We start from the raw sequence: 72,089 nt of genomic DNA on the forward strand, positions 1-72,089 counted from the left end.
TCATGTTTCACTGAATATTTTATTTGGTTTTCTTTTAGGTGCTAAAGAGATATCACTCAGAGTGCTGACATGAGATAAGGACAGCATTGAGTGACATCACCTGAGTCCTCCTCCTCTGCTTCCACTTGTGTAGCTAAATGCCAACTGCCAGAGCTAAGAACTTGATGATGGCCCCAGAGAAACTGTTCCTGCCAAGAATGTGTTCATTGAGAAAGAGAAGGAAATTACCACTACTGGCGTTCCTCTCCTCATCTTTTTCAGGAAACATAGGGCCTGATTCTAACTTTGGAGGACGGTGTTAAACCGTCCCAAAAGTGGCGGATATACCACCTACCGTATTACGAGTTCCATAGGATATAATGGACTCGTAATACGGTAGGTGGTATATCCGCCACTTTTGGGACGGTTTAACACCGTCCTCCAAAGTTAGAATCAGGCCCATAGTGTGCTTCCAGCACCCTCCTCTGGGCAGCAATATGCTGCCTCAACATCACCATCAAAATCTAAGCCCCATCCCATGGATCTCAGCAAGGGAGCACCTGCAGCCACGTAAAAAGCAGGTAGGCTGTATTAGATTTGTCTCAGCTGCAAAGTACCCAATTGTCACAGGAAACTGTGCAAAGTGGAAAAAAGGAGCTGCAATTAGCAACAATTCTTCCTGAAGTAGGAGCAGAACAGGAGGTTGAGCTTCCTGCAAAACAAGATGTAGCTCTTGATCTATTGACTTCATGATCTCCAGCAAGATAAAGAGAGGTTACTCTACCATCTTCACGAAGCCCCCTTTCTGATGATCTGGACATGGTTTGGTCCCCAGCCGAGACTGAAACCCGCCACAAGAGAGAAGGGAAAGGAACATTTCTGAAAGCCTTAGAGGTATGTAAAGTGACAGTGATGAGGATGAGCTACTTATTCAACCACCAAGATCATCTGCGGCGTCCCACAGGGATCCTCCCTCAGCCCGACACTGTTCAATATCTACATGGCCCCCCTCACCCATGTCGCACGACAACACAACCTCAACAACATCTCCTACACCGACGACACCCAGCTGATCATATTCCTCACTGAAGATCCCACACCGCCAAAGCTAACCTCCACCGAGGAATGAAGGCCGTAGCCGACTGGATGAAGGACAGCAGACTGAAGCTGAACTCAGACAAGACGGAGGTCCTCATTCTCGGACCCACCCCATCAGCCTGGGACGACTCTTGGTGGCCCACGTCACTAGGCACAGCCCAGGAACCCACGGACCACGCACGCAACCTGGGGGTCATCCTCGACTTCACTCTATCCATGACCAGGCAAGTCAACGCTGTCTCCACGTCCTGCTTCAACACCCTCCGTATGCTCCGCAGGATCTTCAAATGGATCCCCCTCGACACGAGAAAAAATGTTACCCAGGCCCTCATCACCAACAGACTCGACTACGGGAACGCCCTCTACTCAGGAATTACAAACAAGCTCCTGAGACGACTCCAATGCATCCAGAACGCCTTGGCCCGACTCATCCTCGATGTCCCCCGCCGCAGCCACATCACACTCCACCTGAGAGGCCTGCACTGGCTCCCCGTCAACAAAAGGATCACCTTCAAGCTCCTGATCCACGCACACAAAGCACTGCACAACACCGGACCCACCTACCTCAACAACCGACTCAACTTCCACAACCCCACCCAAAGCCTACGCTCAGCCAACCTCGCCCTCGCCACAGTCCCCCGCATCCGAAAAACCACTGCCGGTGGCAGATCCTTCTCCTACCTCGCCGCCAAGACCTGGAACACTCTCCCCACCATCCTACGACAGACCCAGGACCTGCTGGCCTTCAGAAGACTCCTCAAGGCCTGGCTCTTCGACTAGTAGCACCCCCCCCCCCCTCCCCAGCGCCTTGAGACCCTCACGGGTATGTAGCGCGCTTTACAAATGCAGTGATTGATTGATTGATTGATTGGCTCAGAGGACACCAAGATGACCACCGCTGTTCAGCCTGCTGAGGGGGATGTGATTCCACCACCACTGCTAGCTTCCATATTTTTAAGGCCCCCCACCGAGACCAGAATCCACCACTACCTCAGTCAAAGTATGCACTGCAGACAGGCAAATGACACACCCATCTGCCTCCACCTCTTCTGGCATTGTTAGTGGCACTTCTTTACAATTAGCAAGCAAAATAATAACATTGCAATATGCTTCATTTGCCATGTGACTGTTTCTCATGGTAAACTAGGTTCACACTATGGTACTGAAGGCCAAACGTTCCATACGAAAAACATCACACAATCCTGTGGGAGCAGCCCCTTACAGAGATAGCTGGTGGTGGTGGAGATGAGAGCACGGAAGCACAGTTGTAGAAGAAGTAGGTGATGAAGAAGAAGAGGAAGACAGCTTTACATAAAGTAGTTCTGTCCCCTGCAGTGTGTCAGCATCACCTGCATCAGAAACCTCCAAAATGCACAAGACTCAGATGCAGGTACTACCTGATACAGTGATTTCCCCAAGATGCACATTTAGTCTACCACCTCCTTGTTCTCTCTGAAAGTTGCCAGTGTCAGTGGCACCACAAAAGAAAAAAATCTAAGCTATTAATATGGGCATGTTTAGGCAGGAGGGACCCATACGAATCCAAACACTCAATGGTACTTTGTGCAAAGTGAAGCTGACTAAAATGTTAGTGCTAGACCTCCTCCATTTTTTTGTTTGGAATGAGTGTTTTTTTTTTAGAATTTATGGTGTCCATCTGTCTGTAATGTAAAGTCCCCTGGCAGACCTATTCTATCATGATGTGCTGCAATTGGTTGGCCAAACTATGCAGCAGAGCGCTGTTCACACTATCAACCTGACAACAGAAGTGTAGAGCAGTTGTCAAGCCGAGGGAAAGCAAACAGGGGTCAAGCAACTGGCAGCACCAATAACCACCCCGAGCATTGTCCAAGTCTATCTGGATGACCCAAAAAATGTCTACTTGGATCAAATCCATGGGTGTATTAGTATGGGAAGATGTGCCAATAGCCAGAGCACAGGAAGATGTCAATAATGTATCTGGCTTGTCTGGAAACCAGCCTGTCTTCTGAGTTTATGTTCAGTGCAGCTGGTTCAGTTGTCACAGTCAGAAGAACCAGTCCCTTGCCTCAGAACGTGGATCAATTGACAATAATTAAAATTAACAAACACTTCATACCACAAGATTACACTGTTCCTGAAACTCCACAGGAGAATGATGAGGGCTATGTTTCAGACTCAGGTGTGATAGCTGATCGACTTCTGGTCAAGCCCCCTGAGTTTGAGGACAAACTCCAGTTCCTTGACTAAGTAGGCCGCAACAGAACTTTCATATACGTTAATGTCAAACAGCTTTGTAAAACAAAAAAATGGATATAGAAGAACATTTATATTTGGCGTCAGACTTATACAGCCCCAACATTTGTTCATATGTTTGGACTAGAGTGGAGTTGGAGAAGTGTGCACAGAAGAAGCCCCATCATATTCGCTTAAAGGACATGAAGAAGACAATGCCTCCCATCCCTATCCTTCTTTTATCCATTCTCTAGCTGGGCTGTGAGTAAACTAGGCCATTAATTTAATACAAGACTGCTATTGTTGTGTGCTTCCATGGGAAAAGAAAAGGCACAGTAGACAAATGTGTGCCACCATTTTTGGAACAGGTAATAACTATTTCACAAATGAGTGATATATTGTGTGATAGATGATCATGTGGTAGTTGGGAAGGTGTTGTTTAACTAAGTTGTAAACTTGATTTGCGATGTTTGGGGCCTGATAGGTGATTCTGCCTGAATGATTACCTTGCTTTCACACGTCTCTAGAATTATTTACATGGTCCACTCCTTTACTGTACTTCTTTTCTTTTCAGTTTGTTCACAGACCAGTCAAATTAATTTGGTAAAAAAAACTACACAAAATGCAAATTATTTTGCTCTTCTTGTTCTTCCACAGCACTACAGGTCTATATGTCATAATCTCATTTGGGTCAGGACGTGGAGTCAAGACGAGATAGCCCCAACAGCCAGAAGAAGGAAGTTATGAACAATGCCTACCTACTTCAGTGGGAAACATGACTCAAAGAGGCCTACTCAGTCTTGTGGACTAGGTACAGATGTGTTGATCTGTAAAATGCAGAGAAGTGTGCTGGCTCAAATGTCAAGCTCCTTTAATTAAGTGGTTGTGGTCTGAGGGGTTAATTAACTGTAGCTGGAGACATGTCACATGATAGACACACTTGGCTAAATGTTATGTTAGTTGACAATTGTGCGATTGAACATCCAGTAACATGCAGCTACTTGTCTGGGATTTAGTAGTAATATTGTTCTCACTTCTCAGTTATTCACATATGACTACACCAGTCTTTGGTTTTACGACGGAAGGTGTTGCCAGTCATTCCCAGCCAAAAATGGAAGTAGAAAATGAGGAAAAAGGTGAGTTTTGAGCCCTTCCCCCAAATCGGCCAAGTAAAAAATGAAGTTGGGACCGCCACATTTGCTTGACGATAAGACACATCAAAATCTGCACAGTGGTGAGTGTGGCAGGAGTCCCACCACCAGCCACTATTTCCTATGGTGCCGTTGCAGCAGGCGGGACTCCTTGGCAGAGGCGGCCGGACTTTGGTGGGTTATAGTCTATGGGACCGCCAGCATCTAAATCTGGTGAGAGGCCTGCTCTCTTCAATTCTACCATGACTCCAAACTTTGGGGCACATTGGATACTCCATCATACACACGATGTATAACAGATATCATGCTTGTTATAAGTTGACTGTGCAAAGATTATTATAAATAATGCACTGCATTACAACAAGGGGGGTATATTTTATTTGGCACATTACCACAGTGTATCCAATCCGCCAAACTCTAAATCAGACAGTTAGACCCACCTTACTCCCCAGCCTTCAACACAAATTATTATGTAAATAAATACCTTCACTTGGCAGTAGGGAAAGTTAGTCTACAGAAAGGTAAGATTGCTGGATTAGGCTGATAGAGGTTTAGCTATAGAATTGCATTTGTTGGGTGTCACTGATCATCACTTGCGCTCTAAAGCAACTATAACTCACGCCTTCACAATGCACAGCTAATTACTTCACATATTACATCATTGATGAGTTCTTGTATGGCATCCTTGATATTATTACTGCAATATATGCAATAAAACTATTGATAAGAAAACTGTGTATGGCAAGGGCGCAAGATATAGTTACTTAAAAGAACTCTTACTGTAACTGATGAATTTCTATGGTTTTGTACGTCCAAATTCAGAACCTAACTATAACGCCCCTGTAACCTTTGATTTTTTCAGTGGATTATATATACATATATGTGAAAAAACAGAAGTTACAGGGACGTTACAGTTAGACTCACATTTCCCTCGTACAAAACCAGTGAAATTCAGCAGTTATAGTTGCCTGAGCTAAGTCTTACTTATACCCCTCCAGTGCACTGGTTATGACTACACTCATGCCATGGTCAGTAACATCACTGATGACATCAATGATGACATCTCAAATGACAGTGTTAGGCATATATACCAATGTACTACAAAAGTTAAAATAGTATTCTTTCTGTACTACTAAAGAGTGAAACTATTTCTAACATGTATTATGTGAGTGGCTGTTTAACAGTATGTATCCATATATGAATGGATGTCTGAGAGCCTCCATGGGTGTGTGACTATGTGTGTGAGTGCATGGATGGGTGTATAAGTAGGTATGTGAGTAGGTGTGTGGGCAAGTGAGGTGATATGTGAGTGAATTTATTGGTGAGTGAGTGGCTGTTTGAGTGGCTATTTGGCCAAGTGAGTTGGTGTGTGAGTGGCTGTGTTTGTAGAGTAAGTGTCTGTGTGAATGGATGGAAGGGTGAGTGAGCAAAACCTAAGGAGGAAGGTGGTAAGCCCACCAAAGAAACTATCTCAGTACCCCAAAACCTTAAGAAGAAAGAGAGTAGATGCCACCTCAACTCTGACAAGCAGAGGCTGGGGGAACCAGGGCTAACACAATCTTGGAGAACAGGGTCTGTGTTGACTTTTAGCATTCAGGTTACTTCAGAGGTGACCCAGTCTGTCCTAGTAAGGTTGCTAGCACTGTGTTGTCCACTGTAGCTCTAGGGGAGAACTCCTCAGATGAGGAGGCCCTCTTAGCATTTTCCTGGGAGGCAGGTACAGATGGTAAGCTGGTGATCCCTATGGGTAGAAATCTGCACTTACACTCCATTCAGATGAATGGGATCCATACCACTGGTATGAGAGACCATGTGCCAGTCACACCATAGTGAGTGGCATGTTGGTGTTCACAGACCTGTATGTGCCAGGAGAAACAAGGAAAATATTTGGAGCCCCAGGTGAGGTGACAGCCAAGCCCGTAGCCATTGTGCCCCTAGAAAGGGAGGGTACCCTTGGCTGGTATAAGGTGATAGTCAGGCTGGCCTCCCCTTACATTGTTTACTAACCATTGACCTCCTAGGGGTTGCCTGATCCCAGATGGAGAGGTCAACTATGGCATCACCCAACCCGAAGATCCTGGGGCACCAACCCCTGCTGTTAGGAGGCTGGGATCCTAAAACAAAGGGACAAAAGAGAATAACAAGCCACTCTTAAGAAGAGATCTATTGAGTCAAGGGCCTTCTGACCCAGAAAGGGGGAAGCCCAGAGTTGGCACTAGCAAGGCTTAACCTGACTAGAAGGACATATTGAGCAATCAGCTGTTCAGTAGCAGGGTGTTGTCCCTGTGCTGACAGAAGGGAGAGTGGAAGAAGGGTGTCTGCCACAGGATGTGATAGCCCCCCCATTCTAAACAGCAAGAGAGTTTCCAGGAACCCACAGTTGCCCCTAAAGTAGCTCACCTGCATATCAGTGGAGAGCTTAGGGTGTGGTTCTGGATTTTGACAGCTGTTAGTAGCCTCTGCTGGTTGATGGCCTGCCTGGCAGCACTGTACTTGGCATGGGAGACAGGTCCCATAGCCAAAGGAAGTTAAGCTCCTTTACCCTGCTGGTTACTCAAGTAATGGGTGACCCTCGTGGGTAAGCTACTTGTTGACTTAGAAACATTAGGAATAGAAGAGGTGGGCACCTCACTACCCAAAATAACAGGGGAAGAAGAAACCAACAAATCTGTTTCAACTTAAAATGGGCCCTGTACTGTTGAGATGGGTCAACTGCTGAGAGAGTGTGACCTTAATAGAAGGATGTAAAGCTTCATTTTGGAGTTTTGTGAAACAGTGCTTTCTGGGACACAAATATGTCATCCTTCTAAGGAAGTTGTCCCAGAGGTTGCCACACTGTACCCCATTGGTCCGGGGTGCCCCCTGCTTACCATCCCAGAAACGTGGATAAATATAGGAGAGCTGTGCAGCAACACAGATCCCTGCCTCAAAACATCAAGAGAAGAAGGGCTGCCCTGCTGAACCCCTGGGCTGCACAAAGAGAGGGCTGTACTCACATGGACCGCACCCGCTGCATACTCTGGGGTTTACAAAAAGAGGACTTTGCCTTGCTTCCAAGATCAGGAAGTGAGTTCCCTGAAAGCAACAGGTACAAAGGAGCTACCAAGATTCACCTGTAACAAATCCTGCAAGCAGAACCCAGATGACCAGCACCCAGTGGACCTTTAAGAATTTGACCAGGTGCATTGTTGCAATTCTTCTTGGAGGAACTCAGAGCTCCTGAAACCTTTGAAGTTTTTGTGGACACTTCATGAACCCAATTGGCCCTTCTGGAAGAAGCTACAGAAGTTTGGAATCATTTTGAGAATTTTTGGTATAAAGCTCCATAAGTTGAACGACTTGTTGTTGAGAGTCAAGCCAGTGGCATCAAAAAGCAACTTGTCCTGAAATTCAGGTTTGCCCTACTGAAGCTCTGGAGTTCTTCTCCGTTGAGAACCAAGACCTCTAGGAATCACTGAGGCCTTGCACTGAAGCAAGCCACCATCATCAAACTGCATCCTGGGCTGCAGAGGAGACTTGCTTGAAGTTGAGAGAAAAAGAGAAAAAGACGTGACTAAGTTTGAAGGTCAAATTTTGACAGGAGCCTACCACTCTTTGTAGCCAACCTGCACTCCATCATGGTTGGCTTTAAACTTCAACTTTGTCCAGATCAGATGCGACTAGACAGCTGCATTGACTGCCCTATTATGAATTATACAGGCAGGACCGCCAAGCAAAATGGGCAGACTGCCATCCATGGGGCCGTCTGGATATAGGCAGTACTACCTTCAGCACGATCAGTGCAGCGGTCACCCACCAAGCATAATAGAATCACCCCATGGCTGAAATCATAGGAGTAGAGCCAAAGACATCACACTCCTCTCAGTAGGAAAAAGGAAATGTGGAACAGGATCATAGAAAGAGTAAATGCTGTAGACACCATTCTGCGCACAAACTAGATCTTTTCCCTGGTCCCCTTCACCAGTTGCAGGCCAAGCGGACTGGTAGTGGCTCTCCCAGTGCCCCAATAATACTCTTTCCCTGGCTGGGGGAGGTCTTGGCCATCCTGCATCCTGAGGACTTGACAGCAATACTTGAAGGAGTTGAGTCTGGTAAGTTACAGCACAAAAATGTCACTAAAATGCAATGTCATGCATGCTCACAGCTCACCTTTACCAACTTACTTGTTCATGTACCTCATCAACATTTAATACCCAGGGTATCTCAGTTGTAACACTGCCAATCTGCATCATTGGACCCAACATCTCATTTACCAAGGCCCACCATTTGCTATATGCCCAAATGGTGCAGAGAAATCTCACAATGTAATCTTGAAAAGACATAAAAAGAAGACATAAGGGAAGGGTAGGAATACTAGCTCCCTAGGCCTAGTGGTGTGGTCCAAGCGGGACCCCACTGGGGCCAAAAACGTTTACTTTTAAATTTGGCTGCAAATTTGTCCGAAATCAACAAATCCATGGCAAATTGTTTGAAAAAATAATGTGTGGGCTTTTGCACTTCTTTTTCAACCTACCCGTGCATGGGCCAGGGTGTGGGGGGACAATGCATGTTTTGTTTGGGGGGAAGGATGCATGTGCCCCCCCTTACTTGGCCATTTTTGGCCCTGGGGACCCCATCCCCGGGGCTTGAAGTATTTCTTAAGGGGAGGGAGTTTGCAGCTGCCCTCCCCAGGTGACTTTCAGCCCTTGGGGCCCCACCCCCAAGAGCCCAAACCTATAAAAGTCCCTGGGCACCCCATCCCCTGTGGCTGGCTCACATTCTGTGTCTCAGGGAGCCTACCCCAGGACACAGCAGTTTCCCTGTCTGCAGGCCAGGCCCTGTGGCCATCTGGCCATGGCCAAAGACCCTGTGCAGTGTGAGGTCAGGAGCCACAGGGGGGGATTGGCTGATTTAGCGGGCTGGCCACAGGGCTTGGCCACATGCCATGCACTGTGGCCAACACCCACTCCATGCACAACTGAAGGCCCTGGGCAGTGTGGGGTTAGCTGCCTCTGGAGGGGTTGACCACCGGGCCTGTCTGCAGGCCAGGCTTTGTGACCAACACCCCACTGTGCATGGACGAATAACATGTGCAGCCTGAGGTTGGCTGTATGCACAGTTGGATACAAGTCGTCAGCCATCATCTGCTCACAGACTCACTCTTCAATACAAAGATTTATGATGTGTTCAATACCTCTTCATACTTGTTAGGCATTAGGAGCACATGTGTTTTCTAAACACTGACACCCATTACCTGGAAACAGGTTGTACAAAATTAGGTAGAAAGGTAATATGGTAGTTACCTGCCACTGTGTAAACTATAGAACAAATTAACACACGCATTGGATGATGTCATCAGTGTCCTGCAGTTAGGCCCTGTAGTTATGCCCCCAGCAGTCTGGCAACACCATGCCACGTACAACCTTTGGCATTTGTATTGTAGTGTTGGCCTTTGTGTACCAGGGATCCTATCCCCCAGGCCCAAAACATATATTTTATGAAGAGGTGATGTCCAGGCACACCATCTTCCAGGGCCAGAATGCAAAGGAAAGAGGATATTCAGTCCCCTTCCAGAGCCTTAATCGGCCCTCTTACTTGAGAAGTTTAGTTTTAAATAGCAGCGATCTTACTCTTTGGTAGGGGGAGTGTTTGTGATAGCATGTCCTTAGCTAAACCCTTTCTTTCCCCTCCTTAAACCATTCTTCAATTTCCCAAAACTCCTTTCATTACAAGCAAGTAGTTCCAATTTTCCAGCCATCCCCCTAGTCCCTCCCATACAAAAATGTATACCTACTTTTGAGGGGAACTATGTCATGTTGCTGAACTGCACATAAAGGACAGGACAGACAGAGGCAGAGATCTCCACTGCGAGTTTTGTGAATAACATTTTGTCGGATCTGAATAGCACAACTGTAGTACCACTCCACATGCTACAAAATGCAGTTAGTGGTCAGCCACCAATACAATGAAACCCAGGAGAGTGCCTTTAGTGCTTATGCTGTGGGGTTGCCAAGAGACAGAGTACATAACTACATCAATATATGCAAGTAGTAAAGTGATAATTTTATGTAATGAATACCTGGCAATTTGTCTTTCAAAAGAATCACTAAATGATGGATACCTTACTTATACATTTGAGCAAGTGAACAATGTGACACTATCATCTTCATGAGAAATAATAAAAAGCTGTGGCAGAATTCTGAAGATAGAACTGGCAAATGTAAAAGTATAGCTGAGTTGTAGAAAGGCCACGAATTCCCCCAAAAATAATTAACTCACATTGTAGAAGTTGTGATGACTAGTCACAAACAATTCTGTATTGAAATGCCTGCATAAAACAATATTAAAATACATTTATCTTTATTACAAATCTTTACGTTGGTTACAAATATTTGTGAAAAACTGCAGTGGACATGCAATATGTTAAACTGGGCTGAAGAATAGCACTTAGCAATCTTGCAGATTTGTTCACCTGGTACCTCACATGGGACACCCCATTGATTGAATGAAATGCACAGCAGTGGAAAACATTATTTGTGTTACCGTTAGGTTAACATTCCTGCACAATAAAAGTTTTGCACTGGAAAGGAAACATTTTACCATGGTTTTGTGCAGCTCTGTTTCTCTTTTCACGAATTTGCACTGGTGCTAATTCTTAATAAATTTGACTCTTGGCTACTAATTAATCACACTTTACAGCTAAAATTGAAATGTGTTTTAAATGGCTATCTTAACGTGGCTTCAGAGGTCTGAACCTCTATTGCTAAAGTGCCTGCTTCACGTACACAATGCCTGCAAGTCAATACACGACTATGGTGGTCATTACCACCCTGGCGGACGGTGTTAAAGCTGCGGTAATACCGCAAACAGGCCGGCGGACAAAAAAATTGAATTACGACCCTGGCGGAAACCGCCAACAAAGACAGCCATTTTAACACACCGCCCGCCAGGGCGGTACAGACAAACAGCGCGGCGGTCACCGCCAACAGACAGGCGGAAGACAATGTACCGCCCACACTATCACAACACACCAATCCGCCACCTTTTCCGGGGCGGATTCACCGTGGATAAAAACACGGCGGAAACAGCTTTTGCAATGGGACAACGCTCACCTCAACACATCCCACAAGGAACGAGGACTCCATGGACCCGGAACTACAAATCTTAACTGCCCTTGCATTCCTGCTCATCTACGACCAACAACGACGTAGGCGCAGAACATACCGGTGAGTACTGCACCTACGAAACGGGGCGGGGGGGAGGCAAAAGTTACGGGGACACCCACCAAACACCCCCACCCCCACCCTCGCATATTACAACATACACACCAATGCAGTCACAAAAATCACAGTAACAACCCACAACCCCCCCGGAAGAATGCAATGACAAAGCGAATAGCGCCCAAACTTTGTATTTAGCCAATATACAACTCATTAAAAAATATACGGATATATATCACCAAATTTGTCAAAAATAAATATACAAAACAAGAAGTAGTGCAGATATGTACACAACAATGTCCGTGCACCAACAGTCCAAAAGTGCATGGGCGACGCCCACAATAGATACCTGACCAAAATCCGAGAGAACACAGCCGGGGCATCAGATAGAAACACTACAGGCACCTCAGGGGGAAGGGAAGGGGGGGCACCTCAGCCACATGAATACGAAGCCAGATCCACGACGGGGCTCCATGCCCATTGATGTATCCTGGGGAGTGCAAAGCCACAGTCTCTCAAGTGTCTACAGTGGGTGGGTTGCCCAATGTGCCATCCTGGGGAGTGCAAAGCCACAGTCTCTCAAGTGTCTACAGTGGGTGGATTACCCACTGCCATACCCTGGGGAGTGCAAAGCCACAGTCTCTCAGGTAGATGCAGGTCTCCACTGGTTCTGGAGGGGGACTGGTGCCCAGACTGGATGAGTCTCCCCGTGGAAGTACCTGTCCTGTCACTGTCCCAGCTGCACATGGGAGAACGATGCCTGATGTGCCGGACTATTCATACCCACACGGTCTTTGCCCTGTTCAGCGGTCTTGACCATGGCGGTCTTGGCCTTGTTCAGCGGTGCTTTGCCATGGTTGCCTATGGACTGTTCAGCGGTGCTTTGCCATGGCGGTCTTTGCCCTGTTTAGCGGTCTTCACCATGGCGGTCTTGACCTTGTTCAGCGGTGCTTTGCCATGGCAGTCTTTGGCCTGTTCAGCAGTGCTTTGCCATGGCGGTCATTGCCCTGTTCAGCGGTCTTCACCATGGCGGTCTTGGCCTTGTTCAGCGGTGCTTTGCCATGGCTGCCTATGGACTGTTTAGCGGTGCTTTGCCATGGCTGCCTATGGACTGTTCAGCGGTGCTTTGCCATGGCGGTCTTTGCCCTGTTCAGCGGTCTTCACCATGGCGGTCTTGGCCTTGTTCAGCGGTGCTTTGCCATGGCTGCCTATGGACTGTTCAGCGGTGCTTTGCCATGGCTGCCTATGGACTGTTCAGTGGTGCTTTGCCTTGGCGGTCTTTGCCCTGTTCAGCGGTCTTCACCATGGCGGTCTTGGCCTTGTTCAGCGGTGCTTTGCCATGGCTGCCTATGGACTGTTCAGCGGTGCTTTGCGATGGCTGCCTATGGACTGTTCAGCGGTGCTTTGCCATGGCGGTCTTTGCCCTGTTCAGCGGTCTTCACCATGGCGGTCTTGGCCTTGTTCAGCGGTGCTTTGCCATGGCTGCCTATGGACTGTTCTGCGGTGCTTTGCGATGGCTGCCTATGGACTGTTCAGCGGTAGCCTTAGATGGCGGTTCAGATACTGACATTGGTGTGTGGCATGACGTTCCATCATTGCCCAGCGGGGCTGTGAGATTCTGGACCCTCCTGGGCTGTGACTCCGGCGGTTGCGGTGGTCTCCTGACCAGTGACGATACTTGAGCCCTCCTGGGCTATGACTCTGGCGGTGGTCTCCTGACCAGTAATGATACTTGAGCCCTCCTGGGCTATGACTCTGGCGGTGGTCTCCTGACCAGTAACGATACTTGAGCCCTCCGGGGCTATGACTCTGGCGGTGGTCTCCTGACCAGTAACGATACTTGAGCCCTCCTGGGCTATGACTCTGGCGGTGGTCTCCTAACCAGTAACGATACTTAAGCCCTCCTGGGCTATGACTCTGGCGGTGGTTTCCTGACCAGTAACAATACTTGAGCCCTCCGGGGCTATGACTCTGGCGGTGGTCTCCTGACCAGTAACGATACTTGAGCCCTCCTGGGCTATGACTCTGGCGGTGGTCTCCTGACCAGTAACGACGGTGCTGGCGGTTGTGTCTGGATCACCGGAGATGATGGCGCACTTCTCCGCCGTGACACTCACAACAGGTTGGGGAGACTTCCTCTGGACCTTCCCCACCTTCTTTTGAGTTACAGATGACTCACCAATCGCCTTGGATCCCATTTCACTGTTTGTACCACCAGGAGTCTTGACACGGTCCCGTCGTCCAATCTCCAATTTCGGAGCCTTCACAGAGGGTGGGCTGACAGTGCCTTGGCTCCGGGTCCTACTGCCTGCCCTGGTGGATGGAGGGGACGTGTATATGGCAGTGGAGGTGGTGACTGCAGGTGAGCGGCTTGTGGTGCTGGGTGTCCTGGTGCGAGTCCTAGTGCCTGTAGATGTGGTGCATGCAGGTGTGTGTGTAGACGAGACTGGGAGGGAGGAGGGAGAAGAGGAGGAGGGGGACACAGTGGAGACAGTGGATGTTGCTGTGTCTGTATGGGTCTGATGCTTGTGTGAGTGCTTGTGGTGAGTGTGGTGCCTATGTTTGCTTGAGCTACTTTTGGGTGTTGACTTGTGTGCATGCTGGTCTGTAGGTGTGTTTGGGATGGGCTGGGGTACAGGGGATTGGGTCTGGGTGGAGGAAGTTGGAGGGGGGAGGCTGGACACAGGGACAATGGCTGCCATCAGTGCTGAGGCCAGAGATTGCAGGGTTCGCTGAAGGACAGCCTGACCAGAATGAATGCCTTCCAGGAATGCATTACCGTGTTTCAACTCTCGTTCTACACCCTGGATGGCATTCACAATGGTAGACTGCCCAACAGTGAGTGACCTGAGGAGGTCAATGGCCTCCTCACTGAGGGCAGCAGGGGTGACAGGGGCAGGGCCTGAGGTGCCTGGGGCGAAGGTGATGCCCACCCTCCTGGGTGAGCGGGCACGGGGCGAACGCTGAGGGCCTGCTGGGAGGGCGGTGCTGGTAGGGGAGGTGGCGGCTGTACCTGTAGAAGAGGGGCGCACAGATGGTGCCGCCACCACAGGGGAGCTCCCATCGGGGGACGAGTCCGTATCGCTGTTTGGTGATCCTGTGGCCGACGTGAAGCTCCCCTCGCCCTCCGTCCCACTGGTGAAATCAGAGTCTGTGGTGTGGCCCTCCATGGCCATGTGGGATGCAGCTCCCTCATGCTCCGGTGCCACTGTACCTCCGCCTGATGATGCTGATGTAGAGAAGGACAGGGAGAGCAGAAAAAGGGTGGAGACAGAAGAAAGAGAGTTTTAGTGCATGGCATACTGCTACCGTTGGCAGACAAGACAAACGCAGCAGCCCCCTGCATTACGCCGTGCTCCTGCCCTCTGCACATGCAATTCCTGGGAAATGGCCTACATGGCAATGGTAGACATCTGCCCACAAGGATGGCAAAGGGGCAACTATACATTAATGTGACTTTTTTTTGAGCTGGGGTAGAGTGCCACATGGCCTACATAACGGAGGGGCCTTGCCTACCTAACTCGCCCTGGCCTAAGGACACCCACAGCCCACCACCCCCCCCCAGACAGCTCCACAGCACGCAAAGTCCTTTGCATGAGGTTGAACTCACCCCCTTGTGTCTGCTGTGATGTCCTTAAGGCGCCCATCCAACTCCGGGTAGGCCACCGCCAGGATCCGGAACATCAGGGGGGTCATGGTGCGACAAGCACCCCTCCCACGTTGGGAGGCCATCCCCAGCTGAGCCTCCGCCGTCTTCTTGCTGCAGCGGCGAATGTCCTCCCATCTCTTACGGCAGTGGGTGCCCCGTCTCCGGTGGGCCCCCAGGGTCCGGACCTCCTTGGCGATGGCATGCCAAATGTCCCTCTTCTGGTGGGCCCTGACCTACATGACATGCACAAGGAAAGAGGAACAGTCATTACCTACTGCACCGTCGTTGTAATTGGCCCCCTCCCAACTCTATCCCTGTGGCCCATTCATCCCCATGCATGACTGTTCTATGTACTCTGCCCCCTTCCCTCATCCACCCAGCCCTCTCCACCCAGGCCTAGCCCACACAACGTGCTCCCTGTGTACTAACCTGTTGGTCTGGAGGACCGTAGAGTAGCGTGTACTGGGGGAGGACCCCATCCACAAGTTTCTCCAACTCCTGTGCAGTGAAGGCAGGGGCCCTTTCCCCAGACGCAGCAGCCATCGTCGCTTCCAGACCGAGGTCACAGCAGCACTAGCAGTGTAGGTCCTCTCCTGTCGAAGGTCAGGTATCTAGTGATTGAACAGATAGAAAATGGTGGTGACGTCCGCGGCGGTGACGTCCGCGGCGGTGCGCATCATCAACGCCAGCGCACGTGTTCATTGGCTCCTGGGACCCTTAGGGTCCAATGTTAACCAATGCAGCATTGCGCCGCGCTCTACGACCGCCTACCGCGACGGTGTGCAACGCCAGCGCAGTTACCCCACAATTCCATTGTCCCATTTTAGAGGTCAGGCAGCCGCCATTTCAGGGTCCCACATGGCTTAATTTACTATTGCGTCACACATACCGAGGCCTACACTCAAAACCTTTCCCGGATGGGTTAATTGTCTGGTGTCGTCTTGTGTATGACTGTGGGTACTTACCGGGAGGAATGCTGACAGTTTTTTCGCTGTTGTCCTTCTCAGGCACCGTCAGTTGGGACATATTGGAAGATGGCGGAATCCGCCGGTGTACCAACCGCTGGTGGACCTGTTGACAATGGAAGAGCGACATGTCATCGTGACCTACCGGTTTGACCGTGCCACAATCCGGGAACTATGTACCCAGTTGTAGTCTGACCTGATGTCACCAATCCGCCATCCGACTGGAATCCCGCCTGACGTGCAGGTGCTGTCAGTGCTCCATTTCTTAGCAAATGGGTCTTTTCAGACAACAGTGGCCATGGCAACAGGGATGTCCCAGGCTATGTTTTCCAACGTCTTGTCCAGAGTGTTGGCTGCCCTGCTGAAACACGTAAGGAGATACATCATTTTCCCTGAGGTGGCGGATTTGCCTACAGTGAAAGGTGACTTCTATGCCCTTGGACATATCCCCAACGTCATAGGTGCCATTGATGGGACCTATGTAGCTCTGGTCCCCCCCGCAGGAATGAACAGGTGTACAGGAACCGGAAGAGTTATCATTCGATGAATGTCCAGATGGTCTGTTTGGCAGACCAGTACATCTCCCAGGTAAATGCTATGTTCCCTGGCTCAGGCATGACGCCAACATCCTGCGGAATAGCAGCATCCCTGATATGATGGGTGAACTCCAGAGGCACCGTGTATGGCTATTGGGGGACTCTGGTTACCCCAACCTGTCCTGGCTACTGACCCCAGTGAGGAATCCCCGGACCAGGGCAGAGGAACGCTACAATGAGGCCCATGGGCGGACTAGGAGGGTAATCGAGCGGACCTTCAGCCTCCTGAAGGCCAGGTTCAGGTGCCTCCATATGACAGGTGGGTCCCTATTGTACTCACCAAAGAAGGTGTGCGACATCATCATCGCCTGCTCCATGCTCCATAACTTGGCATTGCGACGCCAGGCGCCTTTTCTGCAGGAGGATGATCCAGATGACGGTGTTGTTGCAGCGGGGGAGCCTGGGGAGCCTGTGGACAGTGATGAGGATGAAGCTGATGAAGATGAATACGACAACAGGGAGTCAGTCATACAGCAATATTTTCAATGAGACAAAGGTGAGTACAATTTCATGTTTCACATTATATTACATCTCACACGTCTACCTCTATCCTGTACCTACATTTCACTCCCTATTTGTTAACTGAGTTGTCCCCTTCCATTTCAGTTTCACTAATGTGTTGACCTACGTGTCAACAGCTTGCACCCTTGAAAGGCTTGTGATGTGTGACATAGGTATGTTGACCTTCCAATGGCTAACCTTTTTTAACACTGTAATCGACAATACAAAGTTCACAATCATTGACTGACTCCAATATTATTGAGGTTTCAAGGGTGTTTATTGAAGTGCACAAAAATGTAGGGGGGTTGTGAAATGGGGAGAGGTCACGGTGGAATAATGTCCATGGCAGAGTCCAGTCTATTAGTTTCACAGGTACATTGCACATCTGGCCATTGGAAGTGGAGCTGGGGCAGTTCCAATCTGGACAGGGTAACAAAGTGGGACAGTGGGGGGACAATCAAGGTAGTCTTATTTCCTGGTGGGGGTCTTGCCATCTTGCTGTGTCCTGTTCCTGGATCCAGGGCCCGCTTGCGTGGTGGTTGTCCGTCTGCAGGGGGTGGGGTGCTGGTGTGGTGGTCCAGTGGCCGGGCCTCCTGTCCACTAGCGCCTGCGGAGGTGGTGGGCAGTTCGTCGTCCTGGCTAGTGTCAGGGGCCCCTTGGAGTGCGTCAGCACCCCTACGATGGTGCCCAGGGCGGAGCCGATGGTCCTGAGCTCCTCCCTGAACCCCAAATACTGCTCCTCCTGCAGGCGCAGGGTCTCCTGCAACTTGTCCAGGACCGTTGCCATTGTCTCCTGGGAGTGGTGGTATGCTCCCATGATGGAGGATAGGGCCTCGTGGAGAGTGGGTTCCCTTGGCCTGTCCTCCCTCTGTCGCACATCAGCCCTCCCAGTTCCCCTGTGTTCCTGTGCCTCCGTCCCCTGGACCATGTGCCCACTACCACTGCCCCCAGGTCCCTGTTGTTGTTGGGGTGGTGGGTTAGCCTGGGTGGCCTGTAGTGGTGGACACACCGCTGATTGACCTGTCCTGGGTAGGGAGGTATGGGTCCGCAGGGTGGGTGCTGTGCTGGTGTTCCCAGAGGGTGGCAGTTCGGTGTTGGGCTGTGGCTGGGCAAGGTGAACCGACTGTCCTGAGGCCCACGATGGTCCGGGCTGGTCATCAAGATCCAGTAGGGCAGAGCTGCTGTCGTCACTGTGGGCCTCTTCTGGGGGTGGAGTGGTGTTGTCTGGACCCTCTGGTGTGGTGACGGTCCTTCGGGTTCCTGCAGGGGTATGAGAACAAGATTATTGCATGTGTGTGTTTCATGGTGTGCTATGGATGGGTGTGCGTGAACCCCAGTGCAGGCATTCCTGTGTGGGGGCTTGTGTGGTGATGGTTGGGGGGTCTTGTGGGTCTGTGCAGTGGGCATGCTTTAGTGATGGGTGTCCATGCTTAGTTGTGTCATGCAGGTCTTGGGGTTGGGATGGGTGGTTGGTGTTATGGGTAGATTAGTGAGGAGTTAGGGTGATAGGGGAGGGTGTGAGGGTTGGGGTGTGTGATAGCATGCAGGTAGGGTGGGGGATATGATAGTGAAGATTAGACTTACCAGTGTCCGTTCCTCCGATGACTCCTTCGAGGCCCTCAGGATGCAAGATGGACAAGACTTGCTCCTCCCATGTAGTTAGTTGTGGGGGAGGAGGTGGGGGTCCGCCGCCAGTCCGCTGTACCGCGATGTGATGCCTGGATACCGTTGAACGCACCTTCCCCCGTAGGTCGTTCCACATCTTCCTGATGTCCTCCCTATTTCTTGGGTGCTGTCCCACAGCGTTGACCCTGTCGACTATTCTTTGCCATAGCTCCATCTTCCTGGCTATGGATGTGTACTGTACCTGTGCGCCAAATAGCTGTGGCTCTACCCTGATGATTTCCTCCACCATGACCCTGAGCTCCTCCTCGGAGAAGCGGGGGTGTCTTTGACGTGACATGGGGTGGTGTGTGTGATGTGTGGGGTAGTGTATGTGTTGATGAGTGTGGTGGGTGTAGTGGTATGTGGTGTTTTGTGCGTGGATGTTGTGTGGGTGATGGTGTAGTGTGCCTCTGTGTGATGGTGTTATCTATTCTGTGCTGTCTCTCTCTGGCCTTCATCTCTAATTTGTGGTCGTAGGGGTTTGTGGGTGATGTGAGTGTGTGTTTCATATTGTATTGGATGTGTGGGAGTGGTGTTTGTATGTGTATCAGGTGTGTGCATTTTGAATTGTCCTATGGAGGTGTTTTGGAGAGGTGTGTGTTGAGCGCGGGGAAGTGTACCGCGTAAGGTGGAGGATTTGTTTCCACATAGTTATCGCTGACCTTTGGTGTGGCGGACTTGTGTGGGTGTCTGAATTTCGGCGGATTCCGTGATGTGTGTCATAATAGCTGTGGCGGTCTCCCGCCGTGGCGGCGGTGTATTGGCGGTCTTCGGCCAATTTGTAATGAGGGTCTATATCTTATAAACATAAACATGAGATGTGTAAGTTATAACTTATTTGACTGTCTCACTTGCCGAACGTGTGAATGGGAAAACTTTGAATTACCTGCACTGGAAGTCTGTGTAGCAGGAGGCAGATGATCTCCTTCATTGATTCCAGTATGTGCGAGTGCAGGAAAGTATTAATGTATAAATCAAAATTGTCCTCGCAGTTTGGGCTGGACTGTTCCTATTGGAGAGGGTCAAGTCTGATTTGCATATGGCTGTGTCCAAACTAAAGTTGCATGGTGTGCAAAGTTTTGATGCACTGGGATGTGGCCCCAATTAATTAAAAGTAGCTGAGATTAGTTCAAGAATTCCACCCATCTCTTTTTTGTATATTTCTGTGTTATGCCCAAAATTCAATGATTGTGCCCAGCAGTGGGTCCCACGCTCACTGTGCCACTGAAACCAAGCTAAAACCAATTGATGTGTCCTAATCAAGACGAAACCTCTGATGGATTGCTTATGTACTAGTTCATGTAGGGCCTAGCACATAGAGTTAGATTGTTCCTGTGTCAAGACTGATTTGCATATGACTTTAAATAGCAAAACTTTATCTGCTACTTAGGAATACCCTGACAACAAATTGAAGACAATAATTTCCACTAACTGACCTGCTATAAAAAAGCAAGATCTATTACAATGAGTCTTATTAGATTAGCGAACTTCAAAGGACACTTCAGTTTTAGAGGGTCCCAAGTAGTAAAGTATTAAAGAGAGACCACTGAAGAATGTTATCTTCACTATTAAGAACATTTACACCACTAGTTTATTGCAAGCATGAACAAGCTCTTGGTGCTTTTTGATGTTGTCTTCTCAGTCCACAGATCTTCACTTTATGGCCCATAGTTATGAAAAATAACGCAAAACTGGCCTAACGCAGTTTTGCATCATTTTGTTTAACACTCGCTAACGCCATTCCTTAGAGCCATCTTTGCTCGATATTTAATCAATTACACAAGGTGGTCCAAGGAATGGCTAGCTTCTAAAAAAAAGATGCTATCTGGTTAGGGATGGCATTAGGGAAAATGGCGCTAATGGGTCTAAAATGACGTTAGGCTGGTTAGTGGCAAAACAGATGCCGCTAACCAGCTATCAGTTTATGGCGCCCAAGCAGCCAAAAAATGACTCCTGTCTAAATGTAGACAGAAGTCATTACCACCACCCCAATGCCCACCACAGGGGACTAGTGACTCCTGGATAAGCCCAAAATACCCAGTGCCAGGTAGGGGGGCCCCAGTGGCACTTACAAAAAAATATATACTTACCTGAACTTACCTGGCATGGGGTCCTCCTCCTGTAGTTTCCCTGTGGTGTGGGTGGTGATGTTCCTGGGGCTTGGGGTGGGCATCTATGTGCCCATTCCATGGTGTTTAGCCATGGAAATTGGCCTACCTGCACTCTAACGCCTGGTCTGACCCAGGCAGTAAATAATGGTGCTAAGAGGGCTTAGCACCATTATTTAAGACCGCCTCCTTTTTGCGCATCATTTCTGCACCTGGAGATAAATGTGAGGCTAGGGGGTTAGGGTCGTGTTTAGGTCGGGAATGCCTACCTTGCATCTCATTGATGCAAGGTGGTTTCACGTATCCTATGCCTGGCACTAACTCCCATATTTTGACGCTAGACGGGACTAGCATCAAAATATAAATATGGAGTTATGGTAGCGCCGCTTTAGCATCAAAACAAATGGCCTAAAGCGATGCTAACTACCCATAAATATGGGCCCAAGATTCTACTTGTCAACACCTAATCAGTGGTAGTAAGAGCAATATAAATGCAATTCACGTTAATCCTATCCTCGAAATTCAGGCCTATATTTATGGAAAGTTTGCGCCGCCTTAGTGTCATTTGTTTTTTTACGCTAACTTAACGGCGCTAACTGAACTCCATATTTATACTTTGATGCTAGACCAGTCTAGCATCAAAATATCTGAGTTAGCGTCATTATTTGGAAGAACCAACACACCTTGTGTCATATTGCGACAATGATATGCAAGGTAGGTGTTCCCTTTCGAAAAATGACGCTAGCCCTCCAGTGCAATATTTACCTCTCAATGCTAAAACGATGCACACTAAGTAGGGGGACTCAAAAAATGATGCTAAGGCCGATTAGTGTCAAATTTTAACACCTACTCAGACCAGGTGTTAAAAAGATTAGCCACATATCTATAGGAAACACCATGAATTTCACTATGGTGTCACTATTTTGGGCACATAGAGGCCCACCCCAACCCCCAGCGTCACCACCACACACACCGCAGGGACACTACAAGTGGAGGGAGCCCATCCCACACAAGTATACGTGCTTAACTGTTGTGTGTCACTGGGGGGCCCTTACTTGGGGCCCCCTGGCTGGCACTGGTTCTGTTGGGGTTGTCCTGGGTATACTGGTCCCTTGTGGTGGACATTGTGGTTGTGGTAATGTCTCCTGTCTATTCTTAGACAGGCACCATTTTTTGGCTGCTTGTGCGACCAGAAAATGACTGTAGGCTGACTAGCAGCATTTTTTTTACTGCTAATCAATCTAGCATCATTTTTGGCTCACTACCACCATTGTGCCTAACGTCATCCATCACCAGCTCAAGACATTGTCCATGACACTAACCATTTCTTAGTGCCATCGTGCGTCATTTTTCAAATATGATCCATAGATGGTGCTATGGAATGACAGTAGCTTGTGTTACATTTTTTGATTCACAACTGCGCTAGCGCAGTTGTGCGTTATTTTCTATAAATATGGGCCTCCATTATTTAACAGTAATCAGTCCTGACAAGTTGCATTCTCATTACTCCAGCAAAACTTACATCTCCAGCTGTTCTACATTGATTTTCACAGCTGTCTCACACAGTTGTTGAAAGTTCACAGGTAAGTAACTCCATCATTCAAATGAAACTTTGTTGATGATGAGTTGTTGTTACTTTTTGCTGTTCTATTTCTATTTATTTATTAAGTGAGTGTTCACTGAAAAAGGCATATTGGAGCTAGGAACGAGGTAAAAGAGAAGGTTAAAGTTTTGGAAAATATGGGGCATATTTAAGAAAAGTGGTGCTACCAATAGTGTAGCACCACTTTTCTTGTGTCCTTTAGCACCCCCCTACAGCCATCATGTGTGCGCTGTGTTTAAAATACAGTGTACCAAGGCACAGGGTGGGGGTCAATAGATGCCTTTTTTTACACTATTGATGTACTCTGCAGGAGTACTGCCAACTTTTTGGTGCTACTCCTGCAGATCACATAGGGACCCATTGTATTCAATGGCATGCCCCCTTTTAATGCCTGCTCTGAGCAGGTGTTAAAAGTGACCAACAATGACGCAAGGAAATCTGTTAGATTTCCTTGCAGAATTTTTTTCAGTCACCCTAACGGGGCAATGCCCCCTTTCCATACATTATGCCTGTCGCAGACATAATGTAGCACAAAAGGTTACAAAGTGGCACAATGCATGCATTGTGCCACTTTGTACATATTGCTCAGCGTTTTGACCGTCTAACACCACATTTGCTTAAACAATGATCCTAATGTGGCATTAGAATGGCGCATAGGGCCTTTCAACATGCCCCTATGAATTTTTAAAGCATTCCTAAACTTCAGATAAGATGAAATAATTTAACGTGAAGAGTAAGATTATTCTAGATTCGTGGTCTGAGATAATTCAAGGGGCAGCGTTCTGGTTTTGATCGCTTAGATCTGGCAACGGTGAGCAGGATGAGTATTAGATTGTAGCTGACTTCCAGAAAGATAAGGTGTAAAAGATATGACAGCAGAGACTTTTCTGTGTTATAGTAGACCTGTGCAAAATACATAAAGACATAAATAGAATGTGATGTTTCACCAGCAGCCAGTGTAGTCTTACGGTCAATAAGTCACGTTTTCTTATCTTATGGACTAATCTATTCGCTTAGCTTTGAGCTTGTTTCAATTTATTGATAAAATACTCCTGCAGTCCTAAGTAAAGATGGTTGCAGTAGTCAATTCTAGACATAATGAAGGCTGTGCCCAGATGCGCATTGATACAATGTGGTAAAAATAAAATACCTTTTTCAATAGTTTCAAATAGTAGAAGCATTTGCTATTTGCATATAGAAAGTGAGGCTGGAGTCTAAAATGACTAGTAAAAGTGTGTCTTAGTAGAATACAGTGGTTCACCCATGGAGTTTGGCCAAGCAATGTGCGGTGGTCACACTCCCCATGCTCGAGCCAGTGCTAAGCCCTGTTTTAATATTTAAGGAAGTTCACACTTAAGCTTTCATAACTTTTTTCACTAAACTTTCCCAGGTCAATTTTTCATCCTTTTTCCCCTACATTGTGAGGATTCTGAAGACACCTAGAGCTTGCAGTTTCTTCAGGAGAGAACTGAGAAAAACCCATATTGTGGCATAAATAGGAAAAAGTGCAGCACAAAAATAGTGGAGGGATTTTGACTAAAAATGGATTCAGCAATATGACATTGGCAAAGTTTTGGTTACTCTGCATAATCTGCTGTAATTTAGCTTTATGCCTGTTACAAAAAAGTCTCACAATTTTGATATTTTACCACATCATGTAGTAGTGCAGATGGCAGCTTTTAGTGGGACCTGTGTTTTTGGTGTTGTTTTAGTAGAAATGTGTCTACCCAGCAAAAATAAGCTCAAGGGGGGATTACGTAAGCAATTAAGATTCCCAAAAGTTAGTGTTCTTGTGGAAATTCAAGTTACACAAATATTGCACAGCCCTACAACAAAAGGTTTGCTGTGCTAAGAATACCAGATTCCCAGCTATCAGGACCAAGCAGATTTGTAAAAAATACTTTACTGCAGTTTATTCACATTTCTAAGCAATAATCAATATTTCCTATTATGCAGGTTTCTATTTGTAGTTTGTGGGCAAAGAGGTATCAAACCCAGGCGTGAATACAGTAAGCAGCACATGCATGAAAACCAGAGATAATTCTAAATTCGACAAAGTCATTTGTGTGGATTATTTATTGTTTTTTCTGAGGCACTAAACAGAAGTGTGTGGTGATGTATTTATATGTTATTTTTTGTCCAATTGCTGATTCACAAACGTAATATAATTTATCAGACCCTTCTAGTCACGCACTTATATGTTGTGTTTGCTGATTTTCCAAACACATGCGAGACCCAAAGTGATCAACTGAGCTGCAAGTTAACATGATTTTTTATTGTATCTAGATAATTAATCAGCTCATAAGTTTATATCTAACAAATGTGGATTTCATCTTTTTTGGAAACATCAAGGCTTAAATTTAAGAGGGCCTAGCGCCTACTTGAGCCACATTAGCTTCATTTTTAATGATGCTAATGTGGCTCAACGAAGCCAGATTCTGCATGTCACATTTACAAAGTGGTGCAATACGTGCATTACACCTCTTAGTAACCCCTTGCACCACATTATGCCTGCATTTGCAGAGGTGGCTTTGCCTCATTAGGGGACCATACAAAAGTCAAAGTGGAATCTATGAGATTCCACTGTGCCATTTTTTGTGCTATTTTTTAACACCTGCACAGAGCAGGTGATAAAAGGAGGCACACCATTATTTATACTAGACCTCCATGTACTTTGCAGGATTAGCTTCAAAACTGCAATGTAGAACATAAGCGTCAAATTGATGGGGTGCCGTATGTTTAATACAAAAAGAACAAGTAATGGACGGAATGCTGAACAATGTCAAACATTCACAGACAATACAGAGATCTGGGCCTAAATCCATTGTTTTTTTGCTCCCCTTGTCATTCCATTTTGGACCCAGCCATATACAAACCAATCTTGATCCGGCTCCCCATGGGAACAGTCCAGCCTGAACTGCCAAGCCAGGTCCTCCCTGGACAGGAAACAAGCATCCTGGGACCAGTTTCAGGATATCATCCTTCATCAGCCAAGCTAGTTTAACTCCAGCGGCTTCTAGAAACAAGGGACCCATGTCTGGGCATACCCTTCCAACTTAGGGTTACAAATGCAAAAACAAGTGATAGACAGAATGCTGAACACAGTAAAAAATTCACCCACAGTACAAAGATGTGGGCCTAAATCCATCGTTTTTTTTTTTGCTAACCGTACCATTCCAGTTTGGACCCAGCCATATGCAAATCAGTCTTGATCCTGCTCCCCATGGGAACAGTAGAGCCTGAACTACCATGCCAGGTCTTTTTGCATTTGTCACCCCTAGTGGGAAAGCCCACTGGACACCAGGGATCCATGTCTGAAAAAATGAATGGTGTGGCTTTCGAGCCTTTTTTGTTATTGGGTCTTACTGCCAAGCACCAGATAATCTTTCTGGCATGTGGTGAGTTAAAATGGTAGGAAGTTACCACCTCTCTCCCTGCTAACATGCCCAAAGGAATCCAAATTTACTCTCATTTGCCACTTTGATGGATGTCTTATTCAGATTCTAGACTCCTGGTTTGCAGAAAGACATTTTCAACAGCCAGGGAAAAGGTGTGTGGTCTGATGACAGGATGAACAGGCCCTAACCAAATTCTTCTTTCAAAAAAAATCTTTGACCCAAATTACACATCAGATTAATTGTTCCTGTTTTCCACAGTTTGTTCTTAATTAGTTGCAGACTGGCACAGTGCACCCAGTTACAACAATGTAAAAGGCTGCCCTTCATTCAGGTGCAATCTCCGACTGTTCATGCCTGTGCTGAAGAAAGCACATTAGAAAAACACCGGACTCCAGGTTGAAAGCACGGCCATGACATTCACTTGAGACCAGCCAGTCTCTCTTTTCATAAGGGGATGGCTGGAAGGTTCCTGGAACCGCTGTGGCCCCAATCTATAGAATTAATCACATAGAGTCACATAGATGAATAATGGATAGAACAACAGAGGGCCTCATTATGAATCCCGTGCTAATCTTAATGGGGCCAGTAACTGCAGTTAAAGGCACCATCAGGATAACAACATTCACTGTTTCATCGGGGAACTTAAGCTGTTTTCAATGGCCATAATGGGAAAGGAATGTCCCCTGTATGGTTTCCCCTCTGTTTTGAGTTATCCCGACATGTTATCTGTTGCTTTGGTCTCAGCACACATGATCATCTTGTGTATGGGACCAGCTGTTTAGCAAATTGTCACTCAAAGCCCGGATTTGTGGTTTGGAGGGACACACCAAGTGCCTTCTCTTTTATACCTACCATCTTGTTGCCAGGCTGCATTTTACTGAAAGTAGCGGGAATTATGAGTTTGCCTATTTGAACAGGTCCTTTCAATTCTGATCTGTACATGGACAGTCTCCTGCGGATCTCTCCCCTTCAAATTGTGTTTCTGTGCTCTGCAACTGGGTTCTTCAATACATCCAGGGTATGTGGATATTTATTGTGCAGCAGATTTACCATTGTTTTGCATCACTCTGGTGCAACGCAAGGTGACATAGGATGATGCAAAATCTAGCATCAGATTTACAAAGCTATGCAAGGCCACCCTCCATGGCTTGGTAAATATGGTGTAAAGCAAGGCAGCATTTTACACTTTCTCCACATTGTTTGCAGCACACTTAGAAAGAGGAAATTGTCTCTAAGGACAGTTTATGTGCAGAAAGTGGTCCCTTCCTGCACAAAACAATCTTGCTTAAAATGCACGAACCCTTGCACCATGATGCAAGGGTGCCTGTGTTGGTGCTAGGCTGCACTGAGTGCGCCAGTGGAGAAGATGACAGGAATGTACCATATTATGGTAAGTATGATGCATTTCTGCCCTTTCACTTTCAAGCAGCGCAGCATAGCAAGTTGTCTTGATTTGTTCTGTTGTGTGAAAAATTATAAATGTAATTGTGTGTGTGTGTGTGAGTGTATGTGTGTGTTTGTGCATTGTGTGTGTGTGCAAGCACACACAGGAAAGAAATTGGGTTATTAGATGAGAGTGGCAAAAGCCCTGTACAAGTAATAAATATAACCTTTATTGGGGGGAAACACAAAAGTCAATACAAAACCTATGATTTCCCCACTGGTAGCTTAGCACAAAATTAGTCAGGCTTAATTTAGAGGCAATATACAAAAGTATTTATGCAGCACTCAAACAGTAATAAAGTGAAAACACAACACAATCCCAAATTAGTTAAAAAATAGAGTAAATTTAATAAATACAATGACATAAAAATGACAAACATCCAATAAGATGAAAATAGCACCAAAAAGCACAAAGTTCTACCCATGGTTATCTGGTCGCACTGGATCTGGTCAAAGTTCAGCTGACTGCAGTGGAGTGCTAGTCAGGTACAAGGACCAGGTTTGTTCTGGAGAGTTTACCTTCCATAGTTTAAGTCCATGCTAGGAGCCTCTGCTGGAGCTTCATGTTGGTAGGAGCCACGAGGAGATTGCTGTCTGTGTGAGGAGCAGGAGAGAGCAGGAGTTTTGCATTGGTGGGAGATGTAGGTGATCACTGCTGACGCAAATAGTAGGTCGACATTGTAACTTGGCATTGTCAAGAGATGCAGTGGTCGTTGCTGACATCAAGAGTCCATTTGCAGTCACTCAGAGCCCATAACACCTGAATTTACACCCTTAGTTTCAGCGTTTGGTAGGAGGCGTATACTCTGATGCCAGTCAAGGGTTCAGCATCTGATGGGGCACCATATAGGGATTAGGACTCACTCCAGCAGAGGGCAGCAGCAGGGCTCAGGCAGGTCCAGTTGGTGCTGATCAGTGGTGTTGTTGCAGATAAATCCTGTGGAGGCTTTATATGTCCCTGTAGCTCAAACAGGTCAGCCAACTGACCCTTGACGTTGTGATGGAGCAATTGGCATATTTTTTATAATTTTACATAACAAAATCTGTTTGACATTATTGAGATTACCTCATCACTCAACAAAGTGTAATATCAGGGAGAAATGTTAATGCAAGATATACTGTTTTCATAATTTTTGAATGCCAGCGACATTTCAGGTAGAATCTTTACCTCTACCTGAGCGGATCATTCAGGTAAATTCTCAGATTACTTTGCAAGATATTTTATCTAATTGCTCAAATATCAAGTAACTAGGACTTTCTTACCATTCATGTTAATTCCAATGGCAGGCAAAATAGTACCCTGAGACTACATCCTGAGATGAGAAGAAATGTGGAGATCTCTGGGTCCTGGCTTGCTAGTGAAATTAATGAAAACATAATAAAGACTTTTTCTAAACTCCTTTTTTTGCAAATAGTTTTAAAATCCTGTTTTACAGCTTAGCTGGTTTTAATGAAGAAAAAAATGTGTCCCTCCTTGTCTTGAGACCAGTAGTTCTTGTTTCCAGAAAACTTGGCTCATTAAAAAATTCTTCTTACATTCATGCTTCATCATAGATGCCCCTGTGGAACTAGGCAATGCTGAAGGAGGCGTTGCTATTTTGTTGCCCACCAACGGTTATTTGAAATTCGAGGTCCTTTCCATACCCTTTAAAAGTTTACAAGAGATTCTAATAATCCTTCAAAAAAAATCTCAGCAAAGCAATCCTCTCCGCCCGACCACTGAAATATTTTGTTTCTGAGTCAGTTATTTGAATATGTGGACTCCTTGTGGGAAGGTGGGAACCACAATGCGAAAATATCCAATACTTTATCATAACTATATAGGGACAAAGATCTCGAAGATGCCTGGAATATACCAGAAGCTCTCTTCCCTTCTAAACTTAAAGTGGACCGCCATGGCAGACTTCTCAAATCTTTCCTCAGAATAAATGCAGTGCTAATAAATGGGAGAGTGGATCTAGATTTTCCTGCACTCCCTACAAGATGAAGGAACACAGATCTCTCCATTATTGACTATATAATTGACAGTTATGATCTATATTCCTAATTTCTCACTGTAGATGCTCGTTTCTAATATGGGAGTGATCATGTAATATGGCCATGGATCTACAAATACAGGAAATAGCAAACTGGTCTTTGGATGGGGGAAATGTTATAGCATACATTGATTCAAGACTGGGAAACATATTCTGGGATTCTGAAAAGATTGATAATCTGAATATGGCACTCCTCCCCTTATGTAAATCATTTACAGTAAAAGAAGGCAATGCAATTGCACTCTATGAAAGCTTTATAACAGCAGCAACAAACGAGAGGTAGATCATTAATAATCTATCAAAGAAAAAGTTCATAACACAAAGGAGCCATAGTGTAAAGAAATTGTGCAAAATAGCAAACACACTCACCTTCAATTTGTGGATTTGCCTATTCATTAAATTGAAAACAGCAGATAAAAACTGGATTGATCTACAGCAGACAGCTTCTAACAAGAACTCCAAACTATTTTAGAACATTTTTCCATTTCTCTTCTGGTGCTGCAGCATGTGAAGATTGCTACATTTCACAGACCCCATTTGGGAGTGATTTAGCACTTCAGGAAATCCTTCTTCAAGGGATGACAATGAACATTTCGGATATGACATATAAATGGATATATCAACCCTGACAAAGTCCTTTTTTAGATGAAATGCGTTGGTTGGGATGGATTGCATTGTCTAAAAGGAAATCAATAAAATTCACTTTTGATTTTAATACATGGCTTGAGTTTGATGATGGACTAAAATAAGATCTACATCTCTCTGGTGTTGCATGGATAGACACTAGAATATAAAATTATTTTGTGATTGACTTTTGTATCATCTGTGAACGCTCCCTTTTTTTAAATAATATTGTTGTTTGAGGGGAGTAATTCCTGAGCAGTGGAGTCTCAAAAAGGTTGAGCGGTGTGTTTGTTACTGGATGGAACTCCTACCAGTGTGATCATCTTGGGCCTACACTGCTCTTGTTCCTTCGGTTATTCAAAACTATTTTGGAGTCTGATTGCTGAGCATAGTGGAACAAAAAGGCCTCCTTCTAGAGTTACTATCCCAGTCCCACCTAGATTAAATAGATTTTGCAGCTCCATAGGAAAAACCCCACCACTAAAACTATTTCAGGGTTCTTTACATCCATCCAGAATAGAAAACTTAATTCAGAGGAAGTTTCATTGCCATTTAGTTAGATTGAAAAATGCATAAACAATGGATATCAATGACATTCTGGTTAAATCAAAATGGGTCCTGAAACACGGGGCATTACCAACTCCACTTTTTGAGAATTGCTACCTAACTAGGCTGGTCCATAATTCCTGGAAAAGCATGATTGTAATACCTCTTCATAAGAAAGGCTCACACTCCCTTCCTGGCAATTTTTGTGAAATTGCTCTTCTCAACACATAAGAAAAGATTTTTGCGGCCAGCACTAAAGGAATGGGACTTTGCAAGCTCTGCTTGACAAGTGTATAGTTGGAAAGTCACTGATTCTTTATACTGCTTTCATTGACTTTTCTACTGCTTTTGAGAAAGCAGACAGGCTATCCTCTGGAGGAAACTGCTTGATCTGGAACTCCCTATGAGTTTATTTGTCCACTTGGTGCTAAGTGCTCATGGATGGGAATATAGGGTTCACCACCAAAATCCACACAAAGAATACTTTGAAAGAAAGATGTCTGTTGGTTCACTCCTTTTTTTAATTTATTTACATGACCTTTCAACCTACTTTAAAGATATTAGGAATTTTCTGCCCCAAATAGCTGCCTATCATACTGATGTATCAATGTATCCAGATGAGGTGGTTTTTGTTTCATCTAACTTGAATTGGCCTTCAACGAAACCTCAGTGCCCTAATTTCCTAAGGTCAGGTACATGGTTTAAACATTAATATGTCTAAATCCAAACTCTCAATGTTCAAAGGAAGGAAATGGGGTCGTTCTTACTCTTGGTAGCTGGGAGAACACATTTTATAAATAGTAATATCATATGCATATTTCAGAATATTATTTTCCCAGAATCTACATAATTTGTCTTATTTCACTCACCTAAGAAGTATAGGTTATGCACAAGCAAACACCCTAAACAATCTTTTCCATAGATTCTGGAGGAATCCCAGGAACTGTTGAAAATTGCACTAAGTGTCTAGTTTTAAAATAGCTATATGTGATTTATTTGAAAACTGTGTATGCTATTTTGATTATTCAAAGTTCCTAAAGTACCTACCTGCAATACCTTTCATTTGAAGTATTACATGTAAAATTTGAACCTGTGGTTCTTAAAATAAACTAAGAAAATATATTTTTCTATACAAATACCTATTGGCCTGGAATTGTCTCTGAGTGTGTGTTCCTCATTTATTGCTTGTGTATGTAAAACAAATGCTTAACACTACTCCTTTGATAAGCCTACTCCTCTACCGCACTACCACAAAATAGAGCATTAGTATTATCTCTTTTTGCCACTATCTTACCTTTAAGGGGAACCCTTGGACTCTGTGCATACTATTCCTTACTTTGAAATAGTGCATACAGAGCCAACCTCCTACACTTAGGCTAGACATAATTCCACTGAAGACATACAAGAGTCATTGGCAGGACTGAACACTTACACTACTTCATGTGACTTGTGTTATGGAGGAACCCAAGATTTAAAACATGCTTTATTTGTATGTCCGGGGATTGCTATTTACTTTAGTTAAACTTATTCTAACTAATCTAACATTGATGATTTGATTACTTTAATATACTCACAAGTGGAATAACTTGTCTGTTATAACATTTTAAAATGTTTTAGCCCATTCTTGAACTTTCCTAATCATTACTGAATATGTGTGTATACTGGTGATGATTTTATGTGTTTTATCTTGTTTTGTTGCTCTCAGGAGAGGTATTTATCAATAATCCGGGGGACATATTTACGGAAATGGTGGCACAAGGATAAGGGCAAGAATGCACCGCATCTATGAAATACAATGCATTCCTGCCCTTTCTCCCCGTGCTGGTGCCATTTAAGCAGCTTATCACCAATGCAGGCAAGGCCTCGGTTGCATGCAGGATTGTTTGTGCACAAGACGTGACACCTTCCTGCACAGAAACAATCCATGTAGATGTTTTAACCTTTCTATGTGAGCTGCAGAATGGCTCATCCTGCCAATATCAATGTTCCCTTTGTCTCATGATTTGGGAGAAATACGCAAAGCCCAGCTGCCTTCTACACCTTGTCACGTGACCAAGGGTGCAGGCACCAAATGTTTGGGACAAGCAAATGTCAACTTTCTAAGTGTGGTCTTTTCAGAATTGTCAATTAAAATCCAACTTTGCCATTAAAGAGGGTTTTAAATTATAATTATTTAGAGACCAAACTCAACATTCTTGCCTGCTCCGAATTTAAAGTTATTATTTATTAAATTTATTAAGGTAACCCAATGTTATTCAATGGAGAGACAGACCTTTTATATTGCCAGATCCATATTGCCAAATAAAACTGCACACTAAAGTTATAATGGCAGGCCTGAGACATGTTTAAAAAGGATACTTAAGTGGGCTGCACAATAAGTGCTGCAGGTCCACTAGTAGCATTTTACTTACAGGCCATGGTTACAGATAGTACCACTTTACTAGGGACTTACAAGTAAATTAAATATGCCATCTGGGTTGAAGCCAACATTACCATGTTTAAGAGATGGAGCACAAGCACTTTAGTAGTGGTTAGCAGTGTTAAAGAGTGAAGAGTCCTATGGCCAGAAAAAACGAAGTAAGCAAAACAGGATGATTGAAGTCAAAAAGCTGGGGAAAACCACACCAAGGATGTCAGTTCCAACAAGCGTAATAAGGTAAACCAGGGTTAGGTGATGGGAAAGGTAGCCTTGCTACAGTGAAAAATGACTTGAGAAGTTTTTCACTGTCAGGACATGTAAAACCTAAATACACATATGCTACTTTTGAAATACCACACACACCGTGGCCTATGAGCCTTTCAGCCTACCTTAGGGGTGACTTATGAGTATTGAAATGGAAGGTTTAGGCCTGGCAAATGGTTTATCATGCCAGGTGAATACAGTAGTTTAACACTTCACCACAGACTACAATAGCAGGCCTTGGACATGTTTTACAGTGGTACTTTAGTGAGAGGCACAATGCATGCTGCTGCCTACTGGTAGCATTTAATTTACAGGTCCTGGGTACACTTAGTATCATTTACTAGGGTCTTATAAGAAAATCAAATGAAACAGTCAGGTGTGTGTCAGTTTTACCATGTTTGGAAGGGAGAGCATAAACACTTAACCACTGTTTAGCAGGAGTAAAGTGTGCAGATTCCTAAAAGCCAACAAAGAAGGGTTCAACAAAGAAAGGCCAAAATCTGGGACCACAGTACAGAAAGGGCCCAGTCCAAACGTGCACAATATGTCTGCATTGTAGAATGAACTGGTGTGTTCGCCATATTTGACTTAGGACAGTGTGGAATCCAGTCTGGATTACCACTGTAAGATTGGGGTTTGTTAGTTGCCAGACCATGGTATGTGGGAGGAGACAATGTGAAGATTGTGGCCTTAATCTCTCATATCTCATACATATTCAATGGTATTAGGATTAGTTTTGGCATCTGAAGGGCTAGGGGGCCAGTCTGCATTGCAGGGGCTGCTAGGTTGGTACTATGCCCCTGTATCTCTCCCTAACATTGGCAATCATCAGGCTAATGCCATGAACAGTTTGCACCGTAATGCAATGGGGTTTGAGTCGGGAATATCATAGGTTTTGTGATGGAATAGGTTTTGTACTAGAAGGTTACAATTCAAGTAAAAAATACTATGCCTTGACAAATTCTAAAACTTTTCCCTCAGTGTCTGAGAAATCAACATATTTCTTCCTTTTAACACATGCCTCAAAGAGGTGATATATTTTGGTGCAAAACCTTGTCTACTATTGTAAATAGGAAGGTCTTTCTGTCAAATGCAAATGTAAAGGGTGGTTGCTTCTTTGTATTGCTTTCAGAGAGCTGTTCAGCACAAAACACATTTTGCTTGAGAAAGTTAAGTTAACTCCTAATTAATTTTTTTTACTGATTCGTGTCTCTTTTGTGAAGCAAACCCAGTGCAAAATATTTGGAATTCTGCCCCTCTGTCTTCAACTATGGCAAGAAAGGGCCTAGAACCCCAGGTCAATGACCCATGTCTTCTCAATGACTCCACATGGTGTTGGAGAAACTTATGTGAGCCACACTGGTGTCTCTGACAGCTCACTTCAGAGCCTGATAGCAGGCATCACCTGTGAACTCCAAAGATTTCTGAGGAAGTGCTCAGGACCTACCTTGGACGAGAAGATTCTCTTGCTATTGAGAGATAAGTCCTGGCCAGAAGCACTTCTCAAAAGAGAGTCCAACGTTATGTGGTTTGTTGAGGAGTTGCCCAGAGTGAAGTAAAATAAGTGACTTCTGCACTGTAAAGGACAGGGGGTAATTGTTGTTGGCAAAACGTGTGATGAGACCCTACCTCAAGCTTGCCAAATGTGTGTTCCTGGCTGTGCTGCTCTGGGCCTCAAACGCATCTTGTCCCTCTTCCCACATCTGGTAGAGTTCCATGAGGTTGCTGTTGCAATATGGCTGATATTGGTTTTAATAACAAATTTAGGCCCATATTTATACTCTGCGCCAGATTTGCATAATTTTTTTTATGCAAATCCGGTGCAAACTTAACTCTAGATTTATATTTTGGCGCTAGACATGTGTAGCACCAAAATATTGGAGTTAACGAAATTTTTTGCCTGCTGGAACTTACCTTGCATCAATGAGATGCAAGATAGGTGTTTCAGGGCAAAAAATGGCTCTAAGGCCCTATCTCCTTATTTATCCTCCCAGGGAAAAATCACACACGGGAGGAGGAGGGCCTTAAATAATGGCGCTAAGCCTGCTTAGTGCCATATTTAACGCCAGAGTCTGGGCAGGCGTAAGGGGACCTGTACGCAGATTTCCATGGTTGGAGATAATGGATATTGCCCACAGGTGCCGTTCCCTGTCCCCATGGACACCCCCACCCACCCCTACCCACACCAGGGGGTCACCCACGGATTGAGGACCCATCCACAGGTAAGTCTGGGTAAGTATTTTTTTGTGTGGTCCAACGCCGCTCGGGGGCCCTGACTTCGGCCCCCTGCACGGAGCTGGCCCCAATGGCCATTGGGGTGGTGGGCATGGCTCCTGTCTTTACGAAGACAGGAGCCATGTCCAAGGGCCTTGTACACCAGAAAATGGTGCTACACTGCTTAGAGGCAATTTTTTTGCCTCTAAAGAGTGTAGCGCCATAATTTGGCGCACAAGCCCCTTTTCCCCCTGTAGGAAAGTACCATCTTGCCTGGCATGTTACCCCCATTTTGTGTGTCAGTTTGTTTTTGCCTGTGTCACTGGGATCCTGCTAGCCAGGACCCCAGTGCTCATAGTTTGTGGCCTATATGTGTTCCCTGTGTGGTGCCTAACTGTATCACTGAGGCTCTGCTAACCACAACCTCAGTGTTTATGCTCTCTCTGCTTTTAAAATTGTCACTGCAGGCTAGTGACCATTTTCAACAATTCTGATTGGCACACTGGAACACCCTTATAATTCCCTAGTATATGGTACCTAGGTACCCAGGGTACTGGGGTTCCAGGAGATCCCTATGGGCTGCAGCATTTTTTTTGCCACCCATAGGGAGCTCAGACAATTCTTACATAGGACTGCCACTACCATTTTACACTGCACTTAAATAACTTATAAGTCACCTATATGTCTAACCCTTACTTGGTGAAGGTTAGGTGCATAGTTACTAAGTGTGAGGGCACTCTGGCACTAGCCAAGGTGCCCCCACATTTTTCAGGGCAATTTCCCCAGACTTTGTGAGTGCGGGGACACCGTTACACATGTGAACTACATATAGGTCAATACCTATATGTAGCTTCACAATGGTAACTCCGAACATGGCCATGTAACATGTCTAAGATAATGGAATTGTCCCCCCAAGCCAAATCTGGTATTAGGGTGCCAATCCCATGCATCCCTTGGGCTCCAGCATGGACCCCGGGTATTGCCAAACTATCTCTCTGGGGTTTTCTCTGCAGCTACCGCTGCTGCCAACTTTCAGACAGGTTTCAGCCCTCCTGGGGTCTGGGCAGCCCAGTCCCAGGAAGGCAGAACAAAGGATTTCCTCTGAGAGATGGTGTTACACCCTCTCCCTTTGGAAATAGGTGTTAAGGGCTGGGGAGGAGTAGCCTCCCCCAGCCTATGGAAATGCTTTGAAGGACACAGATGGTACCCTTCTTGCATAAGCCAATCTACACCGATTCAGGAATCCCCCAGCCCCTGCTCTGGCACAAAACTGGACAAAGGAAAGGGGAGTGACCACTCCCCTGTCCATCAACACCACAAGGGTGGTGCCCAGAGCTCCTCCAGTGTGTCCTAGACCTCTGCCATCTTGTTTCCAGAGGTGTGAGGGCACTCTGGAGGCCTCTGAGTGGCCACTGCCCGCAGGTGACGTCAGAGACCCCTCCTGATAGGTGCATACCTGACTAAGTGGCCAATCCTCCTTTGAGGGCTAACGCAGGCACCAAACCTCTGCATCACCGGTCCTCTGAGTCCCCTCTCATCTTGACGAGCGTGGTCCCTGGAACACAGGAGTTGGATCCAAGTGACCCCGACAGTCCAGTGGTTCTTCTGTCCAAATTTGGTGGAGGTAAGTCCTTGCCTCCCCACGACAGACAGTAATCCTGGATACTGCGTGATCTGCAGCTGCTACGGCTTCTGTGCACTTTTGCAAGGATTCCTTTGTGCACAGCACAGACCAGGTCCCCAGCACTCTGTCTTGCATTGCTCAACTCTCTGAGTTGACCTCCTGCTTCGTGGGACCCTCTTTTGTTGTGTTGAGATGACCGCTGTGCTCAGATTTATTGAATGCCTGTTCAAGTACTTCTGCGGGTGCTGCCTGCTTTTGCATGGGCTCTCTCTGTTGCTGAGTGCCCCCTCTGTCTTCTCCACCAAGGGGTGACCTCCTGGTCCTTCCTGGGCCCGGGCACCACCCATTATCTTCAACTGCGACTCTTGCAGCTAGCGAGGCTTGTTTGCGGTCTTTCTGCATGGAAACAACTCTGCAATCTTCAGCATGCCGTGGGACATCTTCTGAACAAAGGAGAAGTTCCTAGCACCTTCCGTTGTTGCAGAATCTTTGACTTCTTCCACCCAGAAGCAGCACTTTTGCACCTTCATCAGGGGTTTAGTGGGCTTCTGCTCCCCCTGGACACTTGCGTGACTCAGACTTGGTCCCCTTCCTTTGCAGGTCCTCAGGTCCAGGAATTCGTCTTCAGTGCTTTGTAGTCAGTTGTTGCCTTTGCAGAATCCCCTATCTCGACTTTACTGTCTTTCTAGGGTAGTAGGGCAACTTTACTCCCACTTTTCAGGGTCTGGGGGTGGGGTATCTTGTACACCCTTAGTGTTTTCTTACACTCTCAGCAACCCTCTATACACTACACTAGGCCTGGGGTCCATTTGTGGTTCGTATTCCACTTTTGGAGTATATGGTTTGTGTTGCCCCTAGGCCTATTGTGTCCTATTGCATGCTATTGTGTTCTACAGTGTTTGCACCACTTTTCTAACTGTTTACTTACCTGATTTTGGTTTGTGTGTTTATTTTGTGTATTTTAATTACCTCCCAAGGGAGTATATCCTCTGAGATACTTTTGGTATATTGTCACTAAAATAAAGTACCTTTACTTTTAGTAACTCAGAGTATTGTGTTTCTTATGATATAGTGCTACATGATATGAGTGGTATAGTAGGAGCTTTTCATGTTTCCTAGTTCAGCCTAAGCTGCTCTGCTATAGCTACCTTTATCAGCCTAAGCTGCTAGAACACTACTAATCTACTAATAAGGGATAACTGGACCTGGTACAACATGTAAGTACCACAAGGTACCCACAATAAGCCAGGTCAGCCTCCTACATTGGTGCAGCGGTGGGATAAGTACTTGTAACTGCTTTACCACTTTGTCATTGGTGCTTTTCATAGGAAAAAACATATACCAAATACTTCAGAATATACACAGTTAGCCTAAACAGTTTAACTTTCTTCCTTTAAACTTTCTAAAAAGTTTTAGAAAAGTTTTCAAAAGTTTTAGAAAAGTTTTCAAAAGTTTTAGAAAGGTTTTCAAAAGTTTTGAATTTAAAAAAAAAAGTTATTCTCTTTTCTCTAAAAGTTTCTAAACTGATTTCTCTCTGTCTTAAACTCTTTCTAACAATCATGTCTGCAGTAGAACTCACTCCCACAGTTTTCCAGGCAACGTCTGGTAGTCTAAACTTTAAAAGTTTGATGGGTCTCTGCATTGAAAGAAGTTTAAAGTATTGGCAAGAATCCTACAAAAGATTTTCTCCTAGAAAGTGACAAAAAACAGTCTGGCCCATCCCAGGATCGGGAGGTAGAGGAGGGGGGTACCCAGCAAGACTCAGAGGAGTCACCTGAGGATGCTGGGGAGGGTTCTTTCAAGGACCTGTCAGCTAACAGGCCATCTAGTGACACTGGCAGTGGGAGAGGGTCACACACTAGTAGGGCACCTTTCACTCCTAAAGGCCAAGTTACTAGAGTCCAGCCAGTTAAGGACAGGTCTAACTCTGCCAATTCCCATCTTTCTTCTGTGTCTCACAATTCCCAAGCCTCTCACCCTGAGGATAACTTAATGGAAAGGGAACTCAGAAAGCTGAGGTTGGAAGAGGCCAGGATGAAGCTCAAACAGCAGCAGCTGGCCTTAAACAGGGAATCTCTGGATGTGGAAAGGGAAAGGGAGAGGTTGGGGTTAGTTCCCCATGGTGGCAGCAGTTTTTTTTATTTATAGTAATCCTGTTAGAGAGCAAGATTCCAGAAACCTGCATAAGATAGTCCCCCCTTACAAGGAGGAGAATGACATTAACAAGTGGTTTGCTGCACTTGAGAGGGCCTGTATGGTACAGTTGGCCCTCAAAGGCAATGGGCTGCTATCTTGTGGCTATCTTTCACTGGTAAGGGTAGGGATAGGATCCTTACTGTCAGAGAAAGTGAGGCTAACAACTACAAAGTTTTGAAAGATGCACTCTTGGATGGATTTGGCTTAACCACTGAACAATACAGGATTAAGTTCAGAGACACCAGAAAAGACTGGATAGACTTTGTAGACTGTTCAGTGAAGGCCTTGGAGGGTTGGTTACATGACAGTAAGGTGACTGACTATGAAAGCCTGTAGAATCTAATCCTGAGAGAGCATATTTTGAACAATTGTGTGTCTGATTTGTTGCACCAGTACTTTGTAGACTCATATCTGACCTCTCCCCAAGAATTGGAAAAGAAGGCAGACAAATGGGTCAGAACAAGAGTGACCAGAAAAGTTCATACAGGGGGTGACAAGGATGGCAAGAAGAAGGATGGTAAGTCTTCTGACAAGGGTGTTGTCAGAGCCACCAGATCCTCGGGATCTGTGCAAGTTCCCAACACGTCCACCACTGAACAGCTCCAAGACTCTGATAGATAAATCACAGAGACTGAGAGAGTTCAAGGGGGGAAGAGGGGATTAGGAAGGGAACAGCTGGGAAGGAGACCTGTAGTAAGAAAAAGGTTAGAATACACGATATGAAAATTATGGAGGTCATTCCTACCCTGGCGGTCTATGACCACCAGGGTAGGTGACGGAGGAAGCACCGCCAACAGGCTGGCGGTGCTTCCGGGGGCATTCTGACCGCGGCGGTAAAGCCGCGGTCAGAAAAGGGAAGCCGGCGGTTTCCCGCCGGCTTCCCGCTGCCCCAGGGAATCCTCCACGGCGGCGCAGCAAGCAGCGCCGCCATGGGGATTCCGACCCCCTTCCCGCCAGCCTGGCTCTGGCGGTTTTCACCGCCAGAACCTGGCTGGCAGGAACGGGTGTCGTGGGGCCCCTGGGGGCCCCTGCAGTGCCCATGCCACTGGCATGGGCACTGCAGGGGCCCCCTAACAGGGCCCCACATAGATTTTCAGTGTCTGCATGGCAGACATTGAAAATCGCGACGGGTGCAACTGCACCCGTCGCACCCCTTCCACTCCGCCGTCTCAATTCGGAGCCGGCATCCTCGTGGAAGGGGGTTTCACTCTGGGCGGGCGGGCGGCCTTCTGGCGGTCGCCCGCCAGCCCAGCGGGAAACTCAGAATGACCGCCGCGGTCTTTTGACCGCGGTACGGTCTTCTGGCGCCCGCCAATCTAGGAATGACCCCCTATATCTCCTGAAATCAATACTAGACTATGATTCTAAGCCTAGTCACTCTGAAAACATGAACAATCTACGAGTTAAGTTTAAAATGACTAAGTTTCAAGATGGCCGAATACCTGTAAGGGAATCAAGATGAATTAAATGAAAACTTTCTTATTCAAGTACTTTCCTTTACATGAGAATCAGAAAAAACATTCTGACTAAATTTTAAACCAGTCATATAAATCCTGTTTTGAGAATGTATTCTAGGACCATATAATATTGCATCTAGAAACTCTGGCCTTCTGTGTACTCTTAAAATGTTTCAACACAAATTGCGCATATTGCAGATATATATATATATATATATATATATATATATATATATATATATGTATATATATATATATATAGTAAACACCATAAAAGGATTGTGCACCATGAATAACACAATATGGATTCAGAAAACAAATCACATAACTTGTAAACTCGAATATTACATAATAAATATCTTAGAATAGTGGCATACAATAAACAACATGAAATAAACTCGAGGAGAGAATCGTGCATCTTGCCGATTCGAGTGTCACCATGTAAAATACCAAGAAATGTAGCACGCAATGAATATCAAAGTCAAATCATCATTAATCGAATCGCGCGTCTTGCCGATTCGTAAAACACGATGTAAATGTCAAGAAATAACAGCTCACAATAAATAACAAGATCAAAGTACAATGAAACGAATCGCGCTTCTTTTGCCGATTCTTAAGCCACCATGTAAATGTCAAGAAATGGTAGCGCTCAATGAACAACAACGTTAAATCCTCATGAAACGAGTTGTGCGTCTTGCCAATTCGTAAAACATCATGTAAATGTCAAGAAATAGTAGCGCGCAATGGACAACAATGTTTAAACACCATAAAACGAATTGCGCGTCTTGCCAATTCTGAAGCCACCATGCCAATGTCAAGAAATGGTAGCACGCAATGAATAACAAAGTCAAACCTTTATGAAACAAATCGCGTGTCTTGCCTATTTGTAAACTACCATGTAAATGTCAAGAAATGGTAGCGCACAAGTAATCTGTTACTCATTTAAGAGTTAAACCAAGAATATGAAAATTCTCAATAACGGTGTAGGAACAGTCCAACCACCGTCTTACCGCCTGGAACAATGATCACCAATGAAGGATGAAGGGCAGAAGACTGGAAGATCCAAACAGGCCGCCGGGACAGGAGCTCAGGAAGAAGCTGCTGCTCTGCACCGGGACCTCTGAATAGTGAGCACTGGGAGTTGGGCTAGCTCTCTTTTTGGCCCAGCCCAGAACCATGCCCAGGCATGTTGCAGGGAAAGTCTCTGGAAGGCCCTGGAAAGGGGCCACACCCTAACACACTCTGAAAACCTGCAGCAATACATTGCAAAGGAACAGTATTTGTAAGCATATTAAAAATAAGTTTTCAGGATTGAACTCTGCAATGCAAAAGGTTAAACCACAACATATCAGCACAATGCATAAATTACTTTTTTTTTAGAGAGCTGGGTTTTTGCATTTTTTGTTGCCAATTGAGCGCGTACTGCTCTGGTGTTGACAGTACTCCCCTCTCCCAGACGCGCTCTAGGGCCTGGTTTGCTTGGATTAAGACGATGAAAGCGTCTCACAAGTACTGGAGCATGAACATCAGATGCCGAAACCCATGAGTTACTTTCAGGACCATAACCTTTCCATGAGACTAAGTACCATAGATTACGCCCTCTCAGTTTAGAATCCAACACATTCTTGACTTCGTATTCTTCTTCCCCTTGTACTAGAACAGGAGCTGGATGAGGGTGGACCTTTTGGACTACCTTTTTCAAGAGGGAAGTGTGGAAAACTGGATGAATCCGTAAGGATCTGGGCAATTGTAGTTTATAGGTCACTGGATTCATTTGCTGAAGGACAGTATAAGGACCTATGAATTTAGGGTTAAACATGTGCTTCTTCTTGAAGTCTATATGTTTTGTGGAAACCCACACTTTGTCACCTGGTTGATATTGTGGTCCCTCACAATGTTTCTTGTCATAATGCCTTTTATATTTTTGTTTGGCTTTTTCTAAATGCTGTTGAATCAATTTCTGGGTTTGATGTAAATGCTGAATGGTTTCTGACACAGCTGGAGTAAGAGAACTTTCTTGAGGAATTGTGATGGGCAAGGTGTCAGGATGATACCCAAATAAACCAAAAAAGGGTGTAACACCAATATAAGTGTGGAATGAGTTATTGTAAGCTAACTCAGCTAACCAGAGCATAGATGTCCAAGAATGAAGTGCCTTTTCAGCGTAGGCACGTAGGTATTGTTTCAAAGTCTGATTTAGTCTCTCCGTTTGACCATCTGTTTGAGGATGGTGACTAGTAGATAGCGTAGATGTCACTTGGAGTGTTTTACACAATGTCTTCCAGAAATTGGAGGAAAATTGTGACCCCCGATTGGAGAGGATAACCTTTGGCAGTCCATGATAACAAACCACTCTGTTCAGTAAAATAGTTGCCAATTCACTAGAAGTGGGCAATTTTTAACAGGCGATGAAATGTCCATATTTCGTGAGACTATCTACTACCACCAGAATTACTGAATGCTGTTGAACCACTGGCAGACCGGTAATAAAGTCTAAAGAAATGTGCTCCCATGGACGACTTGGGGTTGGAAGTGGATGTAATAACCCTTTTAGTTTTGAATGACTTGTTTTAATGCGAGCACAAACTTCACAGTTGTTTACCATTGCTTTTATATCTTTTGTTAGGGTACGCCACCAAAAATAGCGTTGGATCAGTTCAAGAGTTTTAGGAGTACCTGGGTGAACTGCCATAGGTATAACATGCAACCAATGAAACACTATCTTGTGAAGTTTGGTAGTGGGTACGAACAAACGAGCGTCATGAAAGGGTAAACCTTGCTTGATTGACCTTTTGGGATCTGCTTGGGCCATGTTTGCCATTTTTCAACAGTGAAAGAGTTGTGAATTTCTTCAAAGAAATCTTCAGTTTTTAAGATACATACAACCTTGTCAGGAGCAATGATAGCTCTGGAGGCTTGAAATGCAGGCAACGTGGTAGACTCTTGATGGGACAAGGCGACAGCCTTGCGATTATCTTTACCAGGCCGGAAGGTTACTACAAAATCAATTTCGGCAAAAAAAAGCATCCAGCGTAATTGCTGAGGGGTCAAAAGTCTGGCGGAACTCATGAATTGAAGATTACGATGATCAGTATATACTGTAACAGTGTATTTGGCACCCAACAAATGATGTCTCCATTCTTTAAAGGCGTCACGAATTGCCAGAAGCTCTTTTTCAGCAGTGACATAGTTCTGTTCGGCTTCATTCAACTTCCGAGACAGATAAGCTACAGGATGAAGTTGACCAGTGTCTTTATTTTGTTGTGATAAGACGGCTCCTATTGCTACATCTGAAGCATCAGCTTCCACTATGAAAGATTGATTTGCATCAGGATGAGTCAAGACTGGGGCAGAGGAGAAAGCTTCCTTCAAAGTCGAGAAGGCTTGATCAGCTTCTGGGGACCATACAAACTTTTCTTTCTTTCTTAGTAGCTTAGTGATTGGAGCCACTGTCTGGGAGAAATGATTTATGAACCTCCGATAAAAATTTGCAAACCCCAGGAAACATTGTACATCACGAACAGTCTTTGGGGTGGGCCAATCAGATACGGCTTTTACTTTATTTTCTGCCATCACCATACCTTGAGGGGTAAGAATAACCCCTAAAAACTCAACTGTGGTAATATGAAATTCACACTTGATTAGTTTGCAATATAAATGGTGTTTTCGAAGGGCTGCAAGAATTTTCTTGACATGTTGGACATGTTCGTTTTCATTGAGTAGATCAAAATGTCATTGATGTAGACTATGGCAAATATGTCGAGGTACTCTCTAAGAACGTCATTCAAGAAAAATTAAAATGCTGCGGGAGCATTACACAGACCAAAAGGCACGACGGTGTATTCAAAAAGGCCATATCTTGTCTTGAATGCTGTTTTCCATTCGTCACCCTCTCTCATTCTGACCAAATGATAAGCACCTCGAAGGTCAAGCTTCGTGTAGATTTTTGCTCTCTTTACTTGTTCCAATAAGACCGGAATTAGGGGTAAAGGATATTTATTCTTGATGGTGACTTTGTTCAAACCCCTATAGTCGATGCAAGTTCGAAGTTCTCCATTAGCTTTTGGAACAAAAAACAAAGGCGAAGCTGCAGGAGACTTAGAGGGGCGAATGAAGCCATTCTCCAAAAATTGATCTAGGTATTTTCGTAAATGTTGATTTTCATGTTCTGACAGGGCATATACACGACAGTTGGGAAGTATCGCACCTGGGGCTAGATCAATTTGACAGTCATTAGATCTATGAGGAGGTAGAGTCTCTGCTCCTTTCTCATCAAATACATCTTTGTAAGATGAATACTGTTTGGGCAGCTGAATTTCTTTCTCCAAGGCAGTAGCTATGTAAGAGTTGCAAACTTTTGGTGCTTGAATCTTTTGGAGACATTGTTCGTTACATAGCGCAGATGAGAACACGATTTTTCATTCTGCCCAATTGACCTCCGGATTGTGATGAATTAACCATGGCAAGCCGAGGATAATCCCATATTGGGGAGCATGGATCACGTCAAGGATGATTTTCTCTTTATGTTTCTTTCTTTCATTCTTATCTTCACAAATCATCGACAAGGGGATAGTCTGAAGAGTTACCGGACCTCCAGTCAAGAGTTTTCCATTGACTGCCTGGATGATTTCTGGGGTCTTCTTTTCAATACATGGGATCCCCCATGCACGAACCAATTGGACATCAAAAAAGTTCCCAGTAGCCCCAGAATCGACTAGAGCTTTTTTTAAATATATCTTTTTCTTGACCTGAACTCTTATTTCCAGTTTAAGATGTCTAGATTGTGAAGGGTCCACGGTGACACCCAAGAGCAACCCTTCTCTGCATCTTGGGTGTTTTAGTTTTCCAACTCGACTGGTGCATTGGCTGCGACCTTCTAAACTGGACCTTGCTTGTTCTTTGGTTTGATTGGACAATCTTTGGCAAAATGACCTTTTTGCTCACAATAAAGACATTGTCCGTTTTTTCTGCGTAGGTCCTTTTCATCTTTGGTCAAAGGTCTTCTGATGGTTCCAATTTCCATCGGTTCCGGCGTTCTTTCTTTCAGAGATCTTGAGTCTCTGTTATCATGAACGCGCCATGAATATTTTTCAATCTTTTTGCACGTTCCTTTACGTTCTGCTAAACGATGATCAAGTCTCAAGACAAGATTTATTAATTCTTGACAGTCTGTAGGTTGTGGGTCGATTGGCGCTAAGATATCTTTTAGTTCCTCTTTGAGTCCCTTGTAAAACAAGACCGCTTGTTTTTCTTCAGGCCAGGATGTCTCAGCAACCAGCCGGTTAAAGTTGGCTTAATACGACACTAGGTCTTGATTCCCTTGGGGTAAATCTAATAATTCACGATCTGCTGACTGTGTTACAGTTCTACTACCAAAAACTCTCTCAAATTCACGAACAAAATTTCTCCAGTTGTACAACAAGGGACTATTTTTACGCACAAGAGGAATTGCCCAAGTAGCTGCATCCCCAGGCAGATATGATAACAAGAAAGCTACTTTGGACTGGGCATCGGGCAAAGTATTTGGTCTGCAGGTGAAGTGTAGTTCCACTTGAACCAGGAAAGATTGCGCTTTCAAAGGGTCACCTGAAAAACGTTCTGGGGGAGCTAACGGAATTGCAGAAGGAACATTTAGGGAAATCGGATTACTTCCAGAAGCCTGAGGAGAAGTACCTGGCCAAGACACACCTGTGGGACTTTGTTCCTTCTTCTCTACCTTATCTTGCAACTGACTCACTCTCTCTGCAAAGCTAGTTGTCAATTCTTTGGTTGATACCACCTCTGCTTGGAGCTGGGTGATAGCCTTGACTAACTCGTCTAGCGTGGCCATGCTGAGAACATACACAAGCCAGGAGGATAATAATTTGTGGGCTCACTATTCTGTCAGAGTCACCAGATCCTCGGGGTCTGCGCACGTTCCCAACACGTCCACCACTGAACAGCTCCAAGACTCTGATAAATAAATCACAGAGACTGAGAGAGTTCAAGAGGGGAAGAGGGGATTAGGAAGGGAACAGCTGGGAAGGAGACCTGTAGTAAGAAAAAGGTTAGAACACACGATATGAAAATTATATCTCCTGAAATCAATACTAGACTATGATTCTAAGCCTAGTCACTCTGAAAACATGAGCAATCTAAGAGTGAAGTTTAAAATTACTAAGTTTCAAGATGGTCGAATACCTGTAAGGGAATCAAGATGAATTAAATGAAAACTTTCTTATTCAAGTACTTTCCTTTACATGAGAATCAGAAAAAACATTCTGACTAAATTTTAAACCAGTCATATAAATCCTGTTTTGAGAATGTATACTAGGACCATACAATATTGCATCTAGAAACTCTGGCCTTCTGTGTACTCTTTAAATGTTTCAACACAAATTGCGCATATTGCAGATATATATATATATATATATATATATATATATATATATATATATATAGTAAACACCACAAAAGGATTGTGCACCATGAATAACACAATATGGATTCAGGAAACAAATCACATAACTTGTCAACTCGAATATTACATAATAAATATCTTAGAATAGTGGCATACAATAAACAACATGAAATAAACTCGAGGAGAGATTCGTGCGTCTTGCCGATTCGAGTGTCACCATGTAAAATACCAAGAAATGGTAGCACGCAATGAATATCAAAGTCAAATCATCATTAATCGAATCACGCGTCTTGCCGATTCGTAAAACACGATGTAAATGTCAAGAAATAACAGCTCACAATAAATAACAAGATCAAAGTACAATGAAACGAATTGCGCTTCTTTTGCAGATTCTTAAGCCACCATGTAAATGTCAAGAAATGGTAGCGCGCAATGAACAACAAAGTTAAATCCTCTTGAAACGAGTTGCACGTCTTGCCAATTCGTAAAACATCAGGTAAATGTCAAGAAATAGTAGCGCGCAATGGACAACAATGTTTAAACACCATAAAACGAATCGCGTGTCTTGCCGATTCTTAAGCCACCATGCCAATGTCAAGAAATGGTAGCACACAATGAAGAACAAAGTCAAACCTTTATGAAACAAATCGCACGTCTTGCCTATTTGTAAACTGCCATATAAATGTCAAGAAATGGTAGCGCGCAAGTAATCTGTTACTCATTTAAGAATTAAACCAAGAATATGAAAATTCTCAATAACGGTGTCAGAACAGTCCAACCACCGTCTTACCGCCTGGAACAATGATCACCAATGAAGGATGAAGGGCAGAAGACTGGAAGATCCAAATAGGCCGCCGGGACAGGAGCTCAGGAAGAAGCTGCTGTTCTGCACCGGGACCTCTGAATAGTGAGCACTGGGAGTTGGGCTGGCTCTCTTTTATAGAGTCTTGGCCCAGCCCAGAACCACGCCCAGGCATGTTGCAGGGAAAGTCTCTGGAAGGCCCTGGAAAGGGGCCACACCATAACACACTCCGAAAACCTGAAGCAATATATTGCAAATGAACAGTATTTGTAAGCATATTAAAAATAAGTTTTCAGGATTGAACTCTGCAATGCAAAAGGTTAAACCACAACATATCAGCACAATGCATAAATTACTTTGTTTTGAGAGTGCTGGGTTTTTGCATTTTTTGTCGCCAATATAGCGCGTGCTGCTCTGGTGTTGACAGGTGTGGAAAAAGATACAAAACATTCTGAGTCTTCATCAGGCCCACAAAAAACCTCTGGAGGTGGTGGGTCCAAATCCTCTTCTCACAATCAGAAAAAGCCATGGTGTTATTTATGTAAAGTAAAAGGTCATTGGGCAAGTGATGCCACTTGTCCAAAGAAAAACACCAAGGCTCCCACTACCACAACCCCAATTGCAACCTCGAGTGCCCCTAGTAATAGCAGTGGTGGTGGGAAGTCTACCACAAATAGCCAATCCAAGGGTGTAGCTGGGCTCACCATTGGCAATGTAGTTGTTGTTGGTCTTGTTAGGGAGACCACAGAGCTGTTTTAGTCTCTGATGGTGGCACTGACTTTGCCACCGTGGTTGCTTGTCCCCTTAATATGGGTAAGTACAAGCAACTTCCCCTAATTAATGGTGTTGAGGTTGAGGCCTACAGGGACACAGGAGACAGTGTAACTATGGTTATAGAGAAACTGGTTCACCCTGATCAATACCTACTTGGTCAGCAGTAGCAAGTGACTGATGCTCACAATAACACATTGAGCCACCCCATGGCTGTTGCGAATCTCAACTGGGGGGGTGGTTACTGGTCCAAAGAAAGTTGTGGTAGCCACTGAATTACCTGTAAATTGCTTACTAGGCAATGATTTGGAGACATCAGCTTGGGCTGAAGTGGAGTTGGAGGCTCATGCAGCAATGCTTGGCATTCTTGGGCATATTTTTGCTTTGACAAGGGCTCAGGCCAAAAAGCAAAAAGGACAGGGAATCTTGGATCCTAAAACAATGGACCAAGGCCTATATTTATACTTTTTTAGCACCGCATTTGCGCCATTTTGTCACGCAAAAGCGGCGCAAACTTATGAAGTACTATTGTATTTTATAAGTTTGCGCCGCTTTTGCGTCACAAAGAGGGGCAAATGCGGCACTAAAAAAGTAGAAATACGGGCCTAAGTGCTCCCAAAAGCTAGGGGTAGTAAGGGTAAATCCTTGCCCACTATCCCTCCCTCACCAGAAGATTCCCCTTTTGAGGAAGAGGAATCCTCTCCCTGTGCAGAACCTACATCGGAGGAGCTGGCAGCAGACACTGCTAAGCTTTGCGGTGCAGGGGGCGTCTGCTAGGGAAGAGCTGAGTGTGGCACAGCAGACCTGTCCCACACTAGAGGGTTTGAGACAGCAAGCTGTCAAACAGCAGAATGGGTATGTCAGTGATAGCCATAAGGTGTATTGGGAAGACAACCTCCTGTATACTGAGTCAAGAAACCCTAAACCTGGAGCTTCCAGGAGATTGGTAGTTTCTTCTTACCTTGGCACATGACATTCCTTTGGCTGGGCATTTGGGCCAGAGTAAAACTTGGGACAGTCTTGTTCCCCTGTTTCACTGGCCTCATATGTCAGAGGACACCAAAGAGTTCTATTGCTCTTCTGTGACCTGCCAAGCCAGTGGCAGCCCAGTCCCAGGAAGGCAGAACAAAGGATTTCCTCTGAGAGAGGGTGTTACACCGTCTCCCTTTGGAAATAGGTGTAAGGGCTGGGGAGGAGTAGCCTCCCCCAGCCTCTAGAAATGTTTTGAAGGGCACAGTTGGTCCCCTCCTTTCATAAGCCAGTCTACAACGGTTTAGGGATCCCCCAGCCCCTGCTCTGGCACGAAACTGGACAAAGAAAAGGGGAGTGACCACTCTCCTGTCCATCACCACACCAGGGGTGGTGCCCAGAGCTCCTCCAGTGTGTCCCAGACCTCTACCATCTTGAATGCAGAGGTGTGAGGGAACAATGGAGACCTCTGAGTGGCCAGTGCCAGCAGGTGAGGTCAGAGACCTCTCCTGATAGGATTTTACCTGGTTAGGTAGCCAATCCTCCTCTGAGGGCTATTTAGGGTCTCTCCTGTGGGTTTCTTGTCAGATAACAAATGCAAGAGCTCACCAGAGTTTCTCTGCTTCTCCCTCTTCAACTTCTGCCAAGGATTAACCGCTGCCTGCAAAACCGCAACAAAGTAGCAAGACGACTACCAGCAACATTTTAGTGCCTAATCCTCCCGGCTTTCTCGACTGTTTCCTGGTGGTTCCTGCTCTGAGGGCTGTCTGCCTTCACCCTGCACTGGAAGCCCAGAAGAAATCTCCTGTGGATCCATGGATTCTTCCCCCTGCTAATGAAGGCACCAAACTTCTGCATTACCGGTCCTCTGGGTCCCCTCTCATCTTGACGAGCATGGTCCCTGGAACACAGGAGCTAGATCCAAGTGATCCCGACAGTCCAGTGGTCCTTCTGTCCAAATTTGGTGGAGGTAAATCCTTGCCTCCCCACACCAGACAGTAATCCTGTGTACTGCGTGTTCTGCAGCTGCTAGGACTTCTGTGAACTTTTGCAAGGATTCCTTTATGCACAGCACAGCCCAGGTCCCCAGCACTCCATCCTGCATTGCTGACCTCTGGCTTTGTGGGACCCTCTTTTGTTTTGTTGAGATGACCGCCATGCTCAGATTTCTTGAATGCCTGTTCAAGTGCTTCTGCGGGTGCTACCTGCTTCTGCGTGGGCTCTCTGTGTTGCTGAGCACCCCCTCTGTCTCCTCCTCCAAGGGGCGACCTCCTGGTCCTTCCTGGGCCCGGGCACCATCCATTATCTTCAACCGCGACTCTTGCAGCTAGCAAGGCTTGTTTGCGGTCTTTCTGCATGAAAACAACTCTGCTTCCTTCAGCACACTGTGGGACATCTTCTGACCAAAGGAGAAGTTCCTGGCACCTTCTGTTGTTGCAGAATCTTCAGCTTCTTCCACCCGGAGGCAGCCCTTTCGCACCTTCATCTGGGCTTTAGTGGGCTCCTGCCCCCCCTGCTGCCCCCCCGGACACTTGCGTGACTCTTGGACTTGGTGCCCTTTCTTTTGCAGGTCCTCAGGTCCAGGAATCCATCTTCAGTGCTTTGCAGTCACTTGTTGCCTTTGCAGAATCCCCTATCTCGGCTTTACTGTCTTTCTGGGGTAGTAGGGTAGCTTTACTCCTACTTTCCAGGGTCTTGGGGTGAGGTATCTTGGACACCCTTAGTTTTTTCTTACACTCCCAGTGACCCTCTACACACTACAGTAGGCCTGGGGTCCATTAGTGGTTCACATTCCACTTTTGGAGTATATGGTTTGTGTTGCCCCTAAGCCTATTGTGTCCTATTGAATTCTATTGTGTTCTACAGTGTTTGCACTACTTTTCTAACTGTTTACTTACCTGATTTTGGTTTGTGTGTATAGTTTGTGTATTTTACTTACCTCCTAAGGGAGTATATCCTGTGAGATACTTTTGGCATACTGTCACTAAAATAAAGTACCTTTATTTTTAGTAACTCTGAGTATTGTTTTTCTTATGATATAGTGCTATATGATATGAGTGGTATAGTAGGAGCTTTGCATGCCTCCCAGTTCAGCCTAAGATGCTCTGCTATAGCTACCTCTATCAGCATAAGCTGCTAGAACACTACAAATCTACTAATAAGGGATAACTGGACCTGGTACAAGGTGTAAGTACCACAAGGTACCCCCTATAAGCCAGGCCAGCCTCCTACACCCCTTACGCCTCCCAGGCCCTCTTTGCCTCCATTCAAAGGACGCTAACAGGGCCTTAGTACCAGCTAACGCCATTTGTTAAATATGGCACCCGGCCGGCGTCTTGGAATGGTGCTAGCCAGCGCTATACTTTTTGCCTCAAAACTGCACTGACGCAGGTTTGCGGCAAAAAGTATAAATCTGGCCCTAAGTCTAATGTTACTAGATTCAGTTTTGTGTTTCACCACAATTTAGTAAATAGCGTGTTTTTTATTTATGCCACTCTCAAGATATTATAACTTTTCATTTTAATATAATCTGATAAACGTTTTAGACTATTCAGAAGTTTCAAATGTATTTGGTTTACTGAATCTTAATACAGAGCCCTAGGATAAAGGATTCTGCATGGATTTGTCGAAAGACTTGAATATAATTTCACGCTAAAAATAATGGACTTGCACTGTCAATCAAGTACAGTATACATTATTTATAATAGAAGCCATACCATACCATAAAACAAAGCGAGCAGCTGGGGAAAGCACCCAAGATTTTAATTTAAGATTGTTACTTCAGGCTACAAGGAAGGCAGGTAGCTTGAAGTTCCCTTGCTTTCATCCAGTTGCGAGGTTAAATACATTAAAATTACTGTAACATATTGAATAGGATAGGTCATTGAAATTTTTGAGGATGTGAAAATTACAACATGCCTTACCTTTAATACTGCTGTACTACTTTTAAATCTAAGATAATACATTCACAGCAAAAGTATGTTATTAATTATTCTGTGATACAAAGTTCAGCTTTAAAAGGAGGAAGGGGCGCCATCAAAATCACTCTAAAAAAATATTGAGCATTTCAGCTCTGTCCTTGTGCTGACATGGTAAGTATTGCCTAGCGCCAATGTAAGCACCCTTGCACCGTACAGGCAGGATTGCTTTGGGAAGGAAGGGACACCTTCATGCACAAAACAATCCTTAGAGACATTTTCCTTCTTTTATATGTGTTGCAGACTTAATCACACTATGAAAGAGGAAATAGCGAGGAGAAATAAAGATATTTCTCCTCCTTACGCCTCACTTGGGAAGGCATATTATTTTGAAGAATTGCAAGATTTACAAGTCTTTGTAAATTTTGGAATGTACCAAAATCCATGGGTGGATGCATGGGGAAGCCATGCTCTAACCATGGAACGCTTTCCAAGTTGAAATGTAACGCAGAGCAGCAGCTGCCTTGCGTGCAATTTCTTTACAAAACCAGTCGAGGCCACGAAAAGCCACACATATCAGGCTTTGTGGCTTTGTCCATATGACTGAAGCCTGTGCGTTGCCCTTGCGTCACCTCGAGTGAGTAAGAACAACCAAAGGCTTCATAAATATGGGCCTAGCGTTTAGCATCAACAGCGAGGTTAACGTGCTCCTTTGTACATTCTCCATGTGAGCTAAACAGAGGGACCAAATGAAACGTGTTTGCCTTTCACTAGTTATCGATACTGATGTAGGTTCAGGCTTAGCTGTGGCTTAACGTGGCAGACGCAGTGGCCCCGGGATACAAGACTGTTAGGGACCAACTTCACCTCAATTAGTGGCTGTTTTTTGACTACCAAACCAGGGAATTGCGGCTCAATGCCCTTACTTGCATTAGGGTCAAAGGTGCCCCTGCTTACCACTGGTCCTAACTGTGTATCTAATATTGCTATCTCTTGAATACTCTTCCCAAAGTGCATTCCATCTCGGAGTTAACACGGAGCACAACAGGGAGTAGCCTAGAAAAACATTGTTATAAAAGCACCTGAGCTCACTCGGGTGAGGTACATTAATGTACATATTTGAGCCACAGAGAAACGTCACTGCCATATGAATTTGATCCAATTTACATTTGTGACTGATATGAAGAGGTCCAAAGAATCATTGTGCTAAATTTATAATTAGACAAACAGAATGATAACATACTTCGCCTAAGTTCCTTCACTTCATGTTTATCCAGATCCCTTCCTACATGTGATTATTGTTATCGATGCAATCAGGTATATTTGCAGGAATCATAGCTGAAATATCTATGGCTTTCAATGTTAACTTTTAGAAGTCTCAGTAACGATCAATAGGAAATATGTACTGGGGAACTTTTTCGAAGGCATTTACGTGGTCCTACTGTGCTGTGGCACAATATGCTATTGGTAAGGGTTTGGCACAGAACTCTTCAACTGCTACACGAGATTTATCATCCATTTTCTAGGCACTGGATGTGAAAAGTCTAGTCAGAAGAATTTATGCCGCCCACAGTTAAACCAAGAGTAGCAGAATTTACTTGAAAGCTACTTCTTTGCAAGAGTACTGAAGGACTGCCCTAGTTGTTTTGCATATGTTTTAAACGTTACATATACATTCTACCAAGAAAAAACCTTTTCAGCCCCAGGTTTTATAAAAAAAACACTAAGGAGGTATTTTGCAGCCAACCTTTCAATAATTAGCCATGGGTGTTAATACAAGACGATGATGACATTAAAATAGTTTCCTGGTGAACTTTTCTGCCTGGTCAATTGGTACGAGCCACCTCCTAAGTGCAAGCAAAAGGTTTACACGCATTACCCAGCCAGAGTCTGGGACTGGGCTTATAATTTATGCACTCACGGTATAAAGTACCCACGTGCGAATTAAGATCTCCTGGAGATACGTGCTTCTGCTCCAGCAGATCATGTCAAAATCAGAACAGCAGATATCTGGTCTTGTTTGTGTGGCCTCACCCTGCCTCAGCTGTGCATGTGATTTAGATGTGGATTACGTCTCCTGGGGAGTCAACAATCAACACTCAATTGTAATGAATTCTCTCTGTAGAGACGGTACCAAGGAGGTGTGCAGGCCGGGGACAAGAGAACCCCGAAACGTGGTGTTCTATTTAATCAGATCTTTTGTAAATGCAGTGTTCTAACATCCTTTATGTAAAGAGGGAAAAATGTTTATGAAGATGTATTCTTAAACAAGCATTTACAATGCAATAGGTCTCGCATTTGCTTGAGTTACAGCTAATGGTGTTGTAAATGCATAACTGGACTTTTCTTGCCACATAAATTGCTGACCCCTGTTGCATAATTTCCTCCTCATCTGGGCAGCAGGGCCAAATCAGACTTATCTCCTTCGGAGGTTGATACAATAGATAAAGTTCGCAAGTGCTATTGCCCAAACTCAGAATTTGCACAACTTCAAAAGCCAAGATGTGTAAATACAGCGTTGCAAGGCAATGTTACCCTTGCAGTCATTCTCCTATACAGAATATTGCGCTTCGTTTGTCGAAGAGGCGTGACCTCCTGTAGCAGGATTGTGTGGTACATGCACACATTTCCTAATGTGGACAGAATTGAAACACACACCGTGGCTGCCACAACATCTACTCAAACATGTTAACAAAAATTGTTTAAAATTAAAGAGCTGCCAGGGCAGAACTGAAACACAAACCTCCCTCGGGAGAAGAGAACGTACCTCCAGACCCACGTTGCGCTGCACAAGACAGAAACAATGGTTACACCTCCCAGAATTGCTTTTGCAAAAAAACTCACAATTTATAGCACCCTTTTTTCAAATATTTTGGCTAAAAGCTGTGGGTTTTGCAGAAATGCCGGCAGAGGGACTGGTCACACATTCAAATATTTATGGCATGTCGCAGTACCCTGGAGTAATTTTTCACCACAGATTTAATGAAGTGCCTACAAGAAAACTGCCTGGAATAAGTGACTGCAAGCAACGATCATTTGTGCTACAAAGGCGAACACTTTCATATTAAACCAATCAGATCAGTGGTGGGAATTGATACAACTGCCAGGATTATCTTCTCCTCAAGGTTAGAAAGGCTATGTGGATCTAATTAAGAAGAACCTTGGCTGCAGGACGACCCCACGGATGCTGGTGGTGGTAATTGGCCCAGGAGAGCTCGCAGAGTCTCATGTGAAGCAGAGGGCTGAGGAATGTCTCTCATTTTACAGCCCCTTTAATGAAAGTGGCGGGGAAGTCATTCTTCTGAGCTGCGAGGGGGTGAGGCATTAAGGCATGCCAGGAGGCAAATTAGGCAGCAAGATGCTTTTAAGTTTAGCATGCACGTGTGTTAGCGAAAATCATGACTGGAAAGCAAGCTTTACGCTAGAAGTATACATTAATGAGAAGGCTTCTATGAGTACAATGTCAGCATACAGGCGGGTAGCTGTGCATGCAGGAATGTGTGGCTGAGAAGGCTCTGATACAGGTTGACAAAATGCGTACAAACACATGCTAAACAAGACAAGTTCCGCAAGAAGCAACATATAATTTCCATACAAAGGTACCCTGATTCTGTTTAATACCATTTCTGATTCACAGGCGCCCCAAACGTGCCGCAGTCGGTTCCCAATGTCCGATACTGGCGGCGCTAGTGTGCACTTTAAGCTAAACAGAAAGCTTTAGCTGCTTCCTGAAGGAGTGTACCTGCTCATTAGGAGAGCAATCATCTAATTAAGGTGTGCAGTTGCGAGGCTCCTAATCGGCCCTGACAAGTGCGTTTTATTGAAGTTGATGGGGTAATTCATGTGTGTAGCGGCATCACATCAGGAAGTGTCTCCGAATGAGGAGAGAGCAAGTACTGTCCCAATGCTGGCAGTGCTGGCGCTCGTGTTCTGCCAGTGACACGGGGGCTGCGATGTGTTATTACCAGAAGCAATACGCCCCACACTAGCAACAGTGCTGTATGTAAAGACTTCTCTGCCAACTCCCACGCTGTCTAAACCTAAAGCGATGTCCCCCACTAGTCACAATGTCCAGCAAACCAACGGTTAGGGCTCTCCCTTTAAGGGAGTTAGAGTACACTCCTGGCACACAAAAGATGAATAACAAGCACGGCAAATAAAGCGGCTGCAAACGTTTCATCAAGACGATCACAAAGTAAACATGCAACATCGAAGAAAAGAGACGGCCTCGTCATGACGTGAATTACGTCATCGCGCATGACGTGCGACGGCCATTTTGAATTGGGGATTATACCTTGAATTAAATATTGTAACAGTAGCGATTATCTCTACGTATCGGCAGTGCGTAAGAAAATCAATTGTCTTTGCACCGGGGAGGCAGGGGCAGAAATTGGCGTCCTCATAAAACAGCCTCTAACATTTGACCTCGGTCTTTAAATGCACAGCACATGTAACCAGAGAAGAATATGATTTAGAACCCTGTTAACAAAAACAGACCGGAGCCACTGGAAACATCCAACGCTCTGGTCAAATGCTATTAGCCTCAGAAAAAAGTAGTCCCCAAGCACATGCTACATTGGCACAAGTAGAAGGGTACAAGTACTGGGGCCATGCTCCAGGGGAGTGTACAACTGTGGAAAAGGTGGGACAAAGAGCAAGGATTGACCACTAGCAAGCAAGGATTTTTTAAGGACACTGAAGCAAACCAGTGAAAAAGCAGAGAGCCCACAAAGAGGTATAGAAGTATATACTAAAGTATACACAAGAGGTCTCGAATGCTCGACCTAAAAATGGAAGGATACCATCAATAAATTACCTGTTAGCATTCTTGTAATAATATTTATTAACTTACTTAATATGATGTCTAATAATGTTTTTACAATGACTTTCATCGTCAAACACATGAAGGTAGAGAGTACGGGGAGGAAAGCAATCACATGACCCTTTAAATCTAAGACCATGGGCAAAAAAATGTGACTGGAGAGACCCAAAAGACCTTTTTGGTTCTCTTTTCTTCTGTGTTTTTTCAGGAACCTCTGTTGGAGGATCACTTATGCCCTTCTTTGGCCGCAAGGTGGGTAATTCCTTTATATGGAAGAGGAAGCCTCACACACCTGGTTTTCATCATCGGCTTCCTCTCCACACTGTGGTAGAACAATGCCACCAGGGCGGACTCAACCACCTGATAACTCACAGGAGGGAGTTCTCAATAAATATCTACAGGATAAAAATGGAGATACAGACAGATACACTAAAAATACCAGGTGTTACTGCAGTGATTCACCATTAATAATCGGGAGCACAGGTATTGTTAAAAACAAAGGGGAATATTTAAGAGCCCCTAGCGCCATTCCAATGCCATGTTAGAGGCATTTTTCTTACACTAATGTGGCATTAGAAGGCCAAAAATGCTGCACCATATTTACAAAGTGGTGCAATGCATGCATTGCACCACTTTGTACCCTTCTCCACTACATTATGCCTGCACCAGTCATAATGTATGTATAAGGGACACTTCCCCATTAAGTGAGCCGAAAAAATGGAGCAAGGCGTTAAAAAGAGGCTTCCATTGCTTACAATGGGCCCATGGGTGCTTTGCAGGATTAGCAATGGCACACACATGGTGGCGTTAGGGGGGTGCTAAGGGGTGCAAAAAACATGGTGCTGCACTCTGTGAAACCCCATTTTTCATAAATATGCTCCAAAATGAGTTGATATCTCACTCATTATGTGTCGACCCACCTATTGAAAGACCAACATGTTTCTGCTCATTTTCAAAGCCCTATTGGGTTTCAGGGATTCATCAGGGCCATGGACCCCTAACTATACCTTGCTCCCAGGTCTAATGATTGTACCCACAGTTTAGAAAGTAAGGACACCTCATGCAGGAGATCCTACCTCGGATAATATTTGAAGAGGTGTATTTCACATATAGGAACATAAAAAACAAGGGCCAAATTGAGGTACTCATCCATTTACAGTAAACAAACTACCCTCAATACAACCCAGTGGACACATGTGACAATTCACACTTCACAGCAAGCACTAGTGATAAGTGCCTCCAGTCTTGCAGAAAAAAACTCCAATTACACTAGGTACAACAACCTTTAAGTTCTTTATAGCAGGGGGACATTATCTCTCCTACTACTATCTCAAGTATCCTTAATTAAAATACCAAATATTCAGAGGCAAGTAGCCTTCTCTCCGTATTTTGTTATTTAAAGCTTTTGGTCAGGGAGAGAGGCAACACCCTTTGTAGTCACAATCTAAGAAGGAGGAGAATAAAACACAAAACACAGACAGGCCACAAAAGGACAACTTATTACCAGATCTTATTCATTTGTGTAATTAAAAGGATTGCCCATGGTAGTCATGTTCATTTCACCAATTAGGAAACAATGCTCAAATTCTCTTTTTGTGGAGAGGCTGGGGCAGAGGGGTTGGAAAAAGAAGAGAGGTAGTATGGCAGGTCAAGAAAACCCCACAAGAACTGAACCAGCCAGGAGATGCAATCCTCAACACAAGCAAATCTTAAAAGTACCAAAGGATAATGTAATAAACTACAGCAAACGACCCTTAGGCAAGGTGCAAACCGACGTTTTTAGTAAGGGTCTTGCCTTAGTTCCTACACCTAAGTGTGATTTGTTTAAATTAAAGACTGAAGTAGCAGAGTTAATTTGTAAGATCAGATTAAGAATGATTTTTCAGGACAGACCGAGCCCTGAGTTTCAGAATAATTCGGGCCTGTGGTCCCTGTCCAGTTTCTTACTGCCTTCTTTTGAGATGCCACCTGAGCTATTGGCCTTTGAAAAGGCAGTTCACAGGAACGTTGACAACCTGAGAGGAGAGATTCTGAACCACTTCTGCAATAAGAGCAACAAAGAAATTAGATCTATGTAATCACTGGCTACAGTTGAATCCATAGGAATAAAACCAGTAGATAAAGGAGGAGCAGTGGTGATTCTCCCTAGAAACATGTATAGAGCAGAATGCCTTTGACTTTTAAATGACAAGCGCAGTTACAAACACGTGGCCAGGGATCCAACACAGGATTTACAAGAAGAAATTGCTTTCTTAGTTTTGACAGGTCTGAATAATGAAAGGATGACCAAACATGAGGCAGACTTTTTAACACAGAAGCAAACTAAGGTGCTGTACTTCTATATTCTGCCTAAGGTACACAAAGATAAATTCCCACCCATGGGAAGACCTATAGTCTTGGGATTCATCTCTGTGTTGGAACCTGTGTCACAATTTTGTGATTTATTTCTTCGGTCGTTAATGTAAAAGTTGCCTACCTTCCTGACGGACACAAAGGATGTCCTAACGTCATAAAAAGTTAGTTTTTTGATGAGTCCAGCAAGTTGCTAATCAGCTTGGTTGTGGAATCCCTGTGCACAAACATTCTACAGGGGGCTATGCTAGCTGTGATTGACAAGATCCTGGGGGAAACAGAATGGAAGTGCATGACACCCCAGGAATATACACTAGATCTGGCAAACCTGGCTCTTACGAGAATTTTTTCAAATTTGAGGGCGAGTTCTTCCTTCAGGTACACAGGACCTTGATGGTAAGCACATTCGGTCCCAGCTTGGCTTGTTTGTATGTACATGATTTTGAATCAAAATATGTTTTGAATTATTCTAATCCATTTAGGGAAAAGATTTGCCTCTGGAAATGTTACATTGATGACATTCTTCTCAGTTGGAAAGGATCACGGGAAGAAGCTTCATCTTTTGTGAGATGGCTTTATGCATTGAACCCCTTCTTACACTTTACAGCCACGGTGGATGGAGGAGAAATATCATTTCTAGATCTGATTGTAAGGGCAAAGGAGGGGGCTTTGAAAACTGGGGTCTTTTAAAAACCCACAGACCGGAATAGCCTCTTGAGATTTGACAGTTTTCACCCATGGGCAATAAGGGAGAATTTACGTGTTGGTCAATTCCTTTGGTTATGACAGAACTGTTCTGACATAATGAAGTACCAGTCACATGCTTAGAAACTATCTGGGAAGCTCCTAGAAAAGAAGTACCCTTGGAGGCTAATTAAAAAAACAAACAAAGGAGCTCTGAACAATAATAGGGATCAGCTGCTGTTGTCTTTTGCAGAGGCACAAAAAGAAAGATTAATTTGTATAACCACATTTAGCCCTTTATCAAATAAACTGATATCATTGACAAATGATGGAGGATCCTACAGTCAAGTGGCCTTGATCTAGAGAGACCTATGTACTCGTCCAAGAGAGCCGGGAATATTAAGGACCTTCTGGCATATACACACCCGAGGAAAAAGAAAACGCAAGGGAACCAAATGACCCTTTGAAATGTGCCTCCTCCGCCTGGTCACTACCGATGCGGTGCCTGCAGTATCTGCCACCTCACAGGAAGGATAAATGAGGTGGACGTAGGACTGAGGACACCATGGATACTCAAACACTTAACAAACTGCAATTCAAAGAATGTGGTTTACTTAATTAGATGTTCATGCAATCTGCTTTACATAGGCATGACCTTGAGAAAAGTCCAGACACAGAGTGTGAAACATCAGAGCACAATTAGGTGCTGAAGGGATGCAATGACGCAGACTAGATACTATGGCCCAGATTCAATAGGGCCTCGCGCCACTTTAGTAATTTTCTTTTATGCTAAGGCGTCGCTAAGGTGGCCTTTTCCCCTTGTCAAATTTATAAAGTGACACAATGCATGTATTACATCACTTTGTAACCCTGTGTGCTACATAATGCATGCGCCATGTGTAATGTATGCAAAGGGGGCGTTCCCCCATTAGGGTGGACCAAAAAATGGCGCAGAGAAATTGCTTCACGTCATTTTTTTCGTCACTTTTAACTCCTGCTCAGAGCAGGCATTAAAAGGAAGCGTGTGATTTTTTTCAAAGGGTCCCTATGTACTGTTGAGGTTTAGCGCCAAATTTTTCTTGCTAACCCTGAATAGTACATCAATAGCGTCAGAAATGCGGATGCCATTTCCCCCAGTTTTTAAATACAGCACACATCGTGGTGGTGGGGGGCGCAAGGGGCTGCACAAAAAGTGGTGCTACATGTATTATATATTTAAGTACCCCTAGCGCCATTCATTTTTTGACACTAATGTGGCCTCAGAAGGCCAAACATGCAGTGCCATATTTACAAAGTGGAGCAGTGCATGCATTGTGCACTTTGTAACCCTTTGCACTACATTATGCCTGCACCAGGCATAATGTATGCAAAGGCGCGTTTCCCTGTTGGGGGGTGCTGAAAAAATGGTGCAAGGAGATTTCCTTGCATCATTTGTTTTGGCACTTTTAATGCCTGCTCAGAGTAGGTGTTACAAAGGGGCATCGATTGCAATGGGCATCTATGTACTCTGCAGGAGGAGCGTCAATAAAATGATGCTATCCCCCCCTGCCTGTGCCATGGTGCGCCATATTTTAAATATGGTGCACACATGGTGTTGGTAAGGAGGGTGCTAAGGGGTGTGAGGTAAGCGGCGCTGCACTGCATGCAGCGCCACTTTTCTTAAATATGTCCCTAAGTCGAAAGGGGGCATGGTGTGGACAAAATGCAGTGGTGTGTACTGGAAAAACTTGAGCAAACACGCCCTGCCATTATGCAACCCCTGCTGTTTGAGCAGCGATGAATATATTGTTTGCGAACAGACTTGGTTGGGTTGAAAAATGAGGTGCCATAGGGTAGTATAAGAAGTTAATTTTATGACTTATGGATCTTTCCTCTTAGTAATTGGATGATTTTGGGTACAGTACAATGGACAAATGGAAGAATTGCCAGTGTTTTTTGCCAGGGATTTCTTAGTACCTGTTTGGGGGCTTATGGTAGGGACACACACAAATATGTTTAGGAGAAAAGACCTTTTAGGTGACCCCTATTAATGTATTTTGATAGAAGAAAAGAAAAGACTACTCACATGACATTGGAGCTAATTTGTGTCCCTTTTCTTTGTTTGAGCACCCATGGGGCTACTACATTTCATCACTTTTGGGGCACCCAAAATATATTTAGGAAAAGGGACCATATGTGGGCTCGATACATGGCTTTTGAGGAAGTAATTTCCCCCTGTTCTTGCTTAGATATAGAATAGATGTTAAAGTGCTGGCCATTTTATATTTTTTGTTGTGTTTCAATTTTGCTGCTCCATAGTATGTTTTGAGCAGTGAAATTGTGCCTCTCGGACGGATTCTTCAGAATTGTCTGACCGTCTTAGCAACAATCTTCATTTCTCTTCAGTCCTCTAGTGGCAGAGTTTAGTGATTTAATAACAGTGCAGCCTGGTGTGAGCATGGTGACTCACCAGGTCGTGCAGTGGACCACTTTTCCCGACCTACTCATGAGCACATGTTTGATGACGCATGCTATGAGGCGGCTAATCTGAGCCGCTCATTCACTGCTGACCGTAATTTTTTGACTTTGGTTTCCATTGAAGTAGTGGATTCCCTCATTGCTTGGTCCATTTTTCAGCAAAGCGAGGGTTTGGAATAGGTCAGTGGCCTTTTTCTTTTGAAATATGGCATTGGCTTTCCATGTCACAACAGCGGGCTGCCATTTTAGGCAGCCCACTCGGGGTTTCGTTATTGTCAGCTCGCCTGCTCTGCCCTTCGTGGCAATGACTCTTAAGCCCAGGCCGCCGGACCGGGAGAGAACTTCAGGATGAAGCATTGTCACTGTGTGATGAATCACAGTGGCCCTAAGTGGGCACCATGCTGATCACTGTGCAAAGTGCTCCTTTGTTGCGCTGTCACTGTGTGCTGAAGCGTGGCAGCCATGAATCAGGCACCTTGCTGATCACTGTGTGAAGTGCTCTTTGTTCTGAAGTTTGGCGTAAATATTTAACATTCCCAATGCTGATGGGAGAGTCCCAATTGAATGAAGCTCAGCATCCATGAAGCGGGCACAGTGCTGAAAAAATATAAAGCTACAAACACAGCGAAAAACATGAAGTGTGGCATCCATGAAGTGGACACTGTGCTGAAGAAAAAAAGCTGCACTGCCTTCAAAACAGAAGTCAGACTGACTGAAAAGACTGAGGATCTGTGCTGGCCATGAGATGAAAGAACACGCACCGAAAGTGAAACACTAGCAGGCAAGAGAAAAAATAGTCCCCAAAGGAACACATAAACACCTAAACTGTAAGGATGCAGGACTTGGCTGGTGCTCCGGGGGCGGTAAGTGGAAAAGGAGAGCCAAAGACGAAGGATTGCCCATTAGCATGCAAGAATTTGTAAGGGACACTGACATAGACAAATGAAAAGCAATGGGCATGCAATGGCTGGAGTTGAACCTTACAAAACATATGCAGCAAGTGCTATCTAGGCTCGACCTAAAAAAAAAATCTCTTTATTGTATTTTGACAAAAACAAACAACAAAACAGTCCCCCTCAATGCCGAAGGCATGTGCACAGACTTGCATTCAGCAATGTACAAAGCTTCCCATCATTCTGGGACTGGACCACTGTTCACTGCAGTAATTCAGAGATCTTTCAACTGTCCCTTGAGCTCTTTGGGCCTTATCAGTGGCCTGACCAGCTCCCCCCGATCTTGTCCCATCCCTCCCCTGGCAATCTACCTGGTTTCCTGCATCATTTCCATCCAATGACCACAATATCATGGAGCATACCCTTGCATGATGTATCAACCCTCCTGCTGCCTCCATGTACCTGTCCATGCCTTCTCCACACTCACACATGGTTGGCAATGTCCTCGTTTCCCAGTGTTTAAGGAGATTCCTACAAGCCTCCATCAGGGCCAGGTTGTTAAAGAACAGGGCATACTGATCAAGGGATTACTCCCCCTAAATGCCCAGGGATATGTACATTGCACATCATAACCCAGTGCCTCTGACAGCCATTTGCATTACCACTCCTAATAGACCCAGACCTCTGAACAGACCCATATTATTGCAATTTTAACCCTGCTTTGAGCAAAATCTGGAGTATGCTCACAAAATGCAAATACCAGCCCTTTCCTCATCGGTGTGTTAGATTTTTATGTTTAGACAACCCATGTATGCTTTGTACAGACAAGATACCTTTCTATGATGCTGCAACCTCATTTTGTTATTGGATTGTGCCATGCTAAACCACACACTCAACATACATGATTTTTCGGGCTGTCATCAGCAGTCTTGTGGGGCTAAAAAAGTAAGCCCCAATTTCTATAGAAGATCTATAATCTAACTATATCAGACGTTACATAGAAATTCATTATTTTTTTAACACTTGTACTTTGCTGTTAGTACAGTGCCTCCAACCTTCTTGCAGGCAATACACCTTTGTAGCATCACTACATAGAATTGCACACTGACCCTGCAGGATGTAGATCCCATGAATTGTCTTGGTTCCCATGAATGCTATTTATTCCTACATTTAAGCAGGCTCACTCTGGTTACCTGAAAGAACCCTTAGATTCATCCTTTCTGAGGAAGACCTAGTACCTTCTCCATTTCCTCTGAACTCTATCAGCAAAATATATTATTTCGATTAAAAAAAAACAGCTTGAAGCTTGACTATCTCTCCAAACTTGATTGCAATAAAATTGTTTTTGTAATCTCACAAACCATTTCTTCGGTTGTGAAATAATCATTGGTAAAATAGTCTTATAAACATGAAGGGGCAAGTTTACAAGCCCGTTGCTCCACCTTGGCGCCGCAATAGTGCAGTTATTTTATGCTAAGGTGACTTTTCTGCTGCGCCATATTTATAAAGTGGTGCAATGCTTGCGTTGGCTACTTTGCAACCCCCTGCACCACATCATGCCTGCGTCAGGCATAATGTGTGCAAGGGAGGCATTCCAGTGCAGTTAGGCCTGAAAAAATGCTGCCGTGAAATTTACAACATTTCACTGATTTATTTGTTCCATCATTTTTAATGGCTATTCAGAGTAGTCATTAAAATGACACACCCATTATATTCAAAGGGCCTCCCTGTGCTTTGCTGCACGAGCGTCAAAAAAGTTTAACGCTAATGTAGCAAAGCCCCACAATAGCCTAAAAAATGTTGACGCTATTCTGCTAATGACTGCCATGGTGCGCTATATTGTAAATATGGCACAATCATTGTGTCATTAGGCATCGTTAGGGGGGGGCACAAGAAAAGTGGCACATCATCTATGATGCACCACTTTCTTGTAAATATGCCCTGAAGAGTCTTACTTTCCCTGCTAGAAAAGTGGTTTTCTTTGTCAGGATGTCTTACTTTCAAAACTATTTCTCGCACATTAACATTTACTAACTTGAGCCTGGGTCCTGCCTATATTACATTCCTAATTACAGACTAACTTACAGACACTTGCTATTATTACCATAACTGTTAATATAACAACATTTTCTTTAACTCTTTCTGGATACTAAAGGAATGAAATGCTAACTACATAGTTTCAGTGCATTTTGTTTGTAAGTCCGTAACCTTTTCAAAAGAAAGTATAACTCCCAATCAGAAAAAGTTTTAAAAAAAGAAATGTGACTTTTCTTGTAAACCAATATTTAATCTATTCTGCCACATCTTACAAAAATGCCTTTATCCTAGTGAGCCGGGAGAACAATATTTAGGAAAGAGGAATCAACAGTTAAGTGTAAGATATCTTGTTATTACCTTTCTTGGGTAAATAATCGAATGTTCCCTTTATCTGAAGAAAGACTTTGAAAAAAATAGGCCCAGATTTAAGAGGTCCTAGTGCCTCCTTGCACCACATTAGCATTATTATTTTTTTCACTGATGTGGCCCAATGAGGCCTGTTGGACCTGGCCCTTGTGGCAGGTTCACCCCCTGACTTTCTGCCTCCTTCCTCCTATATTTTCTGACCTCTCGCTGTTGGCTCTAGGACTCTGAGTACTTTATCACTGCTGATCAGTGCTAAAGTGCAGGTGCTCTCCCTTCTAAAGTTGGTATGATTGGCTTATACCTATTTGGCATATTTAAATTACCTGTAAGTCCCCTGTGAAGTAGTATCTCTATACCCAGGGCCTGTAAATTATATCCTACTAGTGGGCCTGCCGCGCTGCTTGCACCACCCACTGAAGTAGACTTTCAAACCTGTCTCAGGCATGCTAGCGCAGGGCCTGTGTGCTCACTTTTCTGCCACAGGGACCAGGCATCTAAATTTACTTGCCAGGACCAGAACTCCCCTTTTACTAGATGTAAGTCACCTCTAAGGTAGGCCCTAGCTAACCCTATGGGCAGGGTGCTATGTATGTAGAAGGCAGGACCTGTGTCAGGTAGCGTGGCCTGCCCTGGTAGTGACAAACAGCCTATTTGGTTTCTCAATGCTGTGAGTGCTGCCTTCTCATAGGATTGCGTTGGAAATGCCCTGCCTTATGTCTAGGGGTATTGTCTGATTTATATGGGATAGCGTAGGCATGTTTGGTATGGTTGGAATTTCTACCAAGGCCAAAATCCCTGCACCGGATTTACAGAGTCGCAATGCATGCATTGCTCCACTTTGCAAACGCTTCCGCCACATTATGCCTGCGCCAAACATAATTTATGCAAGGGGGGCATTTCTCCATTACGAGTGTCAAAAAAATGGCACAAAGAAATCAATAAGATTTCGTTGCACCATTTTTTGCAGCATTTTGAATGCCTACACAGAGCAGGCGTTAAAAGGAGGCACACCATTATTTATTATGGGCCTCAATGTGCTTTGCAGGAATAGCGTCAACATTTTTTATCCTAATACTGCAAAGCGCCAAACTAGCGTAAAAATTGTTGATGATAGTTCCCTAACTACCACCATGGTGCGCCGGATCTTAAATATGGTGCACACATTGTGACGTTAGGAGGGCACTCATTGGATGCAGCGCCACTTGTCTTAAATCTGCCCTATAGTGTTTCTAAATACTGTATCTTCTAGAGTGAATAGAAGGCATTTTTCTCTACTGCACCTTTTCATTCTTGAAGCTGAATACTCAGATCAAAAGAATATTAGGATAGGCTTTTAAGTCTTCCCAGTTTTTCGAAAATCCTAATTGAAAATAATTTAAGCAACCCTCAAGGCCGCTAATCAGGTTCTAAATACCTGGTTGTTACAAATAAAGAAAAATAAGAAACCCATGCCCATCAGCAAAGGACACAAACAGTTCTACAATTTTCCACCAAATTACCTCTTTCCATGCCTTCTGCGTAAAGAACTTTGAATTCAAAAATGTTCATTTTGACTGACATTAACAAGTATTGCATTAACTGGCCAAGGTGTAAAGTGTCGGGAGAAGACTATTGAGGGTCCCTGGTATAATACGTAGCCCATCCAGGGAAATGCTTGAGTACAAGAAAAGAGAATGAGCTACAACTAATGCTCACTGTTGTCTACAATATAAACAACCAGAGAATCAAGATAACATAAATACGAAAGATGATATTTATTACATATGTATGTACAAAAACATGAGAACGCAATAATCAAAGTTAGATATAAAAATATTTACATATTCACAAGGAAAGACACAAACACTTATATATAATGAATAAACAAAGACACAATGTTACACAAAACAAGAGACAACAGATATTAAAGACATAACATGGGCAAAAGAAAATTCAAATTGTCCAAGGTATAATAAGATGTAAATTAAATGTACACTTCTTCTTCTTAGAGCCTTAACAGTGTTCATACTAATGACATGTTGTGACTCAATTCATAATCCATTGTAACACCTGTAGGAACTAGGCCCACGTGCGTTTCGGCGGTAACCATCGAATTTGTAAAACCGCCTTCGTCAGGGCAGTTCCTTTTCAATATTAGGTAACTAATGTCACAGGTCTTTTAAATTCTTGTCCTTCCCACCCGAATCCGTCCTGATAGATATAAAAAATGATAGCACAAACATACATTTAGTCCGATTCCTTGAGATCCTATTGTCCACCTATCTAATACCACGAACAAATTATCACCAAAAGAATCCAAAGTGCATAGGCAAAGGAAAGAGGGGGGAAAGATGCAAATATAAACGAAAAAAGAAAGAAGAAAAAACGTGATTCACAAATAAAAAATAAAAAATAAAAAAGAAAGAGAGATTAAACCTCCAAAGCCAGTGCAGGGAAATTAGAACACCAAGTCCATGCAAAGAATATCACGAATATATGTGTTCTCCCAGAATAATCTCCACACCAGATATGTTAAAAATGATAAATACCAGATGACAATGTAGGTGCGTTCCCTCGGGGAGAGGGCGCACAAAGGGACTGATTCTCTAACTTCAACTTCTGATCCCCAGTGGCTTCTTATGAGGGCACACAGCCCGATTCACAGATCTAACCCTGTTTTCAGAACAAACCACCTTAAGTAAACCAAAAAAATCTATAAATCTAAGGGACCAGCCTTTAACCTATAAATACAATAACTTATTCCTTCACATATCCAGATATTCTTCAAAATAACCGAATTCCTACGGGAGGAGATACCCATAACTTCCATCAGTCTTCCATCTATATATAAAAAAGGGATGGGGGGGAAAATGTAAGTCAATGGTGTAACAGAACTAGAGATCCCCTACCTCAGCTGTTCTCACTTATCTCTATTATAAGCAAAATATTATCTGGAATCACGTGCCCATAATAGTTCGGGAATCTACTCTAATGTATTGCAAACATTCTTAGCCACGCTTTCACCATTCCCCTTAGTTCGTAATTGGATATTGAAACTTCTCGATATATGAGAGAAGAGAGTAAGCATAAAAGCTAAAAGGCAACTCGTTTCACATTGAACAATACGTAAAAAAAACCTCGTTTGACTGGGGACTATGATTTCTCAGGAGGAAACAGCCTACCTTCTGATGTGCCGGTTTCTTTTCTGGCGACTGATAATCAAGTACACCTGATCAAGAGTTGCCGGGTACGGTATTCCCCATTTTAAGGTCAGGCATTCAACTACTACTCGCGGTAAAGACCGCGAGAAGTCTAACAAAATCACGCGATTTCGTGCTCAAGAGGCATCAAAGAATAGGGTCGGCCATCTTAGAGTGGTCTTCGGTATAATCAACTGCTAGAAGAAGAACAAAAAACTGAAGAATAATTCAAGATAGAAAGACCAAGTCATTGAGCATTTAATTAGAAAAGAACCACGCCATAAAAGAGATACAGAATAAGAAAACATGAAAGAATAAGAAATGAACAGAAAAAAAACCACAAAATCCTGCAGTGGTTTATTACAGCAGACCCCTAGAGAGTAATAGCAGATGTATGAATATACATCTTTCTTTTATCTTAGATGGACCAAGACCTCTCTACAGAAATAGCAGAATCAAAAGTCTTAAAAGAAAGAAACAAAACAGCTACTGCTGCCCTAGATGTAAGAAGATCAGAAGTTTCTAGACAGGCCCACACACATAGGGAAGGATTCAAATTAGAGCGTTTTCCCAAGGTATACACTCATTAAGACCTTTATCATGTGTGTCCAAGGTAAAAATCCAAAACACTTCCTGCTTCTTTCTTATATTTTCCATTACTTTACCTGGGACGTCCTTGATTTTTTCCAGAACCGTCCATGTCAAATCATCTAGCTCGTGTTTTTCTTTCAACCAGTGTTGCACCAAGGAAGCTCCCTCCCTTTTGTTCCGAATATTTGATAGATGTTCTGAGATTCGTACTCTAATTTCATGTCCAGTTTCTCCCACATATCCTGCTGAACAGGGACAGATAATCAAGTACACACAATTCGAGGTTCTACAGTTGGTCATGTCACACAGTTTGTATTTCTTTCGTCCCCATACTAATAGGTCGCTTATGATGGCTTTGGGGCATGCTTTGCAGGTTCCGCAATGGTTGTTTCCCAACACTGGGACAGTACCAGTGATGGACTTTTGACAGAATTCTTTTTCTCTTGGTATGGCTGCCTTAACTAGTTTGTTACGGATGTTCTGATTTTTTTTAAAAGCCAAAAGAGGTTGCTCCAAAGGTTTAAGAGTTCGGTCACTGTTCAAAATTTGCCAATTGTTGTTAATTATTTTCCTGATTCTATCATTCAAATTTGAATGTTGAATGACACAAACTAGTTGTTGTTTAGGCTCTTTTTTACATTGTTGGAACAAACTCTCTCTATTATAGTATTTTGCCTGTTTGTATGAATCTTTGATCAATCTCTTGGGATATCCCCTCAAAAGTAGTTTTTCTTGAAGCACATCTGCGTGTGTGTTATAATCACTCAGTTCCGTACAGTTTCTGCGGATATGGAGAAACTGACTGAAGGGAACACCTTGTTTCTGACTTCTAGGGTGGTAACTATCAAAGTGCAAAATGGTGTTCTTTGCCGTAGGTTTAGTGTAGAGTGATACCTCTAGCTGAGAGTTCTGACTTTTTATCCAAATGTCTAAGAACTCAATTTTGTCACTACTTTTATGAATGGAAAATTTGAGATTTGTATCACATAGATTAATCCAATTACAGAACTCTTCTAGTTGTTCTTCACGTCCTGACCAGATAAAAAAAGACATCATCTATATATCTTGACCAGAGCCTGATATTCTCATAAAAAGGGGCAATTTCATTGTATATGTGAGTCTGTTCGAATAGGCCTACGTAAATATTGGCAATACTTGGCGCACAAGCTGCCCCCATACTAACTCCCTTCTTCTGCTGGTAGGTTTCTCCATCAAATTCAAAAAAATGACCTTCCAATACAATCTTAAGGCAATCAAGGACGAACAACAGATGGTCCGTCATACCTTCCTTGTCAAACATTTGATGCACAGCCTGCCAGGCTTCGTGTTGAGGGATATTTGTATACAGGGCCTCAATATCCATAGTCACCAAAAACTCGGTTTCTGGATTAAACCTGGCTCCTTCCAAGATTGAAATAATATGCCCTGTATCCTTAATATAAGCAGGGAGTTGAACTACTCTCGTTTTAAGAAACGTTTCCACATATTTTGATAATGGTTCCGTAATGGACCCTACCGTAGACACAATGGGTCGGAAAGGAGGATCCGTCTCATTCTTATGGACTTTCGGGAGACCATATAGTATGGGAACTCTAGTAGTCGTAGGATTCAGATATATGTATTCTTTTTCACAAATCAGTCCATCATTATATGCTTTCAAACTCACTTCCTGAATTACCTTTTTTACTCCCCTTTGCCAGCCACTGTTGGCTTTACTGTAGTGTTCTGGTATTCCTAACATGAGATTAACCTTATGTTTGTATTGATCCATTTCAAGGAGGGCAATTCCTCCCCCTTTGTCACAAGGTTTAATGACAATGTTTTTATTCTGCTGTAATCTCAAAAGGGCCTGTTGTTCATTCCTCGTCAGATTACAGTTAGGCTTGGGAGTAAATTTAC

Source organism: Pleurodeles waltl, chromosome 1_1, assembly GCF_031143425.1.
Source record: "Pleurodeles waltl isolate 20211129_DDA chromosome 1_1, aPleWal1.hap1.20221129, whole genome shotgun sequence".
In the NCBI taxonomy this organism is placed as follows: Eukaryota; Metazoa; Chordata; class Amphibia; order Caudata; family Salamandridae; genus Pleurodeles; species Pleurodeles waltl.